The sequence below is a fragment of the Cricetulus griseus genome, chromosome 2 (genome assembly GCF_003668045.3).
Source record: "Cricetulus griseus strain 17A/GY chromosome 2, alternate assembly CriGri-PICRH-1.0, whole genome shotgun sequence".
Lineage (NCBI taxonomy): Eukaryota > Metazoa > Chordata > Mammalia > Rodentia > Cricetidae > Cricetulus > Cricetulus griseus.
The window spans coordinates 195,369,025-195,441,113 of NC_048595.1; the positions used below are offsets into that span (position 1 = coordinate 195,369,025).

Here is a 72,089-nt window from a genome sequence, read left to right on the forward strand (position 1 = left end):
GCAACCTATGTGGAACAATATAGGATTTACAGAGAGAGCAAGAGAGAGAAAGACAGGGAAACTTAACTGAACATCAAAGGTAAATTCATGATACATACATGACAGTTTGAAAGGAAGCCCCAAAGGCACAAATCTTTGATATGTTAATTAGACAGAAATAAGAAAACAAAAATTACAATATTCTTGCTGTTAAGTAACAGGTAGTATTAAAAGACTGAACACACAGGCACACAAAGGAAAAAGGAAGAATAGGCTTTCTACAAAATTTCTTGTCTTTTATATTGGAAATACAATAGTATAGTCCAGCCTTTAAAAACTATATACTATCCAAGATTCAGTTGTCTCAAATATCACATGCTGCTTTCTTTAAAAAAAAAAAAAAAAAAAGGTTTAAGAGTTTGTATAAAATATATTGTGTAACAATAATCATTTACAATCCACATATATAAAAGGGTTGGTTTATTGTAGTTCAAATACATAAACTGAACATTCAAACATCTTAAAATTAAACTTTAGAAACAAAAGTTCAACATTCAAACAGGAGTAGTTTACAGGGAACATCCAGAAAGGTAATTTTGTTGTCTAATTCAGAATTTCGGTAAAGATCATTCAGTGGATAATAAAGTATGTTTAACCAGGATTCTATTCTGGCCAACATGTTAGTTATGAATGTGTTCATAACCTGAGAAGAAATTACTAAATAAATCTTCTCCTGGGCTAAACAAGACTTGGCCTCTAACTCAGAGGGGAGAATCAAAGCACGGAAGTAAACAAATACAACTAAACTGTTCTTTAGAGACAAAGGTCAAAGTGTGTCCATCATAATAGTCATAGTCTCTGGAAGAATTCAATTCAGTGTTTTCTCTTTTACCCGCTTAAAAAAAAAAAAATTAAAACAAACCCCAACTTCAGTTTTCTTGGAGTCTGTGGTATTTGCAAGCTCCAACCACACACGCTCCTGTCTTGCTGAGTAACACTGCTAGTAAGAAGACCACCAAGTCACTGACTTCAGAACAGGATGATTTTTAGCTTCGAGATTTTAAATTTACTAGACAGCCTATAATTGAGTATGTATGTCAGTCATGCCACACAAAGAAAAGCATTAAATATTTCAAAGTGTTCTGTTCAGAGACTGCTCACAATTGCTTCTCCTTCTCTTCATCAGGTGGTTCTGCAATAGGTTGACTAATGCACATATATGTAAAAACCTGAAAATTTGGCTCATGCAAGCGTTTTTTCCATTAGAGAGCCCGTGGACGGGTATTTAGAATTATTTTGTGGATCGTCTAGTGGGCTCTGATGCTGTGGGAGGTGGAGGTGGACCCCGGCGATCCAGGTCATCAACATAGGCCACAATCAGTTTCCTCCTCTCCTCTGGTACACAGTCCAGTACTAGATACCGTTTGTCATTCTGCAAAATCTTTTCTACATCTTTCAGGTGTTGATCAGATTCTTGGATTAGCTTTTTGGATCTGAAATAAGAAAAAAGTTTAAGAATTACTGGCTGCTGTTCACTAGTCTTTCAGAATGAGCTGGAAATGTCCATCTAGTTCCTAATTGTGTTCCACTTTTTTTTTTAAAGAAAAATTCACTGCAGCAGTCACCTTTGGAAATTGCTCAGCAAAGACTCCAAGGAGTGAAAGGGCCTCAGAAGCTGAATTACCCTCCCGCCCCTACTGGTGGTCCCTCCAGATCAGGGCTGAGGGTGGGTAGGTAAATCTTGCCCGTGCTGTACCTGTTCTGTGGATGAACAGAGGACTTCAGTCTGCGGGGCTGCCAATCCCAGCATCTTTCACAAGCTTTCACTTTCACATCTTTCACTAAATTAACTATAAAAATGTAGAAAGAAGTCTTACTTCACATCTAATTTAAAAGCCCAAGCTGATGCAAAACATTAAGGATCCTGACCAAAAAATCCAAATGACAAAACACCTACAAACCACACCCTCAGCGCTATCTATCCTCCCGTGCACACCCTTCATCAAGGTTGTCTTTAAAGGAAGAAATGCTGGAGCATGAAGCATAACTGGTTCCCTGCACACAGACTGTAGGCAATGTCAAACTGCTTTCCTGATGAAAGTTACTAGTGGTGATGGACTCGTGGGTGTGCTACACCAAAACTTCTTTTGAGGGCTCTGATTTTTAATTTTTTAAAAAATAACTGTATCCAGCAAACTGCTTTCCCAAGGGGGAAAAATGATTTATCTGCCTTAACAAGATGATTTCAGGCGTTGACGGTCTAACCACACTCAACAATCCTCAGAGGAGGCAAAGATAATTCACAGTGAAGGATTCATTTAAAGTCTCTTCATGAATACAATGCTTAAGACTTGAGGGTCCTCAAAAAAAAAAAAAAAAAAAAAGCAGCGAAGTAAAAATAAAAGTATATTTTAAAAACTGGATGTAGATAACACAAAATAAGAATTGACATCTGGGCCCTTTCTTAAAAAAAAAAGAAAAAAAAAAAAGAAAAAACCAAAAAGAAAAAGAAAAAGGTACTGTGGTACAGCCTGTATCTGCCCTTGAGGATAGCTGGCATCTTCTGACTCCTAAAATTAACAATGTCAACATGTGTGTGAGTGAAAAGTATGCTCTGGCCATTAGAGTACAGGCTAGTAGACAACAGCTGCCAGTGGGAACACCTGACTGCACATACCTGTATGTTATAAATTTGGTCTCTTTCAAAAGTGTCCTGAAGTCAGCTTTGGCAGTGATGTATTTGTCTCTGATGTACTCTTCAAACTCCCTTTGTTTTTTCTGCAGGGATGGGGAAAAAATAAGATTAAAGGGAAAACCCACAAATTCTAAAACAAACAATTTCCTTATTAAAGCAGTAACCTGTGAGATCTGTAATAAAATTCAGAACAGAAAAAGACAAGGCAAGAATATGTTTTTCTTTCTACAGAACTTACTATAGCATATAACCTGCACATTTTTAAGGAGAAAAAAAAGGAAAAGTAAAACCACAAGAATGATGAAGCACACTCAGCTAAAATGAAATTTGTCTTCATAATGTCCTCAGGAGACAAGCTCAAGAGAAACAAGGGACTAATGATCAAGCATTCATTTCCTAGAGTTTATCTTCAAGCACAAAGACAGTAAATGCCACATGTCTGGATATACAAAGCAAGAGAACACTCAACATAAGTGCACACTGCTTTCTAGTGAGGACACTGTAATCAAAGTTCTGTGTCACCTATATAGATCTTGCTATCAATTCCTTGTGAGTAGTCAGGTAAATTAGAAACTGACAGTGGGTCTCCTAGCTATCAGTCTATCACTCTTTTCCAGTCCTACATATCTTATGGTCCACATCAAAAATTCAACTTACTAGAGTTTAAGTTTGAGAAATTTAGTCTCTGGGATTTTCAATGTCAGACCTAGAGATACCAATCAGTAACAAAACAACAAGTAAAGCCAAAGGGACAGAATGGTGTGTTACAGTAAGCTGTTTTTTTTTTTATTATGTGAGCCTGTTTCCTACACAGAAGCCAGTGGACAAGAACTGGGCTCTGCTTTTAAAATCTCATGCATTGGAGACTCTGCTTCTGTAGAGTCTCCTCTACAAGAACATAGGACCTCACACTGTTTGCCAGTTAACTGCAGAGGGAGGTGCTTTGAAAGCTTAGCACCAATTGCCAGTCCCGTGTCTATCTAGCAGAAACTGACTATAGTTTCATTCAATTGGTAAGATCCTTAAACACAAATTCAACCCTACAATTCTAAGCTTTAGATTACTGCTTTCCTGTTAATATATTGAACACATTTTTTTTTTCTTTTTATGCACTTAAAAGCCAGAATGGTGGCACATGCCTTTAATCCCAGCAATAGGAAGGCAGAGGCAGGTGGATTTCTGAGTACAAAGCCAGCCAGATCTACAAAGCGATTTCCAGGATAGCCAGGAATTTATAGAGAAACCATATCTCGAAAAACAAAGCAAACAAATAAATAAAATATACTTAAAATCCTGATTTATATATTTCATAATCTATTCACTTAAAATAATATTTGGCTTCATGTTTGGTAAAAATTAGTTTCATGTTTGGTCAAGCCATTAACTGATAGGTACAATTTTGCTGTACCTATCAATATTTATAAACATCAAGGTGTATAGTGCACATCTGTAGCCTCAGTACTCTGTAGGCTAAGGCAGGAGGTTTATTAGGATGCCAACCTGAGCTACAGTTAGTTCCATGCAAATCCAAGAGCCATAAGGAGATATCCCAAATCCTCTTACCCTGTCACTGGAGGAGAACTTAATACACCGAGGATCTTCCTTAATTATTTTTTTCACTTCTTTCCATGTGGATGTTAAGGTGATCTTTGAAAAAAATAAGTGAAGCAAAACATAAATACAATTTTCTTTTATTCAGGGAGTCAACTGCAGCACATATCGTACATAATATTACACACTGACCTGCAATCTCTTGTAATGCCCAAGCGTAACTGGACTAGTTAGGGACAGGGAGCAGCTTTAATGCAATTTCTTTTTGCTGGCTTGCCACAAGAGTTATGTTCATGGCCATACTTTCAAGGTGGCCTAAGACAATCACCTGCAAACCCTGTATTTACATGGGCAAACATCATAACTTCTGAAGAAACCATCACCAAAAAGAGCAAATAAACAGGAACAAAACCTGGACAACAAAGCATACAAACTGCCAGATGAGGGCCTACAGCACCACACTGCAAATGGAAGGAAGGAAGGAAGGAAGGAAGGAAGGAGAGCCACTGGTAACCCACAGCTAAGGGCATATTAGTCACCAGAGAAGCAGCTATACCTCTGGAAGCTGTAAAAAGAACTAATTCCTAACAAATGAGAACATTGTGATGCGTTTAAAATGGGGGAAAAAAATCACAAAAGAATGTCAAATATGGGTCTGATCAAGACACTAAAAATTGTGTCAGTATTTTACGTCAAACTATAAATGAAGATTCCAGAAATGAAAGACGGGGATTCTCACCGCAGAAGTTTCATCCAGAAGTTGCCTAAAGTGCTCCCTTTTCTTTTTGGTAAGTGCTTCAATGTGTTCATTAAAAAGCTTCTCTTTCTCCTCTCTCTCCAATAAGGACCCAGATTCCCAGCGGTGATCTTTCCGGAGGGTCCTCCTAGTATCAGACCATGACACATCGGAAGAACGTACCTAAAAACAAAGAACAATGTGTGTGTGTATGTGTATGTGTGTGTGTGTGTGTGTGTATTTGGTACATATACACAAACCCCACCAAGTGGACTCTGCATATTTACACATTAAGAAGCTCAACACTGTAGTCAGGAATGATTAACTTCATCTGGGCTTTACAAAGGTAGTCACATTTAAAAACTAAAAAACATTACCTGAAAAGCAATTGATCCATCCTTTCAACTAGACTACCTCAGAAATGAATCCTGTCTTAAAAGACCACATTAAGTACAACGTTCAGTAAGTGAATTTGTTCAGGTGATTAGCTTACCATCAAGTTAACCAAAAACTAAGCAATGGTACATTTCCAATAATTTAAGCAAGAAGGTTATGGAAGTACCATTTTAGTTAATAAGTCTCCTAAAACCTACTGTAGAACAGAAACTTTAACTCCTGCTGATCAATTACATGATAAAATACTCAGGCTGGGGTGGGGGGTAAAGATGATAATCACATCATCTTCCAGTCAGGACCACTAAGAAGTCTAAGTAGTACTTTGTCTCTAATTGTGTCAAGTAAAAGAAATGTTAAGTGTCTTTTATCACTAAATATCCACCCTCCAAAAAGCAGTACAACAAACCCTGAGCTCAAATCTGGACTTATTAACCCATCTACTAGAAGAAACATTTCTAACCCACAGCAAAAGGTCATAATATATAGAAATTAGTGAGCATGACAGTGCACATTCATAAACAGTAAGGGTAAAAAGAGTATGATTATCTCAATACATACAGAAAAACAACAAAATTCAATATTCTTTCATAACAAAAACACTTGAGTAGGAGCCAGCAAGATGGTTCAATAGGTAGGTGCTTACTTGCCAAGTTCAATGACTAGGGTCTAATCTCAGGAACACACATGGTAGGAGAGAATACACTCCTGAAAGTTGTTCTCCGAGGTCCACACGTGCTGCATGGCCCAAGGTCACACATGTACTTTTACAAAAATAAATGTAAATAGACTGGATATAGGGAGAATGTAATCCAGTACAATAAAGACCATCCATGAGGAGTTACAGATGATCATCTCCAAGAGTGAAAAGTTGAACATTTTTCCTCTAAGGCATGAGGTATTAGGAAATCTTCTCTCAAAATAGTTCTTTTAGAAGGCAAGAGGAAAAAGACATCTAAACAGGAAGTAAGAGTTTAAAATGACTCCAGTTGCTGATGACATGATACTACATACAGAAAAACCTGAAGATTCCACTACAACACTATTAGAAATGATAAATTTAGTAAAGTTAAGAGAATACAAAAACAACCATACAAATGTAAGATTTCACAAGTAACCAAAATGTAAAGTATAAGAAAATAGCATATGCAACAGCATCAAGGCCCTCCCAAAAAATAGTAGTATAAATTTAAGCAAGGAGTAAATAACTAACACTGACAAAAAAGAAAAACTTAATAAAGTACAAACAAGCTGAACGATATTCTGTACTCACTGATTAGAGAAACAGTTCTTAAATTCCTATGGAGTCACAAGATCTTAAAAGCCAAGACAATCTTGAGCGCAAAGAACAAAGACAGAAGCACCACAAACTCTCATTTCAAAATGTAATTATAATACTAACTTTGAAAAAAAAAAAAGATAAAGTAACAGCATCACAGTTTCAGTTGGTTCACCAACACCATCAATGGCACAGTACTATACACAATGACAGGAAATAGAATGAAAAGACAGAAAAAGAGGAAAGAAGAAAAGAATACAAATGTCTTTAGCATCTAAATTATGTGTTTGGCACCAGAACTACAACTAAGTAAAATAACAACTGTCATTTCTTTCAGAATTTGTATTTTCTATAGGGCAAATGTATTCAGTGTGACAGTGGTGTATGCTCAACACAAGGTGCTATAGGTAGGGGCACAGCCTTTAGGAGAGGTGTGTTTTGTCTGGTTAATTATAGTGTTTCCTCCTGCCTTTGCCTCCCAAGTGCTGGGGCTAAAGGCATGTGCCATCAACGCCCAGCCAGTATGCACTCTTCAAGAATAAGAGTGTGTCACTGCGGTGGGAAGGTGAAGGACTGTCACAGACAGAAGAGTGCTTCCCTATGTTAAAGAAAGCTGCACACCAAGGCCTGAGGAGAGCAAGTGTGATAGATAAGGAGCAGACAAGTCTACTTTATATAAGTAGCTGAACTAGCTAGGTATAGTATGGTGGTGCAAGCCTGTCAAGGCAAGAGGACCAGTGTCCAAGACCAGCCTGGGGCAACAAAGGAAAACCCTGTCTCAGAGAAAACCAACCAACAAAGGAACTGAATTTTAAAGCAAAATAAAAAACAATAGAGTTGAACTTGACTGGCAGGCAACGGCTGGGAGTATGGAAAGTCTTCACCTAGTCAAGTAACCAGGAGACACAATGAGGTTTGCTCTTCACAAAACCACTACAACTGCAATTAAAGCAAAAGACTCAGAGAATGGCAGGAAGGAAAGAGATTTCAAACTACAGAAAATGTCAAGGATGCAGAGCAAAAAAAAAAAAAAAAAAGCAGCAGAAGCAAGGAAGAAGTGAAGTGACAGTAGCAGGGAGAGTCCAGCTAGTACAGGAGACAGTATAGGAAAGACAATGACGGAAGAATGACACAACAGAGCAGCCCCAATAGTCAGTTTCCCTACATATCTCAACAACTCTAGGGCTAAGGCAGGACTTCCAAGAAAGTCGCAGAGTCATCTCTTGGGTCAGTACTCTCTAACACTGTATTTCACAGCATCCTTATCACAATGATCCTAAACTAGTGGTTCTCAACCTGTGGGTCTAGACCTTTTGGGGGTTCCTACATCAGATATCCTGAATATCAAATATTTGTATTGTAATTAGTAACAATAGCAAAATCACAGTTATCAAGTAGTAATGAAAATAATGTTATGTTTGGGGGTCACCACAGCATGAAGAACTGTATTAAAGGGTCGCAGAACTAGGAAGATGGAGAACCACTGGCCCTAAACCATCAAGAAAAAAGTCCAATTACACCCAGCACACTTTATTTCAATGGCAGGTATATAATAGTTTCAGATGGCTTTCACCAAAAACTATCTTAAAAATTAAGTTTTGAAGTATGAACTTTCATTTTAAAAAACAGTTAACTTTGAAATTTCTTGTGTTTTCCTATGCTAATAGTATTATAATACCAAGAATTCAATTTTTAAAGGCTCTGCAAATAATAAATTATATCATAATGAAGTAACAGACTTCCAACATCCAGTATGCAGAGAAAGGGAAATACCATGTCAGACAGAAGAGCCTTGAAATTCTGGATTGCTTCTTCTCGTTTGTGCTGTTCTCTCTCTCGGTCAATTTCTTTCGTTTGCTCAGAACGTGCTTTTTGAACTTCTCTTTCCCGTTCTCGAAGGCTTGCCTCAATGCGGGCTTGCCTTTCCAGCTCCTTTTCCTTTTCTGAGTCTAAATTCTGCAAAAATATAATTACATTATCCTCCTTACCAGCCTCATTAATATTTCTTCCTAAGTCTGGCAGTGATAGCCCACACCTTTAATCCCAGCACTCAGGAGAGGAGCTGAGTTCAAGTCTACAGAGCTAGTCCCAGTACACCATGACTACACAGAGAAACCCTGCCTGGGTGAAAGAGAGGTTTTTACCATAAAATACCTTGCCAACAAAATTGTTCAAATGTAATTTTTCCTTAGATTATTTCTAAACATGTTTTCCCAATCAACTACTGAGATTCATAATTTCATCTTCCCCATCAATTATGAGAAAAATTCCACATATAACTTTAAACAACATGAAGCAATGTAATATTAAGGGTATAATACCAGTGAATATGATGGTTTACCTTAGCTATTTTTTCTATGTACTGCTTGAAAAGGTCTTCTCTCATTGAAGAACTGTCCACTGCTTTGTACCTCGGGTCACTTTCTACTTTGTCTTTTACTTTGCTCCATCGAGACTGACTGTCCAAGTGATGATTGGATAAAAGCTCAAAGAAATCTGATTTAATCTACATTTAAAAAAAAAAAAGCGAGGGCAGGATGATACACTGTGAGAAATTCTCCATGTGTAAGTAATTAACAACCTACTTCTTACCTTAATCATGATTATATTAATTTTTAAAAGTCACTTACTTGGAGGGCAATGAATCTTAGTGAAACAGCAATTCCCCCATTATTAAAAAAGACAAAACTCAAGAAGCATACAGACTATATAAAATTTGCCAAATTCCCATCATGTTTTAAACTACACAGACAACAGCATGTAGGCTGCTTATAGCCTGTGAGTTGACAGCTGCCATGCTTTCAAATGGAACTTCAACTTGAATTGAACTGTACATAGTTTTAGCAAGATCCAAGCTTATGAGGTGACAACAAAATACTTTACTATGAAGATGGTAAGAATGACTCATTTTAAAAAATAGATGAATAATTTTCATTCATTAACATTAAGAGAGAATCCAACTTCTATTTGCTTTTAAAATCAATGTTTATACTTACCTTCATAAGAAAACTATGTAATTTTTCTAAATTTAAAAAAGCATTCCAGTGTCTGTATTTTTTGACACGTACACATGCCTCCATTTTGCAATAAAGTTTAGTGTCAAAAGTCCTGAGGAATACTAAACCTAGACCTCAACTCTAAGAGACGTCTGCTTAATGGTGGAGGAAATGTGACAGGCATTTGTTTTTATGAATCTTCATTGGGTTTTACATGTTCACCATTTGAATTACTATGTACTGCTACATACAACAGAAGATAACACCCAGAGTCAGTATAACACTGGCCAAGCCATTTTACCCACTGGGATTAGTCTACCTTCCTTCCTGACTACGGAATGAGGAATTAGAAATGGCAATAGAATCTAACCTGTGGCACAAGAATGAATGAATGGTACTTTCTGCCTATTCCTATTATTATTCCCCCTCAGAGGATTATGGGAGGTTATGTTCTTTTTGAAAATCATTTGTAAAGTTCTAAGACAAAGAACGACTGTATCAGAAACATTTTTGAAAACCAGAGGAACCAATCAGCCATGGATTTCTGTTATTAAACTTGGACTTTAACTTAGTTTGAATTAGTAAGAAATGCCCATAAGCCCAATTTTTCAAGTATTAAAGTATTTTTTGTAATAGCGTAACTTTTCTATTCACCTTGTCAACTTTGTATCTAATAAATACCAAATTCCTAGGTTTGCTTGGTAATTAGAAGGCAAAATTTGCACTAAAATAACACGTGTACTTTGTATCAAAAAAAGACTTGTTCTAAGACATGGGAATTTATATTAACTTAAAGTCTTCAAACATTAGATGCAAACTATATAAAATAGTTTTTAATATATGCCATACATGAATAAGTACTATAAATAAACTCTTTAAATCTTTTCATTGTGGGAACTGCCATGACAAGCTTGTTAAAGCTGCTAAGCATAAAAAGCAGTCAATAAATAAATAAATGGCAAAAAATAAAATTTACCATCAGCTTAACTCTCAGCCCTTCTGTTTTCTATTCTTACCACAGCAAAAATACTTACACTGCACAGCACAAAACTTAAAAAAGAAAAAAACAGCCAATTTACTAATAGAGTTAACTCTTTACAGTAAGCAGTAGTAAACAAAAGCTTGGGTACTGGCTTTTGCAAACAAAATGCATGTTTTTTTACAAAATGAAAAGCTACAGTGAAGCAGTGAAGCAAACCCTTATTTTTCATACCCTGCTATTGCTGCCAGTCTTGCCAAATGCAAGGTTGCATTTTTTAAGTCTAAGATGAACAGAAACAATACAGAGGAAAAGTGATAAAATTTTCATTAACCAAATACTTCACAAAATATGAACATAAAATCTATTACACTTAACCCTTATAAATTCTCTGAGGTCTAGTAACGTTTTGCATTCTTTAAATTAGCTCAGTCTGTCTTTATAATCTAGAGGATAAAGATTTTTATAGAAGTCTTTACTCCGATTTTTTTTTGATGTCCTGTCTATTCAATGTTCTTCTGGGGACACCACATTCTGGGTCTTGGGAGGCGGGAGAACTAAAATAATATATATGTAAGTACCAGAACTGTAGGATGTTAAAAGCAACAACAGCACAACTAGGAAATCCCCTAATACCATGTGCACCAGTGATGGGCAGCTGTTAAAGCTAAACTGACAGCCACACACAATAAAACTGCAAAGACTATGCATTTATTATAAAATAAAATTCCAAATTTGTCCCAAACATGTTTAGAAAATTAAGTTATTAAAAAGGCCAATTTACATTAAGTGCAATCATACATTATCAAATGATCACCTGGCTTTCATTAATCAAATACATTATCCTAAAAGTCAAAAGTAGTGGCTTGAAAGACAGCTCAGCAGTTAAGAGCACTGGTGGCTCTTCCAGGACAGGGGTTCAATTCCCAGCACCCACAAGGCGGCTCACACCTGTCTGTGACAACAGTTCCCAGGCTTCTAACACCCTCACACAGACATACATGCAGGCAAAACACCAATGATCATAAAATAAAAATAAAAAACACATTACATATTAAAAATATAAAAGTCCAGAGTAGCAATTCATTTATGTGATTCTAATAGATATATGAAATATTCATGTAATTTTGTTTACATTGTTTTTCTGCACATTTCTTTTAAGAAGCAGTCATTTAAAGTCATCTGTAATATAATTCTATAAAAATTTACTTCAGAGCCTAACATATCAGATAATCAGAGCTCTCCTATTCTTATCAAAAGCTGTTTCATCTAACACACTATTTTAATTGAAAGAGGCTTCTTCACAATAACTTAGGAAGACTTCCTTAACAAGGTCTCTTAATAGAATTTATAACATTTAGTGTCCCATAATAAGAAGCAATTTTGAATGTCAGGAATGATGATGCTTCAGAGGCTATTTCTCCATTACAAAGCACAGTGGAACACTCAGGAGAGTGACTGTTTTGACGGCTCACACACCACTGGAGCCATCTTCCCACTGTTCCGCCCCCATGGTGGTGAGTTCTCTATTTCTGACACTGCTATCAAATGACATTTCAGATGCATTAATCTTTAATAGCTGACCTTTAATTCTGATAAGCAATAATTTATACGTAAGGTACATTTACTGAAAGATTAGAAACTTACTAAAATGATATTTTTACAGAATACAAAGATTAAGTTCTTTGAAATTCAAATGTTAACATCTATAAAGACTTTTGAAATCTTCACACACTTGAGACACCATGGAGCATGTAGTTCTAAAACCCAGGTTTACCAGACACCTTACTTAATAGAATTTAAATGAATTCTAAAATAGGGATTATGAAAATATGTATGCATAATATGTACGTATACCAACAACTGTGCAAATTAAAGGAAAACACACAGATCCAATTGCTGATGCCTACAAACAAGGTTAGGAGCCAGTGCATTCATTAGCCCTCACCCCATCAAACAGGCCACTAGAACTAAACCATCTTACCTTCTCACCTCTGGTCTTCGAATCTTCTTTTTCTTTCTTCCTTGCAGCTGCCACAAATTCATTAAACAATGCTTCTCTATCTTTCATCTTTTCAATTGCTTTGAATCTTGAATCTTTAGCATGTTTGGCAGCAAATTCACTAAAAGTAGCTCTGTAAGAAAATGGTCAGCATGCTAATTTTAGCTATTTGTTTCTAAAATAAAAGGAACACACCATTTTCCTAGCAAGAATATGTGTGACAGAGGTGTAGGTCCCAAATCTGAACAGTGACACACAGTAAAGAAAAGATAGAGGTACTGACTGAAAATGTGGTTAGCTGTCATATGCCACCAGCCAAGATTAGGGGTTGTAATAAATTACTTTTAAATAAAGGCACAACAGGATGAAGAAAATGTGCATCCAGAGGCGTAGTAACTCATCTACTACCCGAGGGTATAGCCAAGGCTTGTTTCAAACATAATGGGATGGACAGCTTCTCTGACCAACTCTTCCTCAACTGAACAAAGTACATAGGGCAACTGGTTTAAAGCAGATGACAACAGGTAAATTAATAATGAGGTACCTGAAAGGAGAGAATTCCTAATGTACTTCCCAAGGCAGAGCTAGGTCACGAACATATAACACAGTGGATACAAGAGTTTGGGCATTAAAAGAGCAGAGGAAGAAGTCCTAGAGACAGGATTCCTCAGAAAACACACTAAGGGCTAATTCCCAATGGGGCCTCAAACACATGCTACCTACTGAAAAGCATGCATGACACCACCATTTTCTATACTATGTCATCATAGCTAGGAGTGAAAAAGAAGCTGGGTATGGTGGTGCATGCCTTTAATTCCAGCACTTGGGAGGCAGAGGCAGGTGGGTCTCTGAGTTGGAGGCCAGCCTGGTCTACATAGCAAGTTCTAGGAAAGCTAGGGTTATTACACAGAGAGATCCTGTCTCAGAAAACCAAACCAAACCAAAAAAAAAAAAAAAAAAAAAAGGGGGGGGGGGGGGAGGAAGGAAGGGAAAAAAAAGTAAGAAAGCAGGGCTGAAGAGATGACTCAGCAGTTAAGAGCACAAAACACTCTTGCAGAGGACCTGAGTGTGGTTTCTAACACCTACTTCAGATGTCTCACAACCATCTGCAATTCCACTTCCAAGGGATCCAGTACCCTTTATGATCTCTGCTGGTCAGTGCACTCATACACTCACAAAGACACATACAAATAATTAAAAATAAAATCTAAAAACAAAAGTACAGAGATAACAGAGATTCAAATATGCTAAAAATAGTATCAAGTAAATTCATAAAAGATTTAAAAGGGAGAGAGTTCCATTTGCAGAAATTTTCCCTAACAAATCATAAGGTCAAGCCTCCAGGGAACAGTCAGTAACTACACTGTCTGCTTTCTAAATATCCACAATGCTAAATATTAAAAAATATCACAATACATACAAAGAATTATGTATGTAACTTCAGGGAAAACAAACCCTAGAGAGACATCCAGATATGGTTTTAAGAAACGATGCTTTCAAGATATTACACTAGAAAATTAAATAAAAATAAATTCAAACACCTGAAAATGATCTTAATGAACAAATAAGAAATTTCAACAGGCTGGCTTCAAACTCACACAGATCGACCTGCTTCTGCCTCCAGAGTGCTGGGATTAAATGTATGCACACCCAGAAAAAATATTTACAAAAAATTAAAATCGCCGGGCGTTGGTGGCGCATGCCTTTAATCCCAGCACTCGGGAGGCAGAGGCAGGCGGATCTCTGTGAGTTTGAGACCAGCCTGGTCTACAAGAGCTAGTTCCAGGACAGGCTCCAAAGCCACAGAGAAACCCTGTCTCAAAACAAAACAAACAAACAAACAAAAGTTCCTGATGGGGCTGGAGAGGTGGCTCAGAGGTTAAGAGCACCGACTGCTCTTCCAGAGGTCCTGAGTTCAATTCCCAGCAACCACATGGTGGCTCACAACCATCCATAATGAGATCTGGTGCTCTCTTCTGGTGTGCAGATATTCGTGGAAGCAGAATGTTGTATTATACATAATAAATAAAATCTTTAAAAAAATTAAAATCATTAAGAAGATTAACTGAGTATGTTTAACATTACAATAGACACACTAACTAGAAAGTCATTAGTGTAAAAATTAGTTCAGTAACAATTGCCTCATCAAAGGAAGAGCCAGAGAAATGATTGGGGATGGGAAGCCAGGAACAGAACACTAATACATGAACAGGCAGAACCCAACGGAGCAATAAGTACATGAGGGCACAAAAATCACTAGCCAAGATTTCTCAAATTTGATTAAAAATACCAATTTATAATCTAAAAGTATCTACCAATGCCCACCAATAAAAAGACAAGGGCTCCAGGCTAATGATGCTAGGTGTTTTAAAGAGATAAAGAAAGAGGCAGTTCCTACAGGCCAAGCAGTCATGAGGTTCATTTGGGGCTGCCACATTTCTTGGTCCTAACAGAAAGGTGCGACTGTTTCTTTGTTCCGTTCCTTTATTTTAGATGCTGGCCAGAACTGAAGTGTTTTTTTTTTGTTGTTGTTGTTGTTGTTTTTTTTTTTTTTACTGGTACTTGGGCTTCCTTATTCTTCCTCTGAAGTGCCTTCCCATCTAACCTGTCTGACCTCTGAACTTGCCTGCTCAAATGGCATGGATCTTTTCATTCTCTTCTCCATTCTCCTCCTCCAGGCAGCTGCTAAGATTTACAGCTTGCCTAGCCTGGGATGTGTAAAACAAAACCACCTCCAATAAAACTATCCTCAAACTTCAAAAATAGGTAAAAGGGTAGTTCTTCCATGAATGCAAAGCATTCTTTATAAAGCTTATCCAAAGAGATTTACCCCTACAATAAAACAATTTCATATTTAAAGGAAAAATAAGGCTTATTTATCCCTTTAAAAATCATGTCAATACAAAACTAAAACACACTACCTTCTGTATTAAAACAGCAAGCTAACACTATTACAGTCACAATTAAGCTACAAGCCATTCCTCCTTATTTTGTGCAATAGTGAATTGAGTAAAACTCGTCACCAACACCTAATTTGTTTGTGTTACTGTCCTTATCCACAAAACAGGAATAACTTGATTATCTGAATTACTCTGTTGCACATACACACATGATTTCACGAGAAAATGCACAACATTCCAATGTGACTGTAGTAAAACACATACCTTGGATTAAACTTTGCTTCTTCCATCATTTTTTTGAAATCTTCCTTGGCTTGCATTATTTTGTTTTTCTTTTCCCTTCGTTCTTCCTCTGCTCTGGTCTTGACATATTGATCAAACACCTACCACAAAAAATAAACCAATTTGATAACACAGTCTTTCTAGCAGAAAATTACAAAGTCTCCATCCAAACTGTAATAGGAATCATAAGTATAGATAATTAACAGTAGATTTATCTCTAGCAAGCCTCACTTTAAAGCTTCATCAAAATAGTATACAACTACATGGCTCTCCATTTAGCATTTCAGGACAAAAGAGAAACAAAGAAAAGCCCTATATTTTGGAATTTTCTCCCAATGGTATAGTATGTATTTCAAACAGAGACATACAAGCTAAACCATAGTCCTCTCAAACTCATTCTAGAAAACACAGCAGCACAAAGTCTATAATTTAATTCTGTATCACTACCTAAATCTATTCAACACTATTTTCCCCTACTTAGTAATGTACAACCAAGATGACTTGACTGAAATTTAAACGTCTGGGTCTATAAAGCTTTGTTTGAGCAGTCATACTCATTGCTTTACATATTGTCTATGATGCTTTTACACTGAAATAACAAGTTCAGAGTTGCAACTGGATCATAAAACTACACATACTATTTAACCCTTAAGAAGTTTGCTGATCCCTGTTCTAAAAGGTTAAACAGGTGTCTATTTTGAGACAAGATGATTTCTGAATGAAGCATGCCAGACAAAGTGTGAGGCTCAGCTCTCTGAACTATGGGGGCTGGGGTTATTCCCACCTCAACTAACCAAATCTAAATAATCCCTCACAGGCATGCCCCAGAGGCTTGTCTTCCTGGGAGATTCTACATTTGTCAAATTGACAATATTAACCACAACCAGTGCATCTTTGTAGAAGTCTCACTTCATGGGAGCCCACCCAGGTCAAGCTGCTTTGGTGCTTCACTCTTCACCATGAGGGAAGAGTGCAACGGCATCTGGTTTAGGACTCTGATAAGAAACCAAGTTCAAAAGGAAAAGGGGAATAAAAGCAATTTATGAAACTATAAAAGAAACCTAAAAAAAAAAATCTTAGAAACTGATAAGGGAACAAGTAAAATTTGAACTTAAAAAGTTGGCTAACAATGGTGAGGAAAAATACATAAAAAATTCAGAGAAAAGACCAGGAATTTAAGGATGAGGGCTGGGGATTTAGTTCAGTGACAAAGCAACTGCCTGACACACGGGAGGCCAGGGTTTCAAAACCCAGTACCACAAAAGAAGGAAAAGGGAGAAGGTGCAATGGAGACACTGGGGATGAACCCAGAACCCAGAGCCCAGAAAAGTAAATTCTCTGCTCCAAAATAAAACAAACTTGGAGAACTTGTGGATGGGAAGCCCATGTACCATACGGTGAACCTAGTACTATCATTTTACTAAACATGCATAGTGTCAAATATCCTTCTAAACACTTATCTCTATACCCACAATTTACTCAAGCTTTCAGCCCTCTTCTTTTTGCAGCAGATGGCTATTAATAGAGACTCACAGCCCATCAAAGTGTAGAGAATAAGTAGGTCTAGAGTACTCAGTCCTAAATGAGACATCTGTATCACACTCCTCCCCACATGGCACACGGGACACTATGGAAGGGGGAGTGGACTACTGTTAAAGATGTTGAGGAGGAGCCATAGAGACTATGACTGCCTGAAAAAGACCTGTATTAAGATCAGCCCAGTGCAAAGCCCAGCAAAGAAGATAGGAAGGACTACAGGAGTTTCATAAAGATGAAGACTTTAGCAATTATAAACTGCTGAGGAGAAAGGCTACTGGGTTGCCTGTGATCCAGTGAATGACCTATACCCACACATATAGGATAGCACTGAATTGGACTCAGTGGGCTATGAAAGAGGACATGAGATAGGAGGGAGTCGTAGTAGGGGAGGGTGTGGGAGGAGTTGGGAGTTGATATGACCATAATACATTGCATACATGTATGAAAATCTCAGAAAATAACAATAGCAACAACAAAAGTAATGGAAGAGAATTCCCCAGAACTGAAAGGCAGCAATTTCTATATTGCACAATGTACTCTTCTACTCAAACATCTCTCACTGGAACATCAGATCACAAAGGATTAAGAGAGAATCTATATACTTACAGAGCCTAGGGGAAATCAACAAAAACACTACAGTTTTAAAAATATCTCTGAACATTAAAAGCAAAATCCTTAAGAAACAATACTTAGCTAGCCATACAATGCCAAAGAAAGGCCCCAACAAAGCTTCCTCAAATATGTAAAACTCAGTAAGTTAACAACACCCTCATCCCCGTTCTTTGTAAGCTAAAAAAGGGATGAAAGCAGCAAAAATAAACAAACAAACAAACAAACAAAACAAAACCAGCCTCTGATTGGGGACAATAGAGGTAGAGGGACCACAATTCTGAAAGCAGTCCAGACTACATGGGAAGATCCTATCTTAAATGTAAGCACCATGGATGAACTCAACAGCAGAACACTTACTTGCTCAGCACATACAACACCTAGGGCTTTATCCACAGTACTACCCCAACCAAACAAAGCCAAACAAAAAACTCATAATGGAGCCAATAGCTGACATCTCCCAATTCAACCAATAGAAGAAGGAGACCTTCCAGATGACGGTGAGAATTGTCATTACTGAAGATGACAGCCATAAAGCAGGTGAATTCAGAAAGCTGTGGGAAAAATGTTTCACTCCAGCATCAGAATGTCTATAAATGCACACCAGCATGTCTACATGAGATAAACAGAAAATGTTTCCTAAAATGTGTTTCTCCATGTCAGTCTACACACAGCAACCAGCAACAAAACAGTACTGAAACTTCTAGATTACCTTACCCTGCCAGAGACAGACAACACTCCTTAAGTCACAGGAAAGCCTCCCTTCTCCTACTACCTTCCCAATCACACAAATATTAGATGATATTAAAGGTAACATCCTTCCTTGAAGCAGGAACATAAACTTAAGCCTCCATATCTTATTTTTTTTTTAGGTACTAGAAAGAATTTCATATCTCCTCCTTTAAGATCTTTCAGACCAATGTTACAACTTACTGAGATGCCCATCATAGAAAATAAGGGTTCCCTTATGCATACAAATCTCATTCCTACCATGCTTTCCAATATACTTGGTTCAATGTCCTCTATTTTAAGCCATCATTTTCTTTTTAATGTCAACTCATGAATGCAACAGTTACAATGATAGTGAATGGATCTTAAAAGTAATTCCTAGCTAAGTTGCTTTATAAACATGAAGCAAAAATACATTAGGAAAGGACTATATATACCACTTGGCTTTAAGGTAGTTTCTGGGATGCTGGTAATATTTGATCTTGGTAACTTACATGCATACATGTTCATCTTGGAAACATTCACTCAGCATTTTTGCTTTTCTATGTGTATCTTTTTCTTCATAAAATAAGTTTATGGGGCTGAAGGGATGGCTCCACCAATAAAGCATGAGCACCTGAGTTCAGATTCCCAGCACCCACAGAAAAGCCAGAAACAATGGTGTACATCTGTATCTCAGCACTTGTTGGAGGGAGGGGGCAGACACAAAAGGGTCCATAAAATTTGCTGGCCAGGCAGTCTAGAGAAACCATTAAGATCCAAATTCAATGAGAGACTGCCAAAACTAAGGTGGACAGTGAGGAAGACACCTAGCATTGACCTCTAATGTCCACTTGCACACACTTGCATTCACACAAGCGCATCACACCTACAAAAATATGTACAAGTTTACTAAAATATGAGACTATCTAATTATATCAATATGGCCTAGATACAATCCTAAATAATCATGCTGGTAATGTGATCACAACAGTCAATTTTCTAAAATTCTGAATTACATACATTAAAATAACAACTCATCCAAATGTTAGTAATTATCTACACCAGAGCCTAAAATCCTGCACAGAAAGTCTGTTCTATGAAAGCACTATTTTATAATTCATTTCTAACCCTTTACGATACCTTTCATCCAAAACAAGATTAAAGACAAACCATAAGCTAAGACATGTGATTAGAACTGAAGGATGCAATTTTAGATTAAGATATTAAACTGAAATTGTTTAAGTCAAAGCACAAACCCAGACACGAAATTATGATGTGCAAATGTTTAATAAGCACCTATTTGCTTTACCCTTTATTTTTTATTCACATGCAAATAATAAAAGCAAGGATTTATGATATATATTTATACTTGAATGCCAAATATGAATTTTTCTTTCCTCTCACTACACTATAGTTCTTAGAAGGCATAATCTCCACACAGAGGCTCTGTCTGAAACAGTATTCTCACTGTTGTAGTGTAACTCTAGGCAGGAGCTCCGAACTCCACCAACTTGCAACACTCCCGAAGTTGAAGAACTTAAGTTCCAAAATGGTTTCCTTCAAACAGAAATTTTAACACTAAGTAACATAAAAATGTGCCACAAAATGTTAAGTCTTCTAGAGTTTTTATAATAGGCACTGATCCAGACATCATACAGAGCAAGGAACAAAACTGCTGCTTACATCCTGCAGGAGAGGGAAACACATGATACACAGTTTACTTTACACTTATCCATTTGTATGTATATGTGTGTATCTATCTGTGGAGGATGTGCATGGGCATGTATACCACAGTAAGGGTATGGAGGACAGAGAACAACCTGCAGAGACTGGATCTCTTCTTCTACCATGTGGGTTTGAGAACCAAACTCAGGTCAGATGTGTCAAGAAGTTCCTTTACATGCTGAGCCACCTTGCCAGCCCAAATCCATTAATTTCAGATAATTAGAGCTATCAGTGCTATTCAAAAGACCACAAAAGGTAAAGAGGGAATGTTAATACAGACTGACGAGGCAAAGGAAGCAATGAGCACCAATCATGCTGCCTTATTCAAGGCTATAATACACATAAGAGAATTTCAGGAGGTATGCAAGAATGACCACATGTAAAACATTCCAGTCAAAAGTCTGTTTTATCAGAAATGAAATGGGATGCACTAGACAATTTAAGAATAGCAACTTAATCCATTTCTCTTAAAACTTAAATTACTCGGGCTCTATGTAGAATAACTAGACTATGAAAGAAATAGAAGAATAAAAAAGAAAGGAAGTGGGCTACTGAAGAGAAAAACAATAAGGAGGCTACAAGGTAAGAGTTGATCTTAGGGGCCTGGAGAGATGGCTCAGAGGTCTTCCAGAGGTCCTGAGTTCAATTCCCAGCAACCACATGGTGGCTCACAACCATCCATTATGAGATCTGGTACCTTCTTCTGGTGTGGAGATATACATGGAAGCAGAATGTTGTATACATAATAAATAAATAAAATCTTTAAAAAAAAAAAGAGTTGATGTTAGTGGCTTAGATTAGGGCATTAGTGGGGAAAATTATGAGGCTAGGCTAGAGTTATAGAATGTTGTGAAGGTAGATTCACTGAATAGAAACAGGTAAAGCAAAAACTCAAGTTCTTGGCTATAATCAATCCCAGCACTTGGAAAGTAGGAAGAGCAAGAACATCTAGTTCATGGCCATTCATGTTTTAGATTCTGTCTAAAAACAAATCAAAACAAAACAAAAAGCCAAGGCTAACTCACAGACTTTGATGGAGCCCTTCTTTGTATGAGGAGAATGATGTGATCACATGTGAACAATACAAAACAGTTTAAAGCAAATAACTTCAAAACAAAACAAAATAGCTACAAAACCTATGTGTTCTACTACAAGTATCAAAGTATAGACACTACAACAAGTAGGTCTGCACACAAAATAACAACTATGGAGAATTATTCCAACCATTACACTATAAATATTCAAAATGATTATCACTGTTAGCAAAAGAAACTTTCCAACTCAAGTGTACTATGAAGAGGTGACTCAAATACTCACCATTTTATAGAGACAACTGTCTGGATAGTTCAGGTAATTTAATATTTATATGAACTACAAGTATGCAATGCTTTGTAGCAAGAAACAATTACCATGAGGTGATACTCCCCAAATCATCATGGCAATGACAATTAGCAACAAGGTGACTTCATGATAGTCTAGTTCAGCAGAAATCTTGAAGAGACCATCATTTCCCTATACTTATGAGATAAGCACTTTAACACATACTTAAATGTTGACATGGAGCATGCATAAGATACAAACATACCAAGTTTGTATGCCTCCCATTATTACATCTCCCACTATTTACACCCTTACACAGACAAGCTGGCACACTGGCTAAAAAGGAAATGAACAGTGGACGTGTCTGCTAGAAATTACAGATGGATGTTTTTGTTTTTTATTTTCTTTTTGTATTTTTGACAGCCCTTGTTGTCCTGGAACTTGCTTTGTAGACCAGGCTGACCTTGAACTTGGATCTGCCTGCCTCTGCCTCCCAAGTGCTATGTTATTCTTTTTTTTAAATTGTATTTTGCTATTTGCTACTCTAAATTTGCATCATTTGCACAAATTGACTTTTAAAATCACCACAGACATAACTTCATTAAGTATGAGGCACAAGGATAACATGCTCATATGAAAAAAAGTAGCAAAAATAATCTTGTTTCGGAAATGGAAAAGCCTCTACACTGACACACACTAACAAAGCACTAAGATGTAAAAGTATGTTGTGATATACTTACTGTTAAGAGAAAAAAAAATAGTAGCTTATATTGCCAAGTGTGCTGGTATGTGCTGTAACTCTAGCACAAGAAAGAAGGGACTGCAAGGCCAGTCAGTCTGGGAGCCTCTGTCTGAAGACTTATTAAATTTCATTTAAATAAGTTTTCACTATTATATTTCCTTTTACCTGTTTTCTTTCTTTAGGATTAAGAAGCAAGTACCGAGGGTCAAATACTATCTTGTGCAACTCTTTCTCCCATGTTGAAAAAGCAGACACCTTTAAAATAAAAAGAAAGCATTGCCTCATAATTAAGATACTCTAATACCAGAAAGGTCATAATTTTGCTTGAAATCTACAGGGTATCTGTTTATAAAGGAGACATTAAAACCATAGTGAAATTTCCATCACTAATAAATGATAAGCAGTGGGAGGCTAGCAACAGCAAATTTCCACATTAATTGGCTCTGACCATTTCTTTGTTATAAAGAAGTAACACACACTTCATTGCTCATTAAAATAACCACTACTGTGTGACATTTTAAACTTAGTACATCAGAAAAGGCCTTGAAGATTTGCATTTTGATTTCATATACTTAATTGCAATCTTATAAGCAATACTGTGATTTAAAATAGTTTACTTATTCATATAAACACATTAGTGAATACAACTAAAGTTTCTTTCTCATTTAAGCTTCAGTATCATAAAATATCAGTTCTTTCACCAAAAGCCACCCTGAAGATATTGGAAGAATCATATATACCTTACCTATCCGAAGTAGTCCGCAATTCTGTAATGTTAATACTCATACATGTTACCAAAATTATACCACCCGACAAATGTTAAATGCTATTTTTACTTAAAGACAGTAGAATGCCACTTAGTTTAACATGATTTAAGCCAAGGAAAAGGCCGTTTCAAAATATGTACAGTAATTTAACAGGTTCCCTTATCCTTCCCACCCCCATTTAATGAGCACTAACCTTAGATTTGACCTTTTAGCAAGACATATTTATATTACTTATATAAAACAGAAATATCGCCCCCAAAGATTGTTTTCTGACCCCTCTTTCTAGCAGCATGTCCTTGAACTGCTTCATTCGAGCCTCCAGAGGGACAATGGCCCTTTCTCGGGCAGCTTTAATTTCAGCTTCCATGGCAGCTTCTTTCTCTGAATCAATGTCTTTATTATCATCTCTCCTATAAAAAAAATAAATCATAAGGTGGTATTAATACAAATCTTACTAAGTTCTCAAAATCAGGAATTTAAGGCACTACTAAGCATCAACATTTGACAAAACAAATCATCCTGAGATCTCAAATAAATTAAATGTCATAACTTTCATTCTAATAGTAAAATTACAATGCATTTCTAATGTTACAATGGCTATACTGATTAAAAAGAATTAATGTACTGTCTCTCTCACTCCAGTTGATATATAAGGTAAACTAAAAAGAAAAAAGCTTTTCAGGCATTGTTTGAAAAGCTATGTTAGAATTAAATAGAACAGAATATATTTTTAGTTCTTGATACAATATAGAAAAAGTATTTCCCAAAATATTTTACTATAAATTCATAAAATATTTTTAATATCTATTAAAAATAATGAAGTCTTTTTTGATAAAAAGTCTTAATAATTTCAAATATTTATTTTAAGAATAAAATTAAAGTATCTTCTAACTTGGCCAAGTGTATGTCTAGATAAATACCTTATCTACCCAACATTTTTATTACTCACTTTCTGGGTGTCAAGCTGAAATTTAAGTTGAAGGGCAGGTCGCAGAGAACAACAAGGGCACAGGAGTAGTTAGGTGGGAGGGAGCAGTAGGAAATAGAATGGTTCACCAATGGTTTAACTTACTTCTTGTTTATCCAAAAATGTACTTCAGAGCTAAGGTGAGGCCTAATACTTGTGTGTACACAAGGAGACTGTAAACACGAAATCAGTTCACCTCTCAAAACATATGCACTATGAAAAAGGCCTATATTTGTATAACTAATCTAAAAGGTAAAACCAATGTACTCAAATGTATTTGAACAGATCTTCCTTCTTAAATTTGATCTGCTAAGAGCCCCCGTTGAGGGCCCTACCCTGCCTGAGGAGTGGTGGGTGGATGGGGTAGGGGGTAGGCTGGGGGTGGGGGAGGAGGGATGGGGGTGAGGGGAGGGAGGAGGGACTTACATGTGAAACAAGCTTGGTCCCTAACTAGAACTAATAATAATAAAAAAAATATGATCTGCTAAGTATATAAGGCTAATAAAATTTGTTTATATTCCCTATGCAAATTATTGCAAATTCAAAAGCATGCTATAGGAGGTTCAAATATGCTACAGGTAGCTACAAAGACTAATAATGAGAGGTAATTGGCATTTGGGGAATTAAGGAGTGCCTCAAAAGAAATAGAAAACACAATCCATGACCTACAGGAATTTAGCAAGATAGTCTGTGACCTAAAACATTCACAAAATAAACAGGTAAAGCAATTTGCCAAACAATGTACCTTCTTACTTTACTGAAGAACTATTTAAATAGTTAAAGGAGTTCAAAGATAGCAAAGAAATATAATAAAGACAACCTTTACATAATTACACTAAATGTCACGATATAAACTATCACTATCTATCTCAATAAAATAAATAAAAGGAAAACTAAGCCAGGAAAAACAGGCTTTTAGCTTTGTACCTAAATAGAGAAGCTCGGGCAATCCACATAAAGGACTTCTTTGACATTCTCCTGATAAAAGCAGTTAAAAACCTTACAGAGATGTCTATAAGAACAAACAATTAAAAACAACCTAAAAGTTTAACATCATAGAAATATCTGAAATTATGGTACATAAACAGAATGAATATAATCATTTACAATAATTAAAACAAATGTCTTATTCTACAACTTTTAAAAAGAACATAAAATTAGATAACTACAACTAGTAAAAGTACATTTGATTAAGGAATAAAAAGGTCAATTGTGAAAATGAGAATAGCTGCCTCAGTTGCAGATTATGGTAATTCTCTTTAATAAGACCTTAATGTAACACTGTTGCCAATAAACAAACACTTATTTAAAAAGAACCACTCTTTTTTACAGGAGTTATTCTACTCATCTCACCACAGACTGCAGTCAATGTGTTCTTTATCAATCAGGACTAACTATTATCAACCAGTTCCTACTAATGACTCAAACTTTCTTACTTTCTAAGCAAAATAATAATCCCATTTACAGACAACCTCCACTCCAACTTCACTCCCACCCCTAAAAGTAACATCACATTTTGCACACCAATACTACAAACCTCTAACAATGTTTCTCACAGTATTTTCTGAGTCCCTTCCCCACCAGGGAATCATGACCAGTCTCTAGAAACAGGCAAGTCATAAGTTAAAGCACATATAAGGAGAGGATGTCCATTTTTATGACATCCCTTGAATGGTGTTTGTATAGGTTGAAATAAAAGAGAAATTTTATTTTTTAATAACATCTGGAGCACTAAAGTCCGTAGAAAATTAACCAACAAATTCCACAATGTCAGCTAGCTTCATAATAACTAACTGTATAACAAAGTATTCTAAACTAACAAAAGGACACCATCTCTCTACATTACAAAACAAAAGCTAATTAATATCAGGTCCAAGAAGGCAATTTTATCTACTATTTCCTAATCATACGACACTACACATTACCCTCCAATCACAAACTGATAACCTCATCAACTCAATACTGTAAATCTACCTGGATATGCATAAACTATGTATTACTTACTTCCGTTTTTTTGCTTTAATAGGCTCATCTTCATTCATTTCTTCCATTAATTCTTGTTCTTCTTTAACTGTAAGATAAAAATTAGTTAAAAGACTGAATAAACATAAAAGGCAACTACTGAATTTTCAACCACTGATTCTTCTGCAAATGACTATCAGAATATTCACTTTAATGCATGAAAAAGCTGCCATTTACAGTCATTTCACTCACTTGCACTCATCGAGAACTGCCACTTTTGGATGGACAGCATTGTTGGAGCCGGGTGCCCTAGCAAAGACATTTCAAACACTGTTATCAACAGTTGCATGCACATATTCACAACCTTTAAAAATGTTCACAAGCTTTAAGAAAAAAAGCACTCTTTTATCAAACACTAAGCTAAGTAAGAAAATTCTATACTATTATTTATCTTCTCTTCACATTAATTTACTTTAATGTTTCCTACCTGGCCCTCAACTTAAAAATGTTCAAGTAAAACTTCCCAGTTTGAATTTTACAAATAAATAAAAATCCCAATTCATAATTCATAGAACCTTTTTGGATGCATATTATCCAATAAATCTGACTCAAATATGAAGAAAATATTCCAAAAAAAAAACCAAAAAAACAAAAGGAAAGGAAACTGCATATTTTCTTGGCATCATTCACTGCTGATTGTAAATATCACCATCATGCCTATAAAGTAAATACTGCTGAAGCTGAAAAGAAAATGGCACCAGATAGGTAGTTACACTTCAGAGCACAAATGCCAAATTTTATATATATAAACACACACACACACACACACACACACACACACACACACACACACACACCATGTAAAGTTCTTGACCACTTTAAAGACCTTATCAGGATTTGTTACATTAGAAATATTGAATGATTTACCATGTTTCTACATTATTTATGAATATGAGTTCCATAAAAACAAACTGAGTAAAACACTCTGAATAAACATAAGAGCAATTTTCCATTAAGAAATATATGACAAGCCAGGTGGTGGTGGTGGTGGTGGTGCAGGCCTTTAATCCCAGCACTCGGGAGGCAGAAGTAAGAGGATCTCCATGAGTTCGAAGCCAGCTCTTACTGGCTTGGTCTACAGAACAAGTTCTACAACAGCCAGGGTTACACAGAGACAAAAAGTTATACATAAATGCTAGTACCAAATATTCAGAAATACTATCGGAACAGTAGATTTTAAAGTAGATTTTAAAAACTCTAATAAGAGATAAGGATTTCAATGTTCAAGAAGAAAGCTATCATTTAGTTCAAATGCTTTTTGGGGGGGATAACAGGATCTTAGTATGTGTGTAGCCTTGGCTGGTCTGGAACTAACTCTTCAGACAAGACAGGCCTGGATCTCAGAGACCTACCTGCCTCTGCCTCCCAAGTTGTGGGATTAAAGGTATATGCCACCAAACCCTACAGGATTAATATTTTATATTTTTATAAAATTGCACGTAGTCTATAAAATTTTAATAAAAATATTCTGCATAGTTTGATTACTACAAAATATATCACTAGTAACTTAAAGAGGTGAAAGGCTAAGGAGTATTTCAGTGTTATTAATAAACACTAAGTCAACAGCAACAGTTCCAACATCTCAAACTAACTGAAACCTTAGTAACAAAGTTAAAACTGTTTTGCAAAATAAAACCTTATCTAAATTCTTTACATTTTTCACATTTCTTATTGTATCAAACCAGAATAGCAGTCTATTATTAAAAACTTTCCTTTATGCTTTCCACCCACGAGTAAAAAAGGGTTAAATTCAGAGGATGAATTCCTAATGAAAACTTACTTAGCTTCTTCATGTCTTCCAATCCTTTTTTATGAGGGGGCTCTTGAATAATTTTGTCAACGTCTGCCCTTCCAATCAAATCATCAGGTCGGTCCCACATAGAAAGACGAGTGGTGGGGTTGTAAAAGAAGACCCGCTCATCACCAGTCCAAACAACACACCTAAAGATTAAGATAAAATACCATTTTCCTGTGTTATAAAAGTACACTTTGATGGCTATGTCTTTTAATGATAACTCTAGTTGGCAGGCAAAAGGTCAGGCAAGTAGTAAGAAAAGGAAAAGTCCTAAGTAATAATGGTTTTCATATGGCTTTCAGAACAAAAGAGAGCTGAGTAGCTACAGAAATGCAAATCGATTTGTGGTCAGAGTTTAAAATGCTTACGAACTGAATTCAGCACACCGAATCTGACAACACTAAATTTTAAACTATTTGGAAGTTCAAAGGCAACAAAAACATTATAAAAATTTTATAGCTTAAAAAGCAAGCCATAGTACCCAATAATTCTTAGTATTTAATAAACCAAAATTATGTATCAAATACAAACATTATCTAATTAGACTACACTAAAACCCCATAAACCATGGCAGTCCACTCATCCTGCTTTTAAAATTAGAAAACTCAAGCATAATAAAACACAAGTGTATGAAAAGATTTATAAGTTTAATATTAAGTATATAAAAGTATGAGTCAAAATTTACAGAGGCAACTATAAGGAATTAAATAGACATTTCCAGCCCTTTACAAGTTCTAGTCTGATGATAGCTCCCACTGCGGCAGACAGCTAAAAATCCAAAGGAAACCAGACCTTCTCTCTGGCCAGACAATCAAAATTAACAAGTGCAAAGTGACCTAGATATTGAAATGAAAAAAGTGTACCAGATAGCCAAGTGTGTAAATAACAGCCTATTTAGGTTAAAGGGAACCAGAAACAGAGGTATGAGAGCAGGTAGAACTGAAAGATATACCAAATTTAGAAGAAATGCTACAGTTGACTGGTGCAACACAAATAAATTAAGTCATTTATAGGATCAAAGTGCACGAAAACCTCAGACCGCTCATAAAGCTTCAGAATAAGACTTTCTAAACTGATAGTCTGGGTGGAATTAAGATGGCCTTCACTTAGCAACAGAGAGGACAGAAAAGTGGTATGTATGCACCAAGTGGCCCAAAGAGCTGGGACTGGGAGTAAGACAAATGGCTATTGGTGGCAATCCACTTCAGGCAGTGGTTCTCAATCTCCCTAATGCTTTGACCCTTTAATACAATTCCCTCATGCTGTCGTGTCCCCCAACCATAAAATCATTTTCATTGCTACTTCATAACTGTAATTTTGCTACTATTATGAATAGTAATGTAATGTTTTCTGATGGTCTTAGGCAACTCCCGTGAAAGAGTCATTTGATCCCCAAAGAGGTTTACAACTCCCATGTTGAGAACCTCTAACTTAAGGGATGCATCCGACTGCTGATGTGAAAGATGCAAATGGGAACCTAAGCAGACTGACGGTGGTGGGGAGGCCATAGGCCCAGAATGCTTAAACCCCTCACCCACCACTTTCCCTATAGATCTGCCATGCTGAAGATATCATGCATACTGGGAGGACCTCATCAGCCCTTCCCCACCCTCAAGCCATAAACCCCTTTAAAAAAAGTCACTACATAACTTGGAAGGTCAACTGGGGGGAGGGATCCCTACAGATATAAATCATAAGAAAAACAGGTAAGGGCTGGGCGGTGGTGGCACATGCCTTTAGTCCCAGCACTCGGGAGGCAGAGGCAGGCAGATCTCTGTGAGTTTGAGACCAGCCTGGTCTACAAGAGCTAGTTCCAGGACAGCCTCCAAAGCCACAGAGAAACCCTGTCTTGAAAAACCAAAAAAAAAAAAAAAAAAGAAAGAAAGAAAGAAAGAAGAAAGGAAAAAAGAAAAACAGTTAAGGGCTTGGACAGAGACTACATCCAAACGTCTAGACACACAAATTACAACTGTTCCAGAACACACACAAAGTTAAAAAGAGCGTTCAGCTATTCTAAGGACAGGTCCGCATGTGAAACATGAAGCCCCAAACAGAGAATGAGGTGTGAGGTTGGTTACCAGTTTTTTTCATGAACAGAGAAATCAAACTTAGGAGCATGTGTATTAAATAGAGATTATTTTCATAACTCTGATCTTATATCAGAAACATTTTGCAAAATTATTTTTAAAAGAGTTTCATTACATCAGTGAAATACACATATAAAAAACCATACCTAGTGTCTTTAAAATACATTTTACTACAAGCCTTAGTGATATCCCCTACACATAAAAGTTTAAACTGCCTTAGCAATTACATTAGAGGTAGTGTTGGTACTGATATTGTGACCTGTGTGACAAAGGCAAATAGTAATCATGCTGCCGTTACTGAGAAACAGCCATTTTCACAGCAAAATCAGTGGAACTCAATAAGATATGAGACAGATGATGCATTCGGGGGGAAAAAAAAAAAGTACTGTAAACCTCAATGGTACAAAATGGCATAAAGTCATATTGTATCTTTAAATGTGTGTCTTCCACCTAAATCCTCCACAGTATTTTTAAAATAAGAATTCAACAGCAGCACCATCCCTAGATTTAACATTACTACTTATGAGGAGAAACGCCACTTCTCATAAAAGACAAGCCTCAACATCTTGTCACAACAGAGAAACAGGAATATGAAAGAATCAAAACAAGATCAGGAGTGAGTCTTACAAGACCCACAGATGAGATATCAGTATAGATAATACCTATACCAGAAAAAAAACAAAAGCATTTAAATCACTATTCTAGAACTGGTAAGTACTTTCTAATTCAATCTGTCCCTTTAAGGTAGCAATGCTGGGGCTGGGAGGTGGTAGCACTCACCTTTAATCCCAGCATTTTGGAGTTGGAGGCAGGCAGATCTCAGTGAGCTCAAGTCCAGCCTGGTCTACAAAGTGAGTTCCAAAACAGCCAGGACTGTTACATAAGAGAAACCCTGTCTCAAAAAACAAAACAAAACAAAACAAAACAAAACAAAAAAAAAACAAAAAAGATAGCAATGCTGATGAGGATCTCTCTCCACAGATATTTCCAATAATAAAGTAAAAGAGTTAATACAAAGACATACCACTGCCAAACTTTAATAATTTATAATCTAGTCTAGGAATGTGTCACTTTGACTAAGGACATGGTGGGCTACAGAACTTCTGTAGGGAGATGTGCATGGTAAGGTATTGAGGATCATACCCACCGCTCATCTAATACAAGTTATTATAATCTCCAAGCTGCAACAACCAAAAATGTCTCCAACATTACAATTATGTCCACAAGAGAATAAAATTACTGATGATGGGATAACCACTGATCTATACATCAGTAACTGACCTGATCATCAGTAACAGCTACTAACATCACTCATACACACGAAAGACTAGAAGCATTTTGAGGAAACTCTTACTCAAAAGAACATATATATCTCATCATCCTCAAGATCTGCTCGCTATTTTGTGGAAAATTCAGAATAAAACCTATTCAACATTACCTCACAGACATGGTTTTTAAACACATATGCAGGAAAAAAAAAAAAAAAAACTAGAGGGAGGCATGGCATAGTAAAAAGAGACCAGGACAAAGTTGGGAGGGACTCTGTAATAGTACAAAGCTTCAAGAACAAACAAGTCACTGTAGTATGTGTAGTGGTTATGGGTTAAATAAGTGAGAAGAAACAGGAGAAGGAAGAGACACTAATGTGTCAGATGAAGAAAGAGAAACACCAAGTCCAAGGAGAAAAGATTAGGGAGGTTACTCCATAATTGGATAGTCATAATTTTACAGAATTCTATAATAATCACATGGTAAGAACCTACATAGGCATATTTATATGTATACATACATAAACTTAAAACATCAAATAATAAAAAGCAGGCTCAAGATTTCACTGTGGCTCAAGTGGTTCAAATACACAACAACAAGCAATATCAGGACAGGATCAAGAAGGGAAGAAGACATTTGTTTGGTTATTATGGAAAACACTTGCAGCAACTGAATCTTAGGTCTGCACACCCCAATTCCAACAAACAAGAATCAAAATACTGAATAGTGTAAGAAAAACATATCTGGCCTATACTTTTAAAAATATTTTTTTCTTCCTACAGAAGTCATTTAATCAAGGATAATAAAAAATGAACAAAATTCATGAGTTAAATACATACCATGGAGTACCAGGAATAGGAGTAGTAGCTACTGGCTTTGCCTTCTGGGCAGCCTTTTCTTCTTCAGTCATCTCTTCTTCTTTGGGCTCCTAGGGGAATAGTATTATATTTAATAAATAATACAAATGGTAAATAAACTATCATTACAAATACCTCAAATGGAAACTGACCCAAGATCTACTGTAAGAACTGCAAGGGGAGATTCTGAATAGGAATTTCTAAGAAGTTCTACATCCTTGCCCTACATGAAGAGCGGACTTGCACATCAGCAAAAGCAAGCAGCAGCAACTGGCCCTACATCACAGACATGCTAGCCATGTACTTACAGCAGAAATAACTAGAATAGAGAAAATTAGGAGACCTCTTCCTTTAATATGGTTTCTTACTTCTACTAAATTTTGTAGTACTAAAACATGGCTATCATTGTCATCTTAGAGAATTGAAGAAGCTTCCTAAACCACAACTCAGTGTTCCCTTAAAGGGACCACTCCACACCAAATGGACAGTGAAGAGGGATATGAATACACTTAACATTCCCCAGATAGCTAAGTTGTACTTCTAACTTTAACATGAACCAGTCTGCAAGTCAAGAGGCTGGAGATTAGGTTCAACCTCTGGCTCAAGACCTTTCCTTTCAATGGACCTCAGTTAAGTAAAAAGGAAGGGGATAGAGAGAGAGCTCAGCTGTTAGGTATATGTAATGCTCTTCCCAAGGACCTGAGTTCAGTTCCCAGATCAAGCAATTCAAAACTGTTACTACAACTCTAAGGATCTGATACCCTTTTCTGGCCTCCAAGGGTATTTTCAAAGAAAAAAGTATTAGAAACTTCAAAGAACCTCAAAATTTCAGAGGCCAATTTTACAACTATTTTAATATACATCAAATACATGTTCTGTTCTGTGCAGACACTTCCAAGAAACTCAGGCTGACCCCCAGCTTAGCATGCGTTGGCCCTTTACCTCCTTTATCTCCTTTATAGGTTCTTCCTTAGGATCTTCTTCTTCTGTCTCCATTGGCAGTGGTTCTTCAGATGCCTCCTTAATTGGCTCTTTAATCTTCTCATCTAATTTTTCTGTTAAATAACTAAGACGATGTTATTCAACAGTTTTCTGTATTACTTATTTATTTACTCATTTATTTACTCATTTATTTATTTACTCATTTATTTATTTATTTATTTATTTGTTTGTTTGTTTGTTTGTTTTTTGAGGCAGAGTGTCCTGGAACTCTCTTTGAAGACCAGGCTGGCCTCGAACCCAGAGATCCGACTGCCTCTGCATCCCAAGTGCTGGGAATAAAGGCGTGCACTGCCTCCACTGCCCGGCTGTAATTTTTAAAAGAACTATTTCTAAATGTTAACCATAAATACAAAATGCCCTTCTTGGTACTGTCTCTAATATAATTAGAAAACTCTTTAACCTGTTGACTTCAAGAGAACATATTCTCAGGTCATGTCTATCACCTGCAGCAACCACTCATGAAATACACAACACAGAGCATTATAAACCTGCCACATACTAGATGCTAAAGACCTAAATTTTGTTGATAAGTGTGTTCAACTGCCATAAGGACAATATAATTACACAATGCCTCATAACTGAAACAATGTGTTGGATGTACCAACATTTAAAAATTACTTTTTAGCTTACAAAGTATAATTCCAAATAGCATTCTACTTATTACAGGTCATAATACGTCCTGAGTCACAAAACAACTATACCTTTTTCCTTCAGCTCTTGGGGCTTTTCCCATGTTGATTCTAGTGTTCTATTATTGTAATAGTATGTCTTCCCATCTGCTGTTTTATATTCAGTCCACTCAGAAACTGCTGTTGCTCCAGCTAAGGTAGCAGGTGAAGCTGCAATAGCAACCTGGGGATGTATCATGGGTACTATAGGAGGGGCCATTCCTGGTAATACACCTAAAAAAGAATAATAAAAAGTTAGATCCAAATATTAATTTATAATATAAACCATGAGCTAAATCCTTCTAGTAAGTATTAACAAATACTTAGAGCAAGAATGGTATATAAAAGATGATTTAAATATTATTGACTATTTCCTTGGTCTTTTGACTCTAACTAAATTTAATTGAATGTGGAAACTGGACCCAAGAATGACTTAAGAGCAGTCAAAAGTTAAGGCATCCTCTATGACAATGTCTAAATAACACGATATACCAAGAACAGAAATGTACTTTTCTTAAGTTCTCAAATTCTAAAGTAAGAATTCATTGAGTGTAATTCCCAACATAAATTTCCTACTTCTAAAATACTTAGAAGGATCAGAATAAGAATTCTTAGTTTTAAAGTAAAATTACTGTTATCGACTCCAAATGATAAATCTTGTAGACTATCAGATTATCCTTTTCCTTAAAAAGGCAGAGACATCAATTTTATAGGCAAGCTAAATAAGCTGGTATTATTTAAAATTAATTAAGGAGGCTAAATAAGCTGGTATTATTTAAAATACTGTTAAAATAAGGAAACAAGAATCCAAATGGAAAACAAAATCCTAGAATCTAAGTTCTAGGTAGTGTTACTTTGGTAACTTTAAAATGCAAATGTAATGCTATATACAAATGTCACACGCACATAATCACTTGCATGCAAGCATAATCACATCATTTTACACATGGAAATGACATTTTATATTTAACTTAAAAACATACATCAAAAATAAAATTAAATGTTATGAATATGAGAATGAAGTTGTTTACACTTATTACATAAATTAAGATATATAGTGATCTGACCTCATTTGCTTTTGTGAACCACAGAAGCTAATACTACAGGCAACTGGGAAATTAAGTGTTGGCCAAATATGACAACTGCATTTAAACTGCTCATTAAAAAGAAAAAAGTTTTAAGCTCCACTCGCTAGGGCAATAAAATAAATAAAAGGATAAACAACAACATTCACTACCATGCCAACTTACAGACAAAACAAACTAAGATGGTTTTAAAATTACCGGTCTTGGTGGTAGCGACTGTCTTTACATACGGGCAGCTGACTATTTGCATCATTGCTACACCTGTAAAATGGATAAGCAAGCATTGGTTGGAAAGCTGCCATTGTATGTCGGCTACCACTGGGATTCAGGGAAATAATTTACCACTACAATTTAGAATCTAATTCCAATGAGAAAGACCAAGAATGGAATAAAATAGTAGTTGACATTTTGTGGGAAGTGGTGCCAAATCCAATGATTCTATTTCTAAGCTATAACATCAATTACCTACCAGCTCTCATATTTGAAGGAGTCTCAAAGTTTAAATTCAACAAACGAAAACCCCTTTGTTACACATATGTAATAAATTCTCATGTGGGACCTCTTCCACCAGACACCAAACCCAGCTGCAGTTGCTCACACGCCAGGAACAGGCAGTGCACACAACACTGTGCTGACAGGGTACTTTTGCTATGCTGACACTCATTTGAAACTACAGGCTGGGGCTGAAGAATAGGGCACAACTATTCAAAAATAGAAAGGAAAAGACAGGGCGGGGGCAGGGAGGATAAGAAAATAAGGCGTAAGATGGATTCAAATATCCCACTACAAATAATGGTGAACACAAAGCATAGATGGAAAGAGTAGCATTCAACTAGTGTCAAAATATCTGCTTAGTGCCACTACATGGAATGGCACCAACATGGAACAGTGTGGAGGCAGGCCAACACTATACTTTGTCCCTTTAATGTTCTCAGTCACTGTCTGCTATTAGTAACTGCAGACACCTCTACCATTCAGGCTGGCTAAAGTAGCACTTGTATGAAGGAACAGATATTACATACAGTTTTGAGAAGAATGAAGCCTCATAATGATGCATTAGAATGATGGCAAAAAAAAAAATGAAAAAAGCTGGAAAACTGAGGAAATTCAAAATTGAATGTAAACTTTAAAATGTTTTAAAAGTAAAAGTCTGAAGAACATAAGGGAAATAACTTTTTACTTTTTTGTACCTGGAAAAAAGTCAACTTAGTTTGGTACTGCAAATCTAAAAAATTGTATTAAAAATAAACTTTCCCACTGAAGGATGGGAAAACTCTCCCCTAATCCAGAAAGTAAAATTAAAATTCTGTGTTTGCAAATAATTTAAACTGTACACATGCACGCACACCAAATTTTGAAGTGTCTTTAAATTTCTTTTACCATTTCACATAAAGAATATTAACCCTAAACTTTCTGCTAACTTTAAACCAAAATACAATCCCTAAATTATTAACACATGCTAAGTGAAGAAAACTATGTATAGCTTTATTTCCCTAATGCTGAAAAATTCACTTCATGAAAGGAAAGGAAAGGAAAGGAAAGGAAAGGAAAGGAAAGGAAAGGAAAGGAAAGGAAAGGAAAATTCACTTCATTAAAGAAGTTACAGGCTGTATATTTAAGTTAATATAAATTCTGCCATCTACAGGATCACCAAACCTATTAAACCACCACTTTCCTTAGAATATATAAACCTGGGCTGGACAGATGACTCAGCCATTAAAGGCTAGGCTCACTACCAAAAATATAAGAATATATAAACATATATAATATATATATACACATACATAATAAAGTATATGTATATACTTTATTCCAATTCTATTCTTCTAAACTATGCACCAAAAATTTTTTTCACTATATGACTTAAAATGAATCAAATATCTTCATGTTCAGACATACTTGCCAATGATAAAAAAAGTAAACGGGGCCAACTCTGGAGTTTCCACCTGACTTCTCAAGCTAAACAGATAAATCTAAGGCTACCCCTGAAGATATTACAAGCATATTATAAATACTCACAAAATAACCACATATCTGAAATACTAACCTTTTTTAAAAGGGGAGCTTTTGTCCAATTTTCCTACAAATTATGCTGTCCTCAAAATATGCTCTATTAGGAAATTAGAAAATTCCACTTAGCATTTTGGATAATTCTGATGTCAGTGACAGTAAATTTCTTAAAATTGCAGGTAAGATTTCAGTTTTAGAAACAGGTATCTCTAATCCTAATCTGTTAATACTCTCAAATTCTACCTTTTATCTTTTTATTTCAACTAATTCTTTGATTACTTTCCTTCATCTTGTTTATCTCTTACTTAATCACCCTCATTACAACCAGACAATGCTATTTCAAAGAATTTGAAGCTGCAAAATAAATAATATACAAATAAATACTTTCAATTTGGCCAGGCAATGGCAGTATACACCTTTAATCCCAGCACTCAAAAAGCAGAGGATCTTTGTGAGTTCAAGGACAGCCTGGTCAACAAAGTGAATTCCAGGGCAGCCAGGGATACACAGAGAAATCCTGTCTCGAAAAACCAAACAAACAACAAAATAATCCTCCCACTTCACCTTAACTCAGAGTTCACATAAAGAAGGGGAAAAGATAGGATCTAACTGTACATAATGAAAAATCCAGGGAGGAGAAACTAAGTGTTCTGGTCATTTTCACTAAACCAACTTGTAGAACTGAAGAAAAGGGTAATGAGAATAATAAATGAATATTAAACCAGAAATACCTTAGTACCAACAAATATCACTACTACTTTCTGTAAGACACCCTCCAAAGAATTTTGGTATCTTGAACAACAAAACTGCTACCCAGCTGGAGTTTCCTTGGGCTGGAAGTACAGCTCACAAATATAGCACTTGCCTAGTAACCACAAATCCCTAAATTCAATTCCCAGTGTACACACACACACACACACACACACACACACACACACACACACACACACACACACACACACACACAGACCACACACCACACACACACACACACACAAGTCAAATTTTCCTCCGGTTAACCTATAAAATGTCATTAGAAGCTGCCATTTAGTGTCTTTTCTTTGCAAAATTTCACAAGTATCTTGATTTTGTGGTCACCACTACCTATCCTACATTTTTAGAAAGTGAAGTATGAAAATGAAGACTGTGACAAACTTATGCTTTCCACAAGTTTTGCTAGTATGCACCCTCTGCTTTTTCTCTACTCCAAGTAAGAACATTAGAACAAAGTGAACATCCTTTCAGAAGACAATAGTCTTTCAAAATATTTTTATAGCATCATCATGCCACCTCTCAGTCTGTTCCCTACAAATGAACAGCTCAGCACTTTCACACTCAAACTGAGACCTGGCCTTCTACTGTCCTTAACAATAAAGGAGACCACTATTTCAAGGTTTAAGGCCAGACGAGTGAACTCTAGGCTAGGATAGGCTCCACAGCAAGACATTGTCTCTCAGTATGTTTTTAAAAACTAAAAGGTTTTGACAAGTGTCAAACTATTCCTTATTTGTTATTATTCCTACAAAAGTAAGATGCTGTTGGGTGCTACCACACACCTTTAATCCCGGCACCAGAATGCAGAGGCAGGCAGATCTCTTTGAGTTCTTGGTCAGCCTGATCTACACAGAGAGTTCCAGCACAGCCAGAAATAAGCAGCAGCAGAGGAAAGTACTCAGCTTGTCTTAAATTTAACTCAAAGAAAAAAAGCAATCCTTAGTACTAAACAACTTCTGTTTTTCTTATTTTTAAATGACTAGAGTTCTGTCACTGTCACATATAGGGGATTTACTTATTTAGTACTATATCAGTAATGTATAAGATATTCTTAAACTTTTGGTACTTGTAAATGTTTACTATTTAAATGTAGTTGTAGCACACCTCTATTTTTACAAGAAACCCTATAGAATAAAATGACAGTAGCCTCAGGAAAAATGTGAAAGAGACAGAAACCAGGCTTCTCTTCATCCTCACCATAAACTAGCCTTATAAATTTGTCTAAGGTATCAATATTTCAACTGTAACACATAAAGAATGAAACATGGATCAAGGATTAAATACACACATTTGACAACAGCAAATGCACTCAAATTAGAATGACCACCACCATTATGTGATCCTTAACAGAAGACTTATCCACAAGCCTTCATAATTTCCTGTATAACAACACGCACAACTTTGCCATAACAAACTTTTAAGTAATGCATGTTACACGTTACTTGACAAATGCTGCAAAGAATCCTTCCGATTTCTTTTACAACAATTTGTTCATACTTAAGTGACTCATATTTTCTTCTCAGTACAACATAATTATTAAGAGTTTGGTACCTGGATCTGGAGGGTACCAGATCAATACTTAACCCTATCACTTAGCTGGGTGACACTGGACAAGTAATTTAACCTGTCTGTGTACCTACCGCTTAAGATGGTTGTAAAACTTAGGGCTGAAGACATACAATATACTGTGTACATTATTCAATCTGTGCTAGCTGTTAGAGCTTTTAATTTATCAACTTCAGACTCAAAAGTTACATTTAGAACATATTTAGAACAAAAATCACTTCATTCACTGAGGCTATTATCCAAAATAAGTGTAGTTTTAAATGTGACTCTAATTTTAAGATATGTAAACAACAACAAAATAAAAGGACATTTACCAAAACTTGGGAAAAAAAAATATATCGCAGTTAGCCATGAATCTTTCAAAAGCATTTCAAACAGGTGAGATTCAAGGCAAATTTCAAATGCAACAGACACATGAGAACAAACTGACAATGTGAAAACAGCTAGAAAAACAACTGTAATCTGTTGTTTACCTGGAAGTGGGATTGGCATGCCAGGAAGGGGAACACGAAATGGAGGCACCATTACTGGTGGAAAAGCAGGTATTGCTGCTGCTGGCTGAGGTACTGAATGAGGAACAGCAGGAGGTAACGTCTGTGGGTGTGGCTGGGGTACAGTTTGCACAGGTGTGGCTGTAGGAGCAGGAGTTGAAACACTAACTGTAGGCGTGGCAACTGAGACAGCAGAACTTGGGGTCTGGTCTTGTGTTGTGGGTGCTGATAAAAGAGAAAACAACATGTTATCAGTCCTTCATGAACCTTTTTATTGTATTCACCAATCCCTCACTCACTAAGTATTTTAAGGGCCCATTATCTCATGCACTGCAGGAAACGTTTCACAAAATCTATCTTCAAGAAGCTTGAAAATAGTCAGCTACATGAAATTTAAACAAACAAAAAGTCAAAACTGAAACACAAAATAAAATGGGTAAATGATAAGGAAAGGATACAGAAAATTTTACATTGAGATAATAAACCTCAAAGAGTCAAGATTTCATCAGCAAGTGCTGACAGAAGCAGGGGTAAAGGCAAAAGTAGAGAGCAATAGGAAGTCAGAAATCTAGAGTGAGCACTCAACCCGTAAGACATGATGCATAGCAACAACAAGCCTTGAGTGAGGATCAGGAAGTCTGTTCTTTGCTGGGTAGGGAAAGAGCAGCACTTACACAGAGAAAATGGAATAGGAAAACAGACCCACTGCATAATTTCATAAATGTAAACAAAGGGTTCATGTGATGAATCAACTGGGTAGATAGATACACAGGAAGAAGAGAGGAAGGGAAATCAATTACATTACTGGAACTATTTAAGCAAGTAAGGACAGAGGGAAAAATATACAAACAATGTCTGGATATGAGTGAATGGAATGGAAAATATCTCAGGTTTTTCTTTAGTTACTTCAAAATTTAAGAAATTATCTTAAGTACTTTCCATAGTGTAACCGAGTGAATGTAAAATTCAGAGTAATTTGGGTTCTGCTGACACATTTTTAATTATCTAAAACATTTCATCTCTAGAATTTGTAATTAAAATAGAAATGAACAAAAAATAAAGCCTATACCTCACATTAAGGTTTTAACTATCATTTAATAAAATATATTTATTTATAACTTACCTAGTTACAAATAAAATCCACTGTGATAATTCACAATACAGTGTTCTGGCATGTATGCCTACATGCCAGGGCACCAAATCTCATTATAGATGGGTTGTGAGCCACCATATGGTTACTAGGAATTGAACTCAGGACCTCTGAAAGAGCAGTCAGTGCTCTTAACCTCCAAGCCATCTCTCCCCCTTCAGTGTTTTTTTTTTTTTTTTTTTTTTTAGGAAAGGGAAAATATCAAATTCTACCTGTATTAGACCAAGAATAAACTTGCCAAATTAATAACAGTGCTCTCCCAATCTTTAAGCAACTTCAATTCTAAATAAAAGCATAAAGCTGAATACAACCACCAAATTATATTGTCCACCTGACAATAAAAATCTATCCATTGGGGGCTGGAGAGATGGCTCAGAGGTTAAGAGCAGTGACTGCTCTTCCAAAGGTCCAGAGTTCAATTCCCAGCAACCATATGGTGGCTCACAACCATATGTAATGAGAATTGGTGCCTCTTCTGGTCTGCAGACATACAGACAGAACACTGTATACATAACAAATAAATCTTTTAAAAAAAAAATCTGTCCATTACCATCTTTTAGCTTCTAAAAATGAAAAACTCACTTAGGCTTGAAAGATGTGAGTAATTTCATACTTGTTAATGAGGAACTCACCTTGGCTAAATAGACAGCAGGGCCAAACAAGTATCTTCAGGGGCCCAGGAATGAATTGTTGGTCTAGCATAGACCTAGCCTTAGGGTACAGTATCATATTAATATAATTTATAACAGTGTGAAAAATACAAAGTACATGCAACATTTGCCCAGTCCCATAGGCATACCATTTAGCAACTGTAGACCATTATAATGTCTGAAAATATATTTATTCTGCCCGATTTCCCTAAGAAGTTGACATCATGATGTTTCCATAAACGTGCAAAGAATGAGCTTCACTCAACTTCATGTAAATAAATGGTTTAAATGTTTAGTCCTGTATACCTACAAATCTATATTGTAGTTTACAGAAATAAATTTTAAAGTATTACTTGTATTCATATTACTAAAGTTATGGTCCAAAGTGCCAATGCCAGGAAAATGAGTTTATAGGGACATCAAAGATCAAGTAGAAAAGATTACAATCAAGGAGACGGCAAAAAGTATTCACTCTACTTACTCCTACTTTCTACAGCAGGGTATTTTGAACTTGCTTAGAGATAATGAATCTAAGGGAAAGGATAAAGGCAATGACAGAGTCAAAGGGGAACCTGGGAGAGTAATGTCAAGACAACGAGTAAGTTCCTACAAGTTCCATAAGCTAAAATAGCTGCTAAAGCTCTACATCTATTTAACCCACTGAGGGATTCTAACAAAGACAAGTGACCATGTACAGAAGGTGGAAAAATAGTGATGCTAGAACCATAGTACCAGACACACAACATAAAATACTCAGACACACAACATAAAAACTGGTACTCAAAAGCAGTGAAGAGAGCATGACTTTGTTATCTTATGCTTAGAATAAAGAATAAAGGTCCTTTCAAGACGATTACAGCAGGAAGGGGAGGGGCACTCACAGAAATGGAGCACACACAGGGTAAATGAAATACCTACATAATCATGTCCCTTAAAGCAAAGGAAGCACCATCCTTCCAGAGCCATCAGAGACCAAAGCAACAGGTGTCTCCACAGTGCTACCTTGCCTTTAATATCCTGCTCCCATTATCACCACCATGTGCTCCATAAATCACCAGCAGGTTCTGCCTTGGACACTCCAGTATAAAAACCATAAGCTAAAGATCACAATGCAGTTAGTCATCACAACTTTCCTTCCATTTACATCTTGTACTTGTAAAACATCTATGTTTTCCTGTTTCATATATTTCTCCCAATTTTTTCTAAATACTAAATAGAGTCTAAACACTGTCTCCAGGCTGAATTCATAGCTAAGTAGTAGAATGCTTGCCTGGTATGCCTAAGGGCCTGGGTCCAATCACCAGGGCTGGGAGGAGGGGGGACACATTTAAGCCTATACATACACCTTACTTCTTCAATCAATAAGGTAAATTCAAATTTGAATCCATTATGATTACATATTTCAGTATTTTTTATACAACTGATTGCCAAGTTTCTGAAGCTCCCAAGCATAAAGTGTGGTTCGTTTTTCTTATCCATTGTCCAGACAATAAAACAATAAGAATACCAACCACCCCATAAAGAAACCCAGTCAGTGCAATGCATTAACAATGAGCACATCAAGATCATTTCAATAGTTCTGGTCTCAATCTGTTCGAAGAGTGACACCACCAACATACAGAATAGTTGTTTAAAAAAAAAAATCTCTCTCAGACTTTCCATCTGACATGTACATATTCTCATTTTTACTTTTTTTTTTTTTTCAAATTCTAAGTCTTGGGACGTAACTATATACTTGAAAATTATTTCCTTTCTTACTGTTTCTAAGCCAATCCCCCACTACATTTATGTAAAACTTACTTCCAGGACCCACCATCCCTAAAAGAGGTTACAGAAAAACTCCTAAAAAAGTCTTCTGATTTCAGCATCACCTAGACCTGCCATCTAAAGAACATTCCAGAACATATGCCTGATTTCTAAAGCTATCCATCCCTAGGGCTTGCTCTTAGTCTGTTGGCCAATATAAATTGTCCTACCTCAAAACTTTCCTACCAATCCCCTCAAATATATCAGTCCTCATTTGTTAACCTTTGTACAAGTCTCAATTAGTAAACTCTGTAAAATAAGAACTAACACACTCAATTTTGTAATTCCCACAGTGTTTGTTATTAGTGTTGGTCAATTAAAATAGCTACACTTCTACAGCTTAACTTCATGAACTACATACACTTGGGCAAATAATTTCTCATACAAATGCCCAATTTTCTCTAACACAAAAATTTCAATGTCAAAACATATTTTAAGTAACATCAAGGGTAATGCCAGAAATTACCCTTTAAGAATACAGTATTTATTTGGTTTTCATACCCCTAAATACAAACACACACTAGGCCAGTACTCACTTGATACTGTCTGTGCAACCGACGTAGCAGTTGTTGTGGTAGCTGTGGTAGAGGATGGGGTAGATGATGGTGTTGAAGTAGACACTGCAGGTGCTGGGCTACTGGTTGTAGGGGTGGGAGCGCCTACTGCTTGTGCTTGCACTTGTGCCTGTGCCTGAGCCTGGGCCTGGGCTTGCGCTTGTGCCTGGGCTTGAGCTTGAGCTTGGGCTTGGGCTTGTGCCTGGGCTTGAGCTTGGGCTTGTGCCTGGGCCTGAGCCTGAGCCTGGGCTTGGGCTTGAGCTTGGGCTTGGGCTTGTGCCTGGGCCTGGGCTTGTGCCTGAGCTTGAGCCTGAGCTTGGGCCTGGGCCTGGGCCTGGGCCTGAACCTGTGCTTGGGCTGCAAGCATAGGCGTGAGTTCTGATTGCTGAATAACCTTTACTCCATCTGGCTTGGTCCACGCAGATTCACGTGTCCGGGCATTATAATAATAAACCTGTAAAGGAAGAAAAAAAGTGATAATCACAAATTCTGAGGTTAAAAATGTCACTATATTTTGTCTTAAAAGATATTTTAAAGTAGCCTCAGAGAAGGTTACAAGATACTCATATATTTTGAGTCTGTGGTTCTATAAAACAGAAAACAAAAACTAATAAAGTATTTTGCAAAGGCCTGTGACTACAATTATAAGAAAGCCTTGCTGACAAAATTGGCCTCTGGCTAGTGTGTGAGAATTGGCCTTAAGGTTACTGCTACCCCCTTCCTAATAAGAATTGTGTCTGAACTGTGTCTAAACTGTGTATGCAAATGATGTAGCTCATGCTGAAAGTTTCCCTTCTGGGAGTCTGGAATTCTAGTATATGCTAGACTGATGGTAGCATATGATCAATGTCTAATGAAAACCCCACAGAAACCTCTAGGTTCAGGTAAGCTTGATGCTAGAAAAACTTTCCATGTGTGGTCACCTTTCTACTCTGAAGAAAATTAAGCATGCACAGTCTCATTCCTTAAAAAGACTTTGGGAAGCTTATGTCTATTTTCCTTCATATTTTACCTCATGCACCTTCTCCTGTTAGTTTTGTATCCTTTCTCTGTAATGATTCCCAAGCCTAGTGATGGTCTTAAGAATCTGTGACACATCATTTAAAATACAAGCCTCCATTTGCAATCTTTTAACTACAGCAAAATCTAATGCAGCCAGCTCTTCTGGAGTCGTACCTTAGGCCCTGCTTGAGGCTCATTCTTAATGCACAGAGGTACTACAATCTCAATCCAAATTTTCACTACTTTGCCACCATGGAAATAACAAGTTGAATATGTTTTTTGTAACTTACCTTTCCATCTGGAGTTTTATTTTCTACCCATATCTCCTCAGTGGGAGGAAGTGCTGGAGCACCAGGAGCAGTCCCAGGAGGCATTCCTGGTGGGAACATCATACCCGGAGGAGGAGGCATAGCTCCCATGGGTGGAGGCATGAAAGGTGGTCTCTGTGAATGCACAAGAACAATTATAGTCACTTATAAACTACCCTACTTCCTTCAGGTCATTATTAAATCATACCTCTACACGAAGGCAAAGAACTATAAAAGCAAACAATTGTCTGCTCAAATACATTCAGCTACTGCATGGGTAAAATGATTAATATATAAAAAAAAATTATTAATAACAAGAATGTCAAAATACTGACAGGAGCTAAATCCAGGCTATATCACAGGAAAGCTTATGTTCTTTATATTTCATTGCATTTTTTAAAAAATATTCTGGGGATTTTTTCCTGTTTTTGTTTTTGTGCTATTAGGAGTCAAATCCAGGGCTTTCTGCATGCTAGACAAGTGTTCTATTCCTAAGATACATCCCAAGCCCCTATGTTTAAATACTAAGCTTATCAATGACCTAAACTCATCCACAGTAGCTACTAACAATAAACATGGTTTTACAAAAAAACATACAGCAATAACCCCTCATTATGTTTTACTTCAAGCAAAAATGTAGCTAAAAAGATACTTTCCCATCCTATTTTTCATGCAGTAGTAATAAAGCTCATTTAAAATGTCAGGGAGTTCACAAATATAGAAAACAGTTATCCACTCTGTATTCAGGCTTCATTTATTCTGGTCTGGTCTGGTGTTGGCACTGGAAACTGATTAGCCCTTGCATGAGCCTCTCATCCCACCTTTTAGTGGAAGACAGGTTACAGAAAGTAATCCCACCAAGTTATTTAGGGACAAATACAAACTAGTCATTAAGGCAGAGTGTGTTAGTAGTCTTCTGCCACCACCTAAATCCCTGTTCTGATCCCCATATTAATAACTTAAGAACAACAGCAACATATGCATATCTCCTTGGCTGTCATTTCCCATAAGTTCAAAGTATTTAAAACTTGAATTTTTGCCAGATGAGGTATCTCACAACTACAACCTCAGCATTTAAGAGCTAAGGCAGGAGGATCATAGTAAATTCAAGGCTAACCTGAGAGTGAGAACTTGCCTCAAAAAAAAAAAAAAAAAAGAAGAAGAAAGAGAACTGCTCTAGTAGTTAAGAATGTTTGTTCGTCTTCTAGGGAACCCAAGTGTAGTTCCTAGTATCCATGTCCAGTGGGTCAAAACTTCTTGTTAACTGCAGTATCAAAAGGGATCTGATGCCCTCTTCTGGCCCCCGTGTACTGGTGACACACACAGACACACACACACAGACACACACATACATACACACACTTTCTTTTAAACATGAAACATTTAAAATGAGATAAAATCTTTAGAAACTAGAGAGATGGCTTGGTTTCCAGCACCCACATGGTGGCTTCCATCAGTCTTTAACTCCAGATGCAGGGTATCAGGTACTCTCTTCTGGCCTCAGTGGGTATCTGGCACACGTGCAGTACACATATAAATAGGCAAAACTTATACACATAAAATAAAGAAAAATCTTTGAACAAAAACAAATAAAATCAAGTTTGTAAGGCAAAATCATATATATATATATATATATATATATATATTATATATATGTATATATATATATGAGATACTGATGCCAACCAAGAAACCTCTATATTCTTTACCTGGAGGTGTGGTGGGCCCATGGGTGGAGGTATTCCTCCTGGGGGAGGCATTGGTGGCATATTAGGATCAAAAGGAGGACGTCCAAAAGGAGGCCTGGGTGGTGGAGGAGGGCCTCTCATCATGCCGAAAGGAGGAGGAGGTCTCATGAGAGGTGGCGGGCCTCTCATCACTGCATTTGGTGGGGGAGCTGGGCCTCGGAACCTCAAGGCCTGCTGCTGAGCCATCCTGTGTGGAAGAACAGTGAACATATTCTCAAAATCATAAAAGTAGTTACTCAATACTGAATTATAGCAATTTTTAAAGGACTCAAGTGGAAACAAGAGTTGGAAAGCCACTATTTTGCAATCACATGGTAAAATGAGATAAGAATGAAGATATGGGAGGATATTTAGATGATTTCAAATATCTTCTCACAATAGTACATATAATCACAAGGTAGAATAAAAAACACACACAAATCAGAAAATGAAGCAATACCAGAGAAGCATAATTAATGCTGTCTAAGGATATGACCAAGAGAGATACCTCACATAGTCCAACCAAAAGCATACAACCTCAATCTAATATTGAATGTTCCTGGGCAGTGAAAAGACTCAACAAGTAAAGGCATTTACCACCAAACCTGGTGACCTAAGCTTGCTCCCCCAGATCCACAAGGTAGGAGGGAACCAAGTCACCCAAGTTACCCTCTGACCTTCACATCTGCATGGTGGTGTATACACATATACATATGCACACACTTTTAAAAAAGAACATTCCAGAAATATCAGTATTCTATAGACAAGGTTAAAAAAAGCTGAAAAAAAAACCATAAGCCAACACCATCTCTGGACTAGACTTCACATACCAGGATCAGTGAAGAATCAACTTCACAAGTTGATACCTAGGCTACTTCTGTAGACACAGAAAACAGGCATGAATGGATTTAGGGGAAAATGCTCCAACTATCTTAACCAAAGCAGTTCAGAGTTAAAATGAGCATGCACACATGCAAATAAAAAAGAGGTAAAAATTAAGTGTCCCATCTTCATTTCTGTAATTTTCAAATGTTTGAAATGCTTTTTTTTTGTTTGTTTTGTTTGAAACATGGTCTCTCTGCATAGTCCTCGATGTCCTGGAACTCACTATATATACTAGAATGGCCTCAAACTCACCTGTCTGCCTCCTGAGTGCTGGGATTAAAGGCATGCACTGCCAAAGTTTTGAAAAGAGGATGAAGGGTTGGTGAGATGGCTCAGCAGGGTAAAGGTGCTTGCTGCCAAGCCTGATGACCCGAGTTTGATCCCTAGAATCCATATGACAGAAGAACTAATTCCTGAAAGTTGTCCTGACATTCATATATACACAAAGGCACACAAAAAGTATTATTTAAAAACAATTTTTTTAATTATAAGAGAGTAGAAGTAACCTAAGACACTTCAAATATCGTGCACCCTCCCTAACAAGCCCTGGCCAAGTATCTTAGTGTATTCTCTCCATGGCATCTGAGTAAATAACTAACGTCATAAATAATAGTATTAGCTGGGCAATGGTGACACCCACCTTTAATCCCAGCTCGGGAGGCAGAAGCAGAGGGATCTCTGAGTTGAAGGCCAACTTGGTCTATAGAGTAAGATCCAGGATAGCCAGGGCTACACAACACAGGGAAACACTGCCTCAAAATAAATAAAATTATTTACCTTTGCCCAAGTGATTAAAAAAAAAAAAAAACTAAAAGTGTTAACTATGTGCCAGGGAGTGTACTGTGCTCTTTTGAATAATGTCATTTAAGAACCATCCTATGAGATTAAGAGGTGAATGTTAATCCCATTTTACAAGTAAGGAAGTAGAGCACACAAAAATGAATACAGTGTCCATGTCCCAAGGCCTCACAGCTGGTTCAGTGGTAAAGCAAGAATTAAATGCCAGTGTCCTGCAAGCCCTTTCAGGATCCACAGTACACTGTCATGTCTAGACATAGTAGGGCCCATTAAATACTTATTAGAGAGATGGCTCAGCAGTTAAGAGCACTGGCTGCTCTGAGAGGACCTGGGTTCAATTCCCAGCACCCACATGGCAGCTCACCAAGGCAGGCCCGGCATAAAGAAGCATGCCTTTAATCCCAGCATTTGGGAAGCAGAGGCAAGATATCTTTGAGTTCAAGGCCAAACTGATCTACAGAGCCAGTTCTGAACAGCTGGGGCTACATACAGAAATCTTGTCTCAAACAACAAAAAAAAAAAAAAAAAAAAAAAAAAAAAAAAACAACTACATAGCGAGACCTTGTCTCAGAGAAAAAAAAAGAAAAAAAGACAAAGGCCAGAGGATCCTAAGTTTGAAGACAATCTAGGCAACACAAAACTCTTATCTCTAAATAAATATTTAAAAAAAAACTATTATTAAACTTCAACTTGCCAAAGTCAATTGGAGCAGCTACACAGATCTTGTAGGTAGCTAAACTAAGTCTGTACATCACACACAATCTAAATTTCCACACTCAAAAAAAACTAGATTAACAATAATAGTCTTTCTTTTCCTTCTCCCTGCCCCCTTTTTGGGGAGAAAGGTTGGTTTTTCTATTTGGTGGCACACACCTTTTTAATCCCAGCACTCAGGAGGCAGAGGCAGACAGATCTCTGTGAGTTCCAGGACAGCCAGAGCTGATACACAGAGAAACTTTTATCTCAAAAAAATAAAAATAAAAAACAAGAAAAAAAAGAAAAGAATGCACCTTAATGTTAAGACATCCTTTACCTATGTTTTTCTTTTTTCAAAAAATCCATAGTACTTCTTTCTTTGGAATTCATATCTCCATCTTCTAACTTAGTCAAGCATTTAGCCCCTACAACCATGTGAAGTCTATCTGCTCTGTTCTTCATTAGGCCAGTTACATAATTTCCAAGTCTGAATTTCCTACCATGTAAATGATTGTAGACGTCAAATAAAAGCCACTTCACAGTTCTGTTCAATGAGATAATCCCTGTCAAACAACTTAAGGTAATAGCCAATATACACTAAATTGTATTATCACTTTCAATTATTCCCAATGCCTCAAAGACCTTTACCTATAGAAGGCAGTTAGTTAATTTTCTAGATTTCGTTTTAAAGTCTACCACTGATTTCCTGCTGCAATAGCCTACAGCTACTATTATCCGATGCCAGTTATATGTAGAACATGTCCTGAGATCTTTATATACACTACTTCAACACTTCCTCACCAAAACCGGCAGTGAGGACTAAACAAACAGACAAAGCACCTGGAACAGCAACTAACAGAAATGCTTGTAAATTATTTGCTACTAAGTACTGTTACTACAGTAACAATAGTGTCCCATGCTATTAATATTATTAATATCAATGTTATTACTGACATTATTATTAATGCCAGTTGTTATTACCCAGCTATTATCAGGCTGGTATTATCTGGCTGTCATGACATTTCCAGACTCCAGTATTTCTGATCTTCAAATATATCAACTTCATTATATTGAAGCCTGTGTTTATATAGAGTTCCCACTGCTTGGCAAATTCTTCCCACATCCTTATATGACTGTCTATTGTTCATTATTCAGATTCATTTCCAATGTCACCTCAACCTCTTCCCCACCTCTAGGGTCTCACTGCCCCTCTCTGGACTTTTACCCAGTCTGAGTCTTCAAATACAACAAATGCTATGAAGTACTCTATCACTTACTTTTACCCATCAGTGTACAGCTTTTAGTATATTGATACAATGCCTTATTGTTTAATAATGATTATGAACCCTGAACACTTCTTATTTACCAGGACAGTTACATGGGCATTTTCTGTACTCTATTAATTCTTACAGCAACCCAAGATGAGTTTAATGCCATTTCTACAACAGAAAAATAGCTTGTTAAAGCAGCTAGTTTATAAAAATGCCAGAGGATTCTCATTCCTGCTTTCACCAGCAAAGAAATCCAGATTTGAAGTACCTTACCCTAAGTATTTATGAGCAGCAAACCAAGCCATCAGCCAACAAAAAGCCCTAGGGTAAGAGATCTATACACAAATCAGCCTGAAAGTTACTTTCAGGGCCCTCAACCAGAGGACCTCTGCATTTCACAGTGACTGCAGAACTAAGATCCCACCACTTCCAACATTTTGGGGAAAGTCTACATGCATAAAGAAAAGTTGTCTTTAATTCTTTTCAAAAGAACATCCTGGAAATATAAATACATTCTTCCAAAAGTCATCTATCCAGATAAGCAAATGCCTCAGAGAAAACACTTTAGTTGAATGGGCAAGAAACTATAGATGCTACCTACTCACATATAGAAGACAAATTATGAAAACAATGAATCATCTGGGACCCAGGTTTTAGTCTCAACCCAGCTAACTAGCTCCACAACGCTTCACATCTGTAGGCTGACTCCTCATTTGATGGAGTTAGTTTCCTTTCAAATTTAGACCAACCTCAATTAAAATGGAAGGTCTTTGGGAACAAAGGACTTTTTTCTTTATTGCCATCACTAGGCCAGTAACTGTCAGACTACATATAAGTGTAGTAGAATAATAAGGTGACCATATCTCAATATCGGTTTATTACCACATATCTACAAAACATCGTATTTCTCAGACTCTATGATAGACACCATTATGAAATATATATGGGACGCAAATACAAAACAAAGCCCAGTTTCTGCCATCAAAGCAGCCAGTTTATCATAAATAGAGAGTAATGCTAAACCCTCTACAATATGTTCTGCAAAGCAAGCAGAGTCACATGTAATCAAGGCTGGCCTGAAATTTACCACCCTCCTGCCTCAGGTTCCTGAGTGTTTGCCACCATACATAGATCCACAAGCAACTTCTAAGGTACCAAATACTTGCAGCAGGCCATCTAATTAAAGCCTTATTAGAATCGATTTTGCAATAATGTCTAGAGTCTAGACTATCAGTGATAAGTCTACATAGCTACTTATTGAGAAGTTGAAAACACTCTCCAAAACGCTCGGCTAAGACCCCGAGACCAGAATCAAAAATAAAATTTCTATCACTAATACTGGAAGACCTGAAAATGCACCATTCATTACACAAGTATGGGGGTGAAAAGGCTCAAGACTGACCTCAGAATTTTCTAAGACAAAAATTTGTTCCTGCTAAGGAACAAGTGGTTTTGTTTTTGTTTTTGTGTGTGTGTGTGTGTGTGTCATTCTGAACCTGAAAGCCATTATTTTCTTCTAAGTAAGACTTATCTCTATTTCCTTGGGAAAATTCATCCCTTATTCTAGAAAACACGAGTCTCAAAATCAACCCTGCTGTTTTCCTTTTAAACGTTAAAAATGGCACAATTCAGAATGGGAACTGAGTTATCTAAAATAGTTTTCCCTTACAGGAAGAAAAATAAGTATGTACATACACAAAACATAAGTCACCTCTTTTTCTCTTCAAAAGCCACCTACAAAGAGATGGCATCTCCCGGTCACTCTGATCAAACTTTAATCACAAACTACAAAGGCACTGAATAAGGAGGTTCCAGAAAGGTCACTGCCTCTGTAGGGATAAGGCGTGGGTAGAACAGAGAGAGGTCGCAGGCTAGGGACCCGGACAGATCAAGCCACTTCCTGGAGTGACAATTCCAACCTTTACCCGTTCTACCGCCTCAGCCCCTCTGAGAAGTCCCCTCGACCACGGAGTGGACGAGTGAGTGGCCTGGCCTGCGAATGGAGCCTGCAACTCGGTCCAAACCCGGGTTGAGGATCCGGGAAGCAGAGCCTTCAAGGAGCAGCTTTCGTGGCCCAGCAAACGGTCAGGGCTGCGAATCCTCACAAAAGAAACGGAATGGCGAACAAGGGCCGGAGGAAAGCAAGAGAGGCTGAGGAAGGTGGACGGCGAGGCCGGGCGACACGAGGCCGCGGAGGGCGTGAGGAGGCCACAGCGGGTCGGGCAGTGCCGGGCGGCCGGGCGGGCGGCGGAGGGGAGCGGCCAGCCGGGCCCGCCAGGTAGGCCGGGAGCGCGGCCTAGGGCTGAGGCGCGCCGACCGGGACTGCGGGCCCCGCGAAGGACGCGGGTGCGCCCCGCCGCGCGCAGAAGGCCGCAGCCCAGCCCCGGCCCGGTTCTCATTCAAGCCGCTTTCCCTTCCCCCTTTCGCCAGCCCCACGCGGTCCGCCTCGGACCGCCGAGACTCCTGTCTCCCTCGGTCCCCGAGGGCTTCCGCAGCCAGCCTCAGCCTCTGGGACGCCAGCGCGCCGAGATGTGAGGGAAGGCGGCGCCCTTTACCTCAGCTCCCCCGGGTTGAATCGCTCGCCTTCCCCTCCGTCCCCGCCACGCTCCGCCATTACAGACAGTCGCGTTCATCCACCCGCCGACCCGGCGTTCCCAATTGGTCGGAAGAATCGTCAATCCCACACATAGGAGGTGGGACTAGCCGTGATCTATAAGATGATTGGTGAATCTCGCCATCAATCTTGACGCTAGGGTCCGCATTTGCTTTACTATTGGACAAAGGGCCCGCCGACTTTGAAAGCGGTATTGAGACTGTCGGTTGATTGGCCGCTCGTAGGCTTCATGGGAAATGAGACATTGGCAAGGAGGAACATGTAGCGCCCTCTTGCGGAAAGAAAAACTAAGTCCTCCCAAGCTCTGCCCAGCCTAACGTAGCCACGTATCTGCGCGGTTTTCGGAGCCAGATGTGGAGCCATATTGGCCACTAATAGCTCAGGCCGAGATCTTGTGCGTTATAAGAGCCAATCGAAATCGACCTGGGTCGCACCTAAACCAATTATCAGGTTGCAAGGGAAAACGGTGTTTCTCATCCTTGCAGTTTATAAGAGGCTTAAGTCACTATGCTGTATATGCTTCTTCTGGAATAATTACAAGCATCCCTTCCAGCTTGCCTAATTAACAGCAGGCTGAATGTTATATAATTTACTGCATTAAAATAAGTAAATTGGAAAAGGAAGCCTCTGTTACTCAATCTCAAAATAAAACTGTCTAAATTAGCACACCCTGATACCAGAAGTAATTATAAATATGCTAAATTTTTTACTTAAAAAAAATAGAACCCAGGGATTTCAATGACATAGTGAAAATGACCACTGTCATTACTGACCTCAAATTAATAATGATAAATTTGCACAAACCTAGTATATGTGCTATGCACTATTTTAAATGCTGATCGTGTATTGTTTCTTTTAGACTTTGAAACCTATTAACAGGTAAGTACAAATAACCACAATTTATAGGTGAGATAGAGACACAGATGTTATATTACTTAATATATAATATAGCAGCTAATAAATGGTAGGTCTTGGCCTTAAACCCAAGGCAGTGTGACATCAAAGTCCCCCTGTGGTCCAAAATGATTCTACCAACTCAAAAACTTGTACTCAAATGGCCATTGTCCCATTATTCGTAATGCTAAAAGAGGAGATAACATCACTCAGCTGGGAAATGGCTTTAAAATGGGATATAGCCATATGATGGAATATTTTTCAGCCTTGAAACAGCTACAAAAATATGCACTTAAAGCAGTATACTAGATTTAAAAAAAAAAAAAAAAGACACAAAGGCCACTGCAGTATTTGCTCTATTTATATGAAATGTCCAGAATAGGCAACTCCAGAGAAAGAGAAAGATTTACAGTTACAGAGAGGAAATGAATCTGAGGAACGGAAAATGGCCATTAATGGGGTTTCTTTTAGATGATGAAAATGTTGTGGGATTAAATCATGGATATGATTGTACAGTTTTATAAATTTATTACAACTTGTTGGACTGTATGCTTTAGATTTTATTGTGTATGCATTACTGTTCAATTAAAAACACCATGCTATGTTGAATTGCAGTTAAATACTCAGAATCAATTAAGGGTAATAAAACAATAAAAGCTAAAGTTTGGGGAGTGGTTAGAGAAGACAAGGATGAAGAAAACTTTACTACAGGGTCACTGACTAATCTGAATAAAAGAGAAGAGTCAATCCCCTTTTCAATATCAGCATATATCCTCAAGTCCTGACCACCTGTTCTGAAAAATAATACTTATTTCACTTATTTACTTTTATTTTAATGTATGTGCAAAACCTGTGCCTGCAGGTATGTCTGTGTGAGAGTGTTAGATTTTGGAGTCACACACAGTTGTGAGCAGCCATGTGGGAGCTGGGATTTGAGCCTGGGTCCTCTGGAAGAGAAGTTAGTACCCTTAACTACTGAGTCATCTCTCCAGCCCCTTGTATCTAGACTTTAAAAATTATAGATAATATTATGTTTTTTTAAGTATTTATTTGGGCCAGGCGTTGGTGGTGCACGCCTTTAATCCCAGCACTCGGGAGGCAGAGGCAGGCAGATCTCTGTGAATTCAAGGACAGCCTGGTCTCCAGAGCGAGTACCAGGATAGGCTCCAAAGCTACACAGAGAAACCCTGTCTCGAAAAACAAAAAAAAAAAAATTGGTTCTAATTAAGTGTATATATGTAGCTGTATATAACTTGAACATACATGCCTCTGGAGGCCTGATGTGTCAGATCTCCCAGGCTGTAGTTGCAGGCAGTTGTAAGCCATTCCACATGGGTATTGAGAACTGAATTCACGTCCTCTGCAAGACAGTATGTGTTCTTAATTGCTGAGCCATCTCTCTATCCCTATATTATCTATTTGAATAGACTAAGTATATATGCATGTGGAGCCAGTGAGATAGTTTAGCAGGTAAATACTCTTGCTAAATAAAAAGTCTGAGTGTGATGCTGCTATAGTTTGAATGAAAATGTTCCCTCCACTACCCCTGGGCTCATATACTTTAATGCTTGATCCCCAGTTGATGGAACTATTTGGAAAGGATTAGAAGGTGAGGCATTCCTTTCCTAGATTGGTCATTTCATTGGCCTACAACCTAATTGTGGAATCTAGAACAAGAAATTCCCACTTTCCATTGATGATCTCCTTCAGATCTAAGAATGTGAGAGAACTCAATCAATACGTAGCATCCACACTTTTTTGTTATACATCAGATTCTGCAGTGATCCCACTGCCTCAGCTTTTCATATTCTGAGATTATAGGCTTTAAGCACTTCAGCTGGCTGTTAAGTATATCCTTGATAGTATAGTTAATCTAAAGGCAGCCCCCCGGTAACATTCCAGTGTTAGAAGAGCATAAAGCAAAGTATTTCCATTATATTCACCCACATCCACTACACACACAAACTTTTTCAGTCTGTAAAGGTCATATTCTCAAAAACAACCCAGGAATCAACTCTAAGCAAGATATTTTGACTGCAAGAAGAGGAGTTCCAAGTTCATGCCAGTAGAATATGTGCTGGTGAAGAAAGCAAAAATGCATGCAATCTACTGACAGGAAGACTTGCTGTCTTATCCTAACACAGACCTCTCCATGGGGCTCATTGTTTAGTATGTGTACAGTGTTCCGTCTGCATGTATGCCTGCAGGCCAGAAGAGAGCACCAAATCTCATTACAGATGGTCTTGAGCCACCATGTGGTTGCTGGGAATTGAACTTAGGACCTTTGGAAGAGCAAGCAGTGCTCTTAACTGCTGAGCCATCTCTCCAGCCCCCATGGGGCTCATTGTGACATTACAGTGTCACTCAGTGCAGTCTAAGAACTGGATGCTAGAAACCACAGCCTTCTGAACTTGATACCAGAAGCAGTAAAAGAACAAACAAACAAACAAACAAACAAACAAATCACCTCTACTTTCATTATAGTCTTTAGAAGCCAAACCAAGAGTTATGCATTGGAACTCAAGGGGTTGGAAGGGAGGGGGGGTCATCCAACATTTGATTGATTTCAAGAATCAATGGAGAACATCTTGCCACATGGCCTTCCAGGGCCCACCTATACATCAGTTCCTCCAGTGAACACTCCAGAGAGAAAATCTGGCCTGATGCCCCAATTAGCTGGCTCTCCTATTAAATTCTCTTGCAACACCCTACATGTCTTTGTAAGATCCCAGCAACATGTTACTACAGTATCATATTATATCTTAGTTTTTCCTGTGAACTTAATTGTTTTCAGTGACAAATTAATTATTTTGAAACAAATTACAGATATCCCAACATGCCCCAACATGTGCTAGCTAGTTTTATGCCAACTTGACACAAGCTAGGGCCATCAAAGAGGAGGGAACTTCAGGTGAGTTCCTCCATAAGATCAGGTTGTTGACAAGTCTGTAGGGCATTTTCTGAATGATTGATGTGGGAGGGTTCAGTCCATTGTTGATGGGGCCACCCCTAGGCAGGTGGTCCTGGGGTCTACAGAAAGCAGGATGAGCAAGCCATGAGGAGCAAACCAGTAAGCAGCAGTCCTCCACTGCCTCTGCATCAGCTCCTGCCCCCAGGTTCCTGCCCTGTTTAGGTTCCTGGTCTGACTTCCTTTGATGATGAACTGTGATGTGAAAGGAGAAATGCAAAATCCTTTCCTCCCCAGACTGCTTTTTGTCCTAGTGTTTCATCACAGCTATATTAACCCTAAGACACTCTCCTAAACATTTCAATACGAATCCCTGGGAGAAAAAAAAAAAAAAACTCTCGTAGTTTTCATTGGGTGGTGGTGGGTGCACCCCCATTAATCCCATCACTCCAAGAGGCAGAGTCAGGCAGATCTCTGAGTTTGAGGCCAACCTTATCTACAGAGTGAGTTCTAGGACAGCCAGGGCTACACAGAAAGACTCTGTCTTAAAGACAACAACAACAACAAAAAAGATAGGTGACGCCTGCAGCTAGGCTGCCTGCAGATCTTCTCCACTCTGTTGCCCCAGACCCAATCCTCAGGGTCCTCCTAGTGCTGCAACAGAAAACTAGTTGCACCCTACATTCCCTCCTGTGGATTCCACAGACCACCCACCTTCCCCTACTCCCAGCCTCCAACACCAGCAAGTACTCCCAATGAATACAACAGCTGAGGCCAATAAAGCAGGCAACACAAACCCGACACACCCATTGAATATCCAGAGAAGAAACAAACTGTATTAACCAAATCTCTCTCTCTCTCTCTCTCTCTCTCTCTCTCTCTCTCTCTCTCTCTCTCTCTGTTCCTCCCTCCCTGACTTACAGGCTGCAGTCCAGCTAATCCAGCAATGGTCTAGCTGTGAATGGAAAAGTCCAAGAATCTAGTAGTTTCTCAGTCCCACAAGGCTGGAATACCAGAAGAAGTAGACCCTAGCACCAGTGAAGGAATGGATGTGCCAGCAAAGTGAGAGCAAGCAGGCCAAGCACAAAGGCTACCTTCTTCCATTGTCCTTACATAAGCTTCTAGCAAAAGAAGGCCCAGATTAAAGGTGTGTCTTCCTGCCTGGAGATCCGGATTAAAGGTATGTGTCTTCCCATCTCAAGATCTGATTTAAAGCTGTTTGTCTTCTCACCTCAAGATCCAGATCAAAGACGTGTCATCCTACTCAAAAATCCAGACCAGTAGTAGATTCACCCACTTAAAACAATGCAAAAAATCTCTCACCGGTGTGCCCTCCATTTCTGGATTATAGTCCTCCATAGATGTGGTCAAGTTGACAGACAAGAATAGCCATCACAGAAACCAAAGAACAAAATACCCACCCAAAAAAGACAAACCAAGAAATCAGCACCTAGACCTATAATCACCACAAACCCAGATTCCTAGATGCCAACATAAGAACATGATCAAAAGCAACCAGGGCAATATGTCTCCACTAGAGGCATGCTATCCTACTGCAGCAGGCCCTGAATCAATATTCCAATATTACTGAAATACAGAGAGAGAGAGACCTTAAAACCATCTGTATGAAGATGGTAGAGGTCATTAAAGACAAAATGATTAAATCCCTCTAAGAAAGCAAAGAAAAAACAAACAAAAGTTGAAGGAAATGAATAAAACTGTTCATGACTGAAAAAATGAAAATAAAAACAATAAAGAAAACATAAACTGAGTAAATTCTGGAAATTAAAAAACTTAGGAATTTGAACAGTAACTACAGAGACAAGCTTCACCAACATAACACAACAGATGAAAGAGAGAAGCTCAAGCATTAAAGTTATAGCAGAAGAAATGGATACATCAGTCAAAGAAAATGTTAAATATAAAAAATTTCTAACACAATAAATCTGGGACACTATGAGAAGTCTAAACCTAAGAATGATAGAGATAGAGGAAGTAGAAGAATCCCAGCTCAAAGACCCAAAACATATTTTCTTTTGTTTGTTTGTTTGTTTGTTTGTTTTTTCAAGACAGGGTTTCTCGATGGCTTTGGAGGCTGTCCTGGAACTCGCTCTTGTAGACCAGTCTGGCCTGGAACTCACAGAGCTCCGCCTGCCTCTGCTTCCCGAGTGCCAGGATTAAAGGCGTGCGCCACCACTGCCCAGCCATTTTGTTTTGTTTTGTTTTGTTTTTCCAAAACATATTTGCAATGAAAGCACAGAAGAAAATTTTCCTGATCTAATGAAGGAGATGCCAACAGGTGGCAGTGGCACACGCCTTTAATCCCAACACTCAGGAGGCAGAGGCAGTTGGAGCTCTGTGACTTTGAGGCCAGCCTGGTCTACAAAGTGAGTTCCAGGACAGCCAAGGCTGTTACACAGCGAAACCCTATCTCAAAACAAACAAGCAAACAAACAAACAACAAAAAATAAAGATGCATATAAAAGTACAAGTAGCATTCAGAACACCAAATAGATTAGACCAGAAAAAGAAAGTCCCCTCACCACATAATAAAACAGAATAAAGAAAGAATATTAAAACCTGCAAGGGGAAAAAATGGGAAAAATATATAAGCAGACCTATTAGAATTACACCTGACTTCTCAATGGAAACTCTAAAAGCCAGAAGGGCCTGAACAGATGCCCTTCTGGCTTTTAGACTCTACAAGACCACAGATGCCAACTCAGACTGCTATACTCAGCAAAACTTTCAATCACCAGAGTTGGAGAAAATAAGATATTTCATGATAAAGTTGAATTTAAATAATATCTATCTACAAACCCACCCCTACAGAAGGTGCTAGAAGGAAAACTCCAACCCAGCTACACCCATGAAGACACCAGCAAAACCAAAAGAAGGAAAGCACACAGGTGCACTGTTGTTCTTTTGTTTAAATTACAGCGCAGATGGAACACAAACCAAGAGATTCATTAACCATGGAGTTTACTTTCTTTCTTTTTTGTATAATTTTTTATTTAACTTAATTTAGTTTTATATACATTGGTGTGAAGGTTTCAGATTCCCTGGAACTGGAGTTATAGACAACTGTGAGCTGCCATATGGGTGCTGGGCATTGAACCCTGCTCCTCTGGAAGAGCAGCCAGTGCTCTTAACTGCTGAGCCATCTCTTCAGCCCCAAGATATTTTCTTAACTGAGGTTCCCTCCTCTTAGATGACTTTAGCTTGTTGGAAAACTGGATCTCTACATATAGAAGAGTTAAGCTTGATTGTTTTCTTCCACCCTGAACACAAACCAATTCCAAATGGATCTATGAACTCAATGATAGACCTGAAATTCTGGAACAACTTTTAGAAGAAAAAGTAAGGAATACATTTTAGGATGCAGGCTTAGGTGAAGACTTTCTGAACAAAACTCCGGGTGTCCAGAAACGAGACCAACAACCAACAAGTGGGATTTTGTGAAAGTGGCCTCTCCTGAATCAGTATAAACTGAAGAGTCGGCCTACAGGATGAGGGGAAAGCGTTTCTAGATACACTTCTGACAGGGAATCAGTTTCCAAAATATGCAAGGAACTCTAAAAGTTGAACACCTTGAAAACAAACAGCCTAATTAAAAACTTGGCAGTGGAACTAAACAGGATTCTCAGGAGAAGAAATACAGATAGCTAAGAAATATCTTTAAAACTGTTCACCATCCTGGGGGATGGAGAGATGGCTCAGAGGTTGAGAGCGCTGAATGTTCTTCCAGAGGTCCTGAGTTCAATTCCCAGCAACCACATGGTGGCCTACAACCATCCATTATGAGATCTGGTGCCCTCTTCTGGTATGCAGATATACATGGAAGCAGAATGTTGTATACATAATAAATAAAGAAAATCATTAAAAAAAAAAACTGTTCACCATCCTTAGTCATAAAGGGAAAGGCAAATTAAGACTACTTTGAGATTTCATTTTACCCATCCAAACTAGCTAAGATTAAGAAAGCAAAAGACAACAAATAGGAGGCAGGAGTAAAAAATGGTTCTGCTACTATGGAAATCTGTGAGAGTTCCTCAGAAAACTAGAAACATATCTACAATATGACCCAACTATACCCAAAGGGTTCCATTGTCTACTACAGAGACAAATGCTCATTCATACTCATAGCTGCTCTATTTACTGTAGCTGGGTGAGGTGGTTTGAATAAGAATGACCCACATAGGTTGATATATTTAAATACTTAGGGAATGGCACTACTTGAAAGGACTAGGAGGCATGGCCTTGTTTGAGGAAATGTGTCACTAAAGTAGGCTTTGATATTTCAAAAGCCCAAGCCAGACCCAGTGTGGCTCTCTCTTTCTGCTGCCTGCAGATCCGAATGTACAACTCTCAGCTACCATGTCTGCCTGCATGATGCCATGCTCCTTGCCAGGAAGATAATGGACTAGACCTCTGAAACTGTAAACAAGCCCCAGTTAAATGCTTTCCTTTTGTAAGAGTTGTCATGGTCATGGTGTCTCTTCACAGCAATAGAACACGGACTAAGACACTGGGACACGGAAACAGCCTACATGTCCACCAACTGGACATGAATAATGAAAATGTGGTACCTATATACAATGAAATTTCATTCAGCTGTAAAGAAAAATTAAGTTAAATTTACAGCTAAAGCATTATACTGAGTGAGGTAACCACTACCCCAAAAGACTAACATTTAACATATTTCTATCTTTATGTTGACCTTGAAGTTCCCGTAGAATCCAGAATCTAGAAAGGGAGGGTTGGTGGGAACAGGAAGTGAGATCTTACAGGACAAAGGTGGCATGAAGCAGGGAATGGGAATGATGCAGAGAGGCATTTACGTGGGGAGAAGGGTGGGAGGGATGAGAGACAGAATGACTTAACCTATATAAAAGTATTTTATTTTTTTCAATTAGAGTTACCCTACATAAGGGATTATGCTCATCCTAGAACCAGTGGGTTGCCAGATTAAAAGCCCAGTGCTAGATGTGGGATACTTCCCCTTGAGTTGTTGATTAGAGGTATTCCAGAGACCGCTTCCACCCAAAAAACAAAGCAGACTATTGCTATAGGTATGGGATGTTCTTCAGAACTTAATGGTAAAACATTATTGCTAAAGAAACCATGCATGAGGGTCTGGAGAGATAGTTCAGTGGTTAAGAGCATGTACTGCTCTTGCAGAGGACCTGAGTTTAATTCCCAATGCCTATGTCCAGTGACTCACAACCACCTGTAATTCCGGCTTCAGGGAATCTGATGCCACTGGCCTCTTTAAACACCTGCAACCATGTGCACATCCCCCCAAGCACATATACATACACATAATTAAACAGTAAATAAATTTTTTAAAAAAAGAAAGCATGCATGAGACATGGAGAAACCAAGTTGATGCTGTTCAGGACACTGAACTAGTTTAAGCAATAGACAATGGCAGGTGAATTCATGAAGTGGCAGGCCCTCAATATGATTTTGTAGATCACCTGAGATCTGTGAGACACATTTATATTGCTGGAGAATTATATTGCCGGAGAATGACTATCTGCTTGCTTCCATAATTATTTTTCTTAGTAAAATACCATATGATTATTTAGGTTTCCACTTACTAAATCAAATGGCAAGCACATTCTGTAAACAGAGTTTGTGGTTTTCCTGGGATAATTAACCACACATTTACAATCCCTTGGCTTATTAACAATAGATGGCTATACTCAAGTCCACCCTGTATTCATTTTGCTGGTTTACACTCAGAAATGTTGTCTAGACTAATAACACACTTGTAGCCTGGTAGTTTATTAACATAAACAGTTTATGCTTCCACTGTCCTTCCAATGTTGTGAGGAAAGAAAGGTGACCCCCCCACCTCTCTCTCCTGTAAAACCAACAGCACCCACTTTTATCTTTTATTCTAGTTCTGAAGTCACACTGTTAAAATCTTGTTTCTCAAAATTAATAGCCATGAAGTCTTGTAAATATCACATAAAGATACTATTCAAGACTGTATTATAATACAATTATTTCATTTACTACTTTTCCTCTATAATTTCCTTAAAGAACTACCCTGAGAAGTTACAAAAGCACTTGGTTAAGAGCTGAAAGAGATCTGCAAGATGGCCTTGTCCACTGTAGCTCAACAAATGAAGAAATAGAGACTGAAAGAATTTAAGTGGGGTCAGGGAAGACAAAGGACAGTCCACCTCATTTATGACACAGGATCCCCCCGCTGGCTTAGAACTTGCCAAGAGGGTTAGTTAGACTACTGGCCATCATGCCCAGAGGGATCTACCAGTCTCCTCCTCCCCAGTGCTGGGATTACAAGGCTAGGTCACCACCCCCAGCTTTTATTACTTGAGTTCTGAGAAATTTAACACAGATCCTTGTGGAGATATTTTGTTTGTGATCTAACAAATAAAGCTTGCCTGAATATCAGAGTGCAGAGCTAAGCCACTCATTGGCCCTAGAGGACAGGCAGTGGTGGCACACACCTTTAATCCCAGGAGATTAAACTCAGGAGACTGGGGCATTCAGTCTGAGTTTTCGTAGAGACAGCATTTAGTCTGAGGGTTCCTAGGGACAGGATTGCCCATTTGGTCTGAGGATTCAGCAGAGGTAAGAACTAGTGGCTGACTGCTCTGCTTTTCTGATCTTTCAGCATTTATCCTTATACCTAACTTGGGTTTTTTATAATTAAGACCAAATAGAATTCGAGCTACAAATGTTCATGCTTGAAAGGCAAGCAAGTTACCAGTGGAGCTGTCAGACTCAAGAGTTCAACTTTCTCTCTTTTTTTCTTTTCAGACTTACTCACTTTATTTTTCCAGTATAAAAGCCCTGTGTGGTGATCATAGGTCCTGGGTCTTCTGAACTTAGACTTCAGTATGGGTTTTCACAAGATGATCAGTGATTTCCCAATAAGGAGACTTGGTAAATATCGACTCTTCCCAGGAGTAGGGCAGGGGTGTGGGTGGGGCAAGCAGTTATAGGTCTTGAAGATGGTATGTATCAACGGTGGCCTTGTCAAAGTTGCCCAGGTTGGCAGTGTAGCCCCTGGCTTATATGTAGTAGTCAATACTGGCCATGAGCAGCAGCCTCTTGGGCACAGGAGCAGAAATGAGACACATCAGCACAGAGCTACACTGGCCCAACACCTTGCATGGAACAGTTGTAGGCTTGCCAATCTTGTTCCCCCAGTAGGCTCTCCATAAAGGGATTATGATAGTGGCTACCTCCTTGGAGCACAAAGATCAACATGACCACATGTCTCCAATACTGACAAAAGCCTTGAACCTGGTCTGCTGGCCAGCCAACTCTGCTTCTGCACTGGTACGGTCTTTAGAACCTTTAGGGATGCTCCCAGGAAAAAAGCAATAATCTCAGATTCCTTAATGGGCAAGGAGAAAGGTAAACCTCTAGATTCCCTCCAGGGACTTGATCTTCACGTCCAGGTGACCCAGCTTGCTGGTAAGGATCTATTCTTTGTCTTCAGGTTTGCCTCCGCCAGCCCCGTGGCCTCAGCCACAGCCACAGCCACAACTGTGACCTCTAAGACCATGGCCCATTCCTCTACAGAAGCTGCTGTCATCCACCATTTAGTGTTTTCCCAAAGAATGAGTTTAACTTTCTAATTAATGGCCACACACCCAGCTAATGGCAGAGAACGAACCAGAACCCAGATCTTTGCAACATTGGGTTCCTCAACTGAATTAGACTGAAATCTCCATTACAGTTATTTCTTAGAGTTTACCAAGTTCAATACCTGTACTGTGTCATCAAGAGCCACACCAGGCTCAGGACATGGGATGAAGTGATTTATTGTTATAGAATTAGCTCACCATTTCACAAGTTTTCTGAACTCTTCTCCATAAAACAAATGTTATCAGGTGTTCCAAATTTGTAGTCAGAAGATAATCCTCCACCCAGACATTTGTCAATTTGTCAAATATTTAATGTACTGCTGACTATGTGTCAGTAAATACCATGCTTGCTAAAGACACTGAGTCCATGAAACACAAAGTCTAGCAGGAGGCAAATAAACCAAATATTGGCCAAGACTAAAGAAAGTGGTTAGCATATACAAGCATCTTGCATGAATTTCCTCATTCAAATATTCATGACAATAATGCATGATAACTAATTGTAACCATTTCACAGATGAGGAAAATGAGTCTTGGGAAGTTTAGTCATAACTCAGGTTTACATAATCAGGCAAGCCTATACTAACCATGTTTTTCTCTGGATCACAAAATGATACTACTTATAGTTTAAGCAGAAACAAAGACCTAGGGACTATTTGGAGAGAGCTCTTATTATGAAAAACAAGGGGACAAACAGAGATAACCAAAGGATACATTGAAGACATCATTTTGGTAGAAATCTTAGGGACAATAACAATGTCACTAAGACTGGAGCATAGATGTACAGGGGTGGGAAGGACAGTAGGAGAAGGGCCTAGAGAGGTGGATAGAGTTGTACTATATTCTGAGTGGTTGAGCATTCGAATTTAAGGGTTTCAAGGTCAGGTGACAGATCAGGTGGGCCTCTTGGCCAGTAAGAACACAGAGAGAGTGGAGATTTACAGCAAGCTCACAGTTAGAGAGCTGGTACAAAGCTCTTGAGATTGATCTTGATGAATCCCCAGAATGTCAAGGAGGAGAATGACTTAGAAGTTATTCCAAAGTTAGATTCAATAAAACAAGGTGACGGGTTGGATGGCTCAGCAGTTAAGAGCACTTTCTGTTCTTCAAGAGGACTTTGATTTGATTCCTAGTCCCAGGGAATCCAACACCCTCTTCCAGCTGGTCTGGCACCACAAATATGATGCACAGACACACATGTAGGCAAAATATTCATACACATAAAAAATAACATAAAAATGAAGAGAACTTTTAAAAACATTTTGATATGTAGAGTCAACTTATTCGATATACAGGCTAAGAACAATTGTGTTTTGTGTAGACTTCCACTTTAGAGTGTTTTACACTAATTCATAGCCCAACCCCCACTAATGAACTCTCCTTTCAGCAGATCCTCTCTGCTTTTTAGAACAAAGCAGAAAGTAAACAATGTAGAAATAAAATTATTTACCCACAGCCCAATCTTATCATCACATGAAAACTCCATGCCCTTTTAATAAGACATTTCCAGAACTGTCATGAAAGACCACAAGTTGTTTTGTACAGAAGAACTTGTCTAGCAAAGTTATCATAGGAAAACAGAAATGAGTAGACTGCTTACCTGCCATGTTGGAGACCCTGGGTTTAATCCCTCGTACTGTCTACAAAACAAAACAAAAGCATGATTGTAACACAAAACATAAAAGACCCAGAGACTGATACTGGGGTTCAGTCTTCAAGATGAATATCAGAAAAGCAAAGTAATGGGCCACTAGCTCTTACCTCCTCTTGAGGCTGAATGGGCTGATCCTGTCTCCACGAGATCTCACAAATCCTCAGACTGTAACCTCTCCTCAGTGTGGGTGGAGAATGAAAAGCCTCTCTGAGACCTTGCTTCTGTGTTATATACTTCCCTAATGTTGGGAATAAAGGTGTGAGCTCTAATTCTGTTTTAGAATGATTCACTCTTTTGTAGACCTGGGTAGCCTTGAACTCAGAGAGATCTGCCTACCTCTTAATTCTGAGTCCTAGAATTAAAAGTGTGTGCCACCACCTCCTAGTTTCTGGCTGCTGGGATTAAAGGTGTGTATCACCACTGCCTGATCTCTCTATAGCTCGAGGCTGACTTTACCTTTTTGAATCCTCAGTCAAGCTTTAATAAATAATAATAAAAAATATCACTACACATGATGGCTTGGAATGTGACACAATTGGCAGAATGCTTACCTAGCATGTGTGAGGCTCTGGGTTTAGTCACCAACATCATATAAATCCAGTGTGATGGCATGTACCTATAATTCCAGCCCTTAGGAGGTGGGGGCAGGAGGGTCAGAAACAAGGTCAGCTTCAGCTGCATAGTGAGTTTGAGGCCAGTTTGGGCAACATGAGACCCTGTCTGAAACACGCACGCACACATACCCACACACACACATACATCCACACACTCACACATACACCCATGTCAAAGCAAGACAGTATTGTTGAATACTGAGTGATGCAGGAGAGATTATTCACTTATTTGTTATGTTTCACTCCCTTTCCGATCTGTACTAGTCTTACCGTAAGAAATTAAAGCAGTGGAGCTTAGACCTGACTGCTGCCAAGGAGCATGTGGTTTAATGAGAAATACCAAGAAACAAAAGAAACTGGAGGCGCAGATGAAAAGAGTGCCAGCATTGACTATATTGTAGGTGCTGGGAGCCAACCAGTGAACGGGGCAGACTCAGCCCTGTAGGCAGTGTACCCTCCTTGCCAGCACCAGACTAAGTCCACAGGAGGAGGCATTTGACTATGCTACAGGTGGTGTAGAAGAGCAAGGCAGGGGCTGGAGAGGTTCGATCTCTGAGGGTATTCTATGAAGCAGTATCAAGAACTAAACACGCAACGCACACAAACAGCTGCAGCCCCTTGACCCTATCCTGCTTAGGTTTGAATCCTAGATCTTGCCCCTTACCATGTGATTTGGGGTAATTTATTTCTAGTTTTAACACATCTTCAAATGGAAATAACTATCTTTACAAAGAGTTGCTATGAAGGTTATGTGAATGTAAACTCATTTGGGAAATTCAGAGCAAGCTCATAGTAAGTCCTAATAAATATCAACAGTTGGCGTTTCTATAAAAAAATTTTTTTTTTAAAGACTGGGTTTCTCTGTGTATCCCTGACTGTTCTGAAACTCACTCTGTAGAGCAAGCTGGCCTCGAAGAGATCTGCTTGCTTCTACCTCCTGAGTGCTGGAATTAAAGAAGTGCACCACCACTGCATGGCTATAAATGCCAGTTTGTTTTGAGACAGGGTCTGACTGTGTGTAATCCTTCTTATATCAACCCTGTGGAAGCCGGGATTAAGATTACACATAAGGTCCATCACATTGTATCTACAATCAAATATCAAGAGGACAGGCAGGAAAGATGGCTCAGCAGGTAAATGTATTTAGTGAGCTAAGCTCATCCCCTGGAACCCACATAAAAACCTGGATGTGCAAGGCAGTGATGATGCATGATTTTAATCCCAGCACTCGAGGGCAGAGGCAGGCGGATCTCAGAGAGTTCCAGGCCAGCATGGTCTACAAAGCAAGTTCCAGGACAGCAAGGGCTGCACAGAGAAACCCTGTCTTGCCAAACAAAACAAACAAACAAACAAACAAACAAAAAACCTGGCTGTGATAGTATCTTAATCTTCATCTCCTTCAGTGAGACGGGAAATAGAAGTAGGAAAATTGACTGGAAACTCACTAGGCCAGCTAGTCTAGACTATGCAGCACCCTACCAGAAACAAGGGAGACCCTGCCTCAAAAAAAGAGATGGGGAGAATTAACTCCTAAATGTTGTCCTCTGAGTTTCACATGTACACCCTGGCACAAAAGCACCCACAAACTAAATGAAGTTTCAGAATAAGAAAGAGAAGCAGAGAGCCATCAATGAATACCAGAGCTCAGCTCAGTCTGCATCATCCATTGTCCCAGGATCCCTTGCCCAGGGAACATTCCCATCCACAGTCAAGATGTCTCTTCCCATATCAATTAATGCAATCAGGATGATCCTCCACAGGCACGCCCAAAGGTCCATCTCCCAGGTGAATTTAGATTTGGTCGAGTTGACAATTAACACCAGCCATCACACGGGACAGCATTTCTCTCTCTCTCTCTCTCTCTCTCTCTCTCTCTCTCTCTCTCTCTCTCTCTCACCATGACAGCATCTGAATCTGTTTTTCTAGCCCTCTCTGTGGCACGGAAGGCCCTCAATTGTCTCACAGCTTATCGAAGAGATAGATAAGAACTAGAGGCACAGTTCTCCCCAGGTGTGCATCTGCTCTTCCTCCCTTGCTGCTTTGAGAGCAGTTAGGATCCAGATGTAGGTCCTCTCCACCCAGACGTTCCGAGGGAGAGTAATGCCCCTGCTCTGTGTCCTGAGACACAGGACTGCTCTGGTGTTCTGCTTTGTCCACCGGATGCTTTCCTAAAGCCATTTCCTCTGAACTTTCTGGCTTGTCACCTGTGTCTGCATGCTCTTGACCTTTGACCCCTACCTCATGATGGTCATCCTTGAGATCTGATGCAGGAGGTGGGGTCTGAGCTTCTTCAGTGTTGCTTGGTGTGACTGTGGTGCCCTGTGCTTGCGAGTTGACTGAGGAATCATTTTCTAAAGCTTTTGAGAGTCTCCCACAGGGTCACTGCAGCCACTGTTCATCATATTCATGTTACTAGTCTGCAGCCCAATTCGTAATGGATATTGCCGGCAGCGCTAACTAACACAAATTAAAACTTAAAATGACTATGATTGCATGCACTTAAGTGTGGTATTGACTAAAGAAAAAAAAAAAAGCAAACCACTGAGTTCAGATTAAATAAATTTTCCCTGGAATTTAGCATCTGATGTATATAACAGTCCTCAAAGGGACTTCATGCCAGAGACAACTTGAATTGGTCAATTCTGATCTAGACAGAATTCTTGGATGATCAAACTTATACCCTAAAGTTTAAAGGAGAGGATTTGGGACTGTAGCTCCATGGCAGAGTGCCTATTTAGAGTGGGCAAGGCCCTGGGTTTGATCTCAAGCACAAAGCAGAACTGAATGAAGAACTGCTTTGCCAAAGATAACTAGTAGCTGAGGGGCAGGGTAGCCATATTAGTGACTTTAAATGGTTTTTCCAAACAGGGTTCTCTGTGTAGCCCTGGCTATCCTGGAACTTGTTTTGTAGATGATCCTGACCTCAAACTCTCAGAGATCCCCCTGCCTCTGTCTCCCAAGTGCGGGGATTAAAGGCCTGCACCAACAAGAGGCTTGTGAGTTAGGGGGCCAGCCTGAGTTACATAACAAGACTATCTCAAAACAAAACAAAAGCAAAGCAAAAACAAAAACAAAGCAAAACAAGCAAAGAGAAATAAATTCAATCCATAGTTTTTATTTTTTTCTGAGACAGGGTTACCATGTGTAACAGCCCTGGCTGTCCTGGAACTCGCTCTGTAGACCAGGCTGGCCTCAAACTCACAGAGATCCACATGCCTCTGCTTCGCAAATGCTAGGATTAAAGGCGTGTGCTACCACTTCTTGGCTCAATCCATAATTTTTAATAGCAAAAAGTTTAAAACCTAGGATAGAAAATTGATCTGTAAATGTACTTGCATATATTAAGGTTTATTATTTATTGAACTTCTTGAAATTTTCTAGGGTTATTGGTGTTTACATCTAAAATGTTCTAAAAAAGTATACAGAAAAGTTTATATAATTTTGACTCATTATCTATTTATTACTAGGGTGCAGAGGATTGGGTTCAGGATTGTGGGTGTGTGCACTGAAGAGATGTTGAGGGAAACAAAGGGCTGTGTCCTCATTGAGCACCCAGCAGAACGTCCCCATGCTATCAGAAATCCTATTATTTGTCATAACTGATGCATCTAACTGAGCAACGTACAAACTTCAAAACAAGTTCCAGCACTCACCAGCTGGGACACCCTGAAGAAGGCACCATTTTCCCAAGCTTCAGCTTCTTCTCGGGGATTGTAGTGGCTCTTGCTGGCCTCCTGTGGTTACAGTAAAGACCACAAAGACAATACCCCTGATGGCCATGCCTGGCATGTGGTCACCTTCAGTGTAGATATGAGCTATGGCAACTCTCACTGTATGCAAGTTCATTAAGTTGCATGGACTTTGTGTCTGGTTAATTCTGGTGTGTGATGCTTTTGTTTACTTGCAAGTTTTTTTTTTAAAATAATAAAGTATACTTTAAAAATAGTCACTATTCTTTGCAATTGTTCTACTTTTCCTGTGCGCGCATGTGTGTGCGTGCGTGTGTGTGTGTGTGTGTGTGTGTGTGTGTGTGTGTGTGTGTGTGTGTTTGTACTTCTAGAAGTTACTCACATAGCTGACTGCTAGTTCCTTTGGAGCAGGGATCTTCATATCACATTTCTTCCTCCCCACCCCCTTGTTCTAGTTCCAGGGCCCCAACACAATGCCATGCTTACCATCAGATCCTACTGATTTATAGTCGGCAGTTGCATGCAAAGAGAAAGTGAAATAAGAAGGGGGAGAAAAAAAGGCCAGGGCTCTTAGACATGTGGGGTGCATCAAAAGCCAACTGGACAGATGGTTAGCAGGGGAGCCGACCACGGCAGGGAGAACACCTGGGCTTCCTACTAATTAGCTGACAGGTGGGTCAAGGATTGGAAAAGATAGGGCACTGGATGTTGCTTATTCCCCAGCATCTGAGGCTGCCTGAGGCAGAGTTTGTTACTACCTCTTCTCCTCCTCGTGGCTGAGTTAGTACAAGTTCCAAATATGTCTCACTTCACCTTGAAACAGCCCTGAGCAGAAGGGAAGTGTTGCTGTCAGGTTTGATAACTGGGCCCTTTCACAGAAGACTCCAAAGCCACTTTGACCTCAGCTCACTCTCTGCTTCCTCCAGTCATATCTCCCTGCAGCTAAAATACAGCTTGGAAAGACAGCTTGGTGCCCTCGCAGTCGCTGTGGCTTCCTCAAGCCATGACACACTTTCTCTTTTATGAGCCTGTGGGGCTGTAATTCTCCTTGCTTGACGTTTATGGCACCTTCATGTTAGCAAGAGGCTTCATGGCCATTTTTATGAGAACTGCCTTGCTGAGCCATACCGGGGTGATTTTTCCAGGCTGATCAGGACGGTGCAAGGTGGCCACACCAGTGGCTATGGCCCACCGGCCCCAAAGTAGCCAGGAGCAGGGTCTGCAGATTTCACTGCTTCTCAAATGTGCCAGAACTGCCTCGCCACCCTCTGCAGCCTCGGCAACTGTGTCCAGTTCTGTCCTCCATATTCAACCCACCAGTGGGTCATGAAGCCAAGACCTCAGAGGTACCACTGCATACTGCAGCCTACCCTACTCCCAGCACTGCCCACTCATCTCCCACCACTGCCAGTCATCCATCATCTACCCATGAGACAGTTG

The 72,089-nt window shown here is 38.4% G+C and overlaps 1 protein-coding gene and 1 pseudogene across 6 annotated transcripts; both read right to left on the minus strand.

Annotated features, from left to right (window-relative positions):
* Positions 1–442: 442 nt before the first annotated feature.
* Tcerg1 (transcription elongation regulator 1) lies at positions 443–53,304 on the minus strand. 6 transcript variants are annotated; one of them, XR_003481801.2, is made up of 24 exons: positions 53,201–53,304; positions 46,978–47,203; positions 45,251–45,403; positions 43,941–44,412; positions 39,781–40,023; positions 35,156–35,218; positions 33,906–34,106; positions 33,145–33,257; positions 32,185–32,273; positions 27,975–28,135; positions 26,387–26,443; positions 26,177–26,243; positions 25,100–25,150; positions 23,480–23,615; positions 22,604–22,693; positions 15,775–15,893; positions 12,593–12,743; positions 8,975–9,139; positions 8,407–8,589; positions 4,965–5,144; positions 4,238–4,321; positions 2,657–2,757; positions 1,736–1,829; positions 1,333–1,472 (listed from the first exon to the last, which is right to left on the minus strand). XR_003481801.2 is itself a non-coding variant. In XM_027397986.2 (23 exons), the coding sequence occupies exons 1-23, from the start codon at positions 53,257–53,259 to the stop codon at positions 1,271–1,273; spliced, it is 3,366 nt and encodes a 1,121-aa protein (XP_027253787.1). In that variant the 3' UTR covers positions 443–1,270. The 6 variants fall into 6 exon arrangements, 5 of the variants coding, with proteins under 5 accessions (XP_027253787.1, XP_027253789.1, XP_027253788.1 ...); XM_027397986.2 differs by lacking the exon at positions 1,736–1,829 and having other exon boundaries at positions 443–1,472; positions 53,201–53,259; XM_027397988.2 differs by lacking the exons at positions 1,736–1,829; positions 35,156–35,218 and having other exon boundaries at positions 1,271–1,472; positions 53,201–53,259.
* Positions 53,305–63,924: 10,620 nt separating this feature from the next.
* LOC118238179 lies at positions 63,925–66,299 on the minus strand (annotated as a pseudogene).
* Between the last annotated feature and the right edge of the window lie 5,790 nt (positions 66,300–72,089).

Bases quoted from the DNA above. Each gene is read 5' to 3' on its own strand.
- Tcerg1 (XM_027397986.2), bottom strand. From the start codon at position 53,259: ATGGCGGAGCGTGGCGGGGACGGAGGGGAAGGCGAGCGATTCAACCCG. The intron at 25,151-26,176 runs GTAAGTAATACA...TGCTTTTATCAG, and splicing joins ATTAAAGCAAAAAAACGGAA to GAGAATGTCAAAGAAGTCCT. The intron at 23,616-25,099 runs GTACAAAGCTAA...TTTTTTTTATAG, and splicing joins GCCCGAGCTTCTCTATTTAG to GAGAGATGATAATAAAGACA.